General features: G+C 44.4%; 2 protein-coding genes and 1 pseudogene across 5 annotated transcripts; 2 read left to right on the plus strand and 1 right to left on the minus strand.

The window, feature by feature from the left end:
- The first annotated feature begins 1,777 nt into the window (after positions 1–1,777).
- Positions 1,778–18,712, plus strand: LOC311605702 (serpin B6-like). Of its 2 annotated transcripts, none has more exons than XM_084796432.1 (7): positions 1,778–1,859; positions 4,853–5,027; positions 6,313–6,465; positions 9,851–9,968; positions 13,628–13,770; positions 17,759–17,914; positions 18,196–18,712. In XM_084796432.1, the coding sequence occupies exons 2-7, from the start codon at positions 4,863–4,865 to the stop codon at positions 18,598–18,600; spliced, it is 1,140 nt and encodes a 379-aa protein (XP_084652558.1). In that variant the 5' UTR covers positions 1,778–1,859; positions 4,853–4,862; the 3' UTR covers positions 18,601–18,712. The 2 variants fall into 2 exon arrangements, with proteins under 2 accessions (XP_084652558.1, XP_084652559.1); XM_084796433.1 differs by having other exon boundaries at positions 1,825–1,926.
- A 12,237-nt stretch (positions 18,713–30,949) lies between these two features.
- LOC311605711 (replication factor C subunit 4-like) lies at positions 30,950–33,112 on the minus strand (annotated as a pseudogene). Its single transcript has 2 exons — positions 33,082–33,112; positions 30,950–32,226 (listed from the first exon to the last, which is right to left on the minus strand). The product of its transcript is annotated as a replication factor C subunit 4-like (transcript).
- Positions 33,113–35,026: 1,914 nt separating this feature from the next.
- On the plus strand, positions 35,027–56,925 carry LOC311605697 (serpin B6-like). 2 transcript variants are annotated; one of them, XM_084796420.1, is made up of 8 exons: positions 35,032–35,104; positions 37,302–37,350; positions 40,046–40,220; positions 41,500–41,652; positions 45,430–45,547; positions 49,283–49,425; positions 55,971–56,126; positions 56,408–56,925. In XM_084796420.1, exons 1-8 carry the CDS (start codon positions 35,047–35,049, stop codon positions 56,810–56,812), a joined length of 1,257 nt encoding a protein of 418 aa, XP_084652546.1. In that variant the 5' UTR covers positions 35,032–35,046; the 3' UTR covers positions 56,813–56,925. The 2 variants fall into 2 exon arrangements, with proteins under 2 accessions (XP_084652547.1, XP_084652546.1); XM_084796421.1 differs by lacking the exon at positions 37,302–37,350 and having other exon boundaries at positions 35,027–35,104.
- The last annotated feature ends 14,123 nt before the right edge of the window (positions 56,926–71,048 follow it).

Genomic DNA, 71,048 nt, shown 5'->3' on the forward strand with positions numbered 1-71,048 from the left:
AAGGAATACTACTCAGCTATTAAAAACAAGGAATTCCCGAAATTTGTGGATAAATGGATTAAACTAGAAATGATCATAATGAGTGAGTTAACCCAGAAGCAGAAAGACTCAAATCGTATAGACTCACTTAAATGTGCATATTAGCCCAAGGGGCATGTTCCACGAAAGCCTTCACTTACAAGGAAACTGGGACAGAGGGGAGGAAATTCTATTGGGACTCTAGATGAGAGAAGCATGGGAGAATATCAAAGTCGAAGGATCCAGAGGATCCTAGAAGCCTACAAGTAGAACATTATGATAGGCAGATTTGGGCCCAGGGGTCCCGCTCAAACTAAGGCACCAGCCAAGGACAATACAGGTGGTAAACTTTAAACCCCTACCCAGATCTAGCCAATGGAGGGGACATTCTCCACAGTAGAGTGGAGAGTGGGATATGACTTTCTCATGTACTCTGGTGCCTCCATTTGACCATGTCCCCTGGAGGGGGAGACCTGGTGGCACTCAGAGGAAGGACAGCAGGTTACCAAGAAGAGACTTGATACCCTATAAGCATATATGGGGGGGGGAGGTAATCCCATTCAGGAACAGTCATAGTCATAGGGGAGGGGAATAAGGGGAAAATGGGAAGGAGGGAAGAATGGGAAGATACAAGGGATGGGATAACCATTGAGATGTAACAAGAATAAATTAATTTTTAAAAAAGGAAAAAAAGAAAGAATAAAAAAATAAACACAGTAAATTTTGCAAAGGACATGCTGCAAAGATAAACTAGAATAAAAACAGGAGTGGAGGGGCTGGAGAGCTGCTTCTGGGTCTAAGAGCAGGAACTGCTCTTCTAGAGGCTCAACGTGCAGTTCTTAGCTCACAGCTTCTATAACTCCAGCTCCAGGGGACCCCACGATGTCTTCTTCCCTCCCAAGGCACTGTGTTCATGTACACAGACTCACACTAGATACAGCATATGCACACAGTTCACTAAAAACCTTAAAACAAGCAAAACTCACAAAACTGGAGAGGACCAAACGAAGCATGGGATGAGGAGGGAGCGCCAGATGCTCTGAGATTTCCTTTCTTTCACTACTTCACATGTAAAAGTTCACAGCTGGGATGGCCTCCTGGTTTTCTACTGACTTATACTAGGTAGAGGGGGTGCTGGTTAACTGTTTATAAATCAGGAGAGCCTCCACAGGAACCATCTCAAGTAAATGTCAGCAGGGCATTGTTGGGAGCCCTAGGTGAAGGTTAAGGGTGAAGGAAACAGCAAAGAATCTGGTGTTTCTCGAGTTGACCTGTCCTAAAAGATTTAAAACCTGACCAGAATTCTGCCCACCGGGTCCTCTTGCTTCCTAGAAGGAAGGCAAGATAGCAGACAGGGTTTTCAATCTCATTTATATAAAATATCAGCACCTCTGAGTCTGACTTTTCCAGTCTGGAGTAGTGGAGTCTTGGGACACAGGAACTGGCCACCTGTCTTTATTTTTTGTTGCCTGCTGAACAAGTGCTCTACCTCAAGCCCTGGTCGTTAAAAGTATTTTTTCCCCTCCCTCACTTTAAATGCCTGTTCTGCTCTGTTGCTTTTTGTCCAGTAATTGATGGCACACTCTGGTGTCCTTAAAGCTGTCATTCAGTCCCCAAAGGCACAGGAAACAAGCTGTAGAAAAGCACCCATAGAGTGCTGCCTGTGTTTGATAACATCTCTGCAGTCCAAGAGCCTCTGCCTGGTCCTGTCCTGGGCAGCTGGCCCAACCAGCAGACGACTCCACCCACCTCCCCGCCCCTCAGATATTCCAGCTTCAAGGCAATGTTTCTGCCTCTTAGTTGCCACTCTGCTTGCAACAGGCCAGAAATCCAAGTCTGGGGTAAGCTCTGCTGTAGCACAGGTGCTGGGGATGCCAGGAGCTAGGGATGCAGGCTCTGGAGAATCAGGCAAGTGGGTGTGGCTCAGGGTAAGAGCCCAGTGGGAATGGCTCTGGTTCCCTTTGCTGCTCAGTGGCCTCAGCAGGCTATGATGTAGCTGGGTGAGTAGCTTGTAGTCCTGGCTGGCTGGTGGCATAGCAGTCCTTCCAGATCCAACAATGTCTTTGGAGGAGACTGAGGGCAAGGGATGGGGCCAACAAGGAGCCTGCTTGGCTGCTGTGCTGGGGTCCAGGGCTACTGGTGACCTACACATGCCTCTCAGTCAGGAGTGATCCAAGAAGCAGGCTGCTGACACACTGTTTTGTACATGTGGACCTGTGAGGACAGAGTGTGGGACAGAGAGAGAGGCCAAGGGTTGGGTGCTCTGTCTTTGTTTTTCTGTCTGGTGTGTCTGAATCACCCACGGGCGAGGCCCAGGCCATGCTGGGAAGTTGTGGCAAATCCTCAGCACCCTAAAGGCCTGAGAATATAGATACTTGTGAGAAACAATACCAGATCTTTGAAAATACTTTCCCATTAAACTTGAGCCAGAAGAATTGCCATTAGATCTGGTGTCTGTCAGACTAGGAGGAAGGGCACAGGCAAAGCTCTGACAGGGTTTCTGTGCCAGATGAAACTGGCATGTAGCTTGTTTTTTCCTTCCTTCTTGTTTTGATGGACCCAGAGCCTTACTGTGCTGAGGAAGTTCCCTGTCATGTGTCCCAGCCCTGGTCTTCCTCCTTTCCTTCCCTTAGATCTGCATTGGGAATCAGAAGTATGGCCAGCTAACACTCACGTGGTGTCAGGAACACTGACTGTGAGGGTATCTGGGTGAGGTGTGGCACTTGTCTTTGGCCTGCTTGGGAGGCAGTTGCTTGTGGTAGGGCTCTTCTGCAGGCTGCCCATTTCCTTCCTCCCGTGGATTAGGACTTGGGTGTAGGAGCTGATGTATTAAGTAACCATGGTAAATGTATGTGATCAGGGACTGTAGTGCTGGGGCCCATGGAGTGACTGCTGTTATTAATATACATGTGTAGTGTCCCAGGGTTTCAAGGCTGCCCTGAGCCATCATATCCACTATCACTAGTGTCATCACACAGAGATGGTGTGAGCTTGTGTTTTCCTTCCTTTTTGTTTTGATGGCCTCAGAGCCTTATTCTGCTGAGCACTCTTTGGTTTGGGTCATTCTTGGCTCCGAATGCCAAATTTATTTGCCTCCTCATCCCTGCATGTCTCACCATACCATCCCCACACATAAATTTCATTTTTAGTCAACATAAAACAGCAGATAGAAATCAAAACTGGTAGAAAACATTGTGGGAGAACTGAGATGTGTTGTTGCACACCTGTAATCCCAGCACTCAGACGCTGAGGCAGGGGAATGAACATTTGAAGCCAGCATGAGCTGTCTGCCCACACACACACACACACACACACACACACACACACACACACACACACACACACACTTTTTCCCTCTTCTTGTTTCCTAAGCAGTGTGGTGTTCCATGTTAGAAAGGTGTTGGGCTGTGTGTTCCCTCAAAATAAAGGAATCAATAACAAAACAAGAATATATTTCATTATGCACGTGGTGGCTCATGCCTTTAATCTCAGCACTTGGGAGGCAGGCAGATCAGTATGAGTTTGGGGCCAGCCTGATATACAAAGTGAGTTGAGGACAGCCAAGGCTACCCAGAGAAACTTTGTCTAAGGCAAACAAAAGCAAAAAACAGGTGTTTTTAAATAGCCCAGGCCATATGATACAGGCAAAGAGTCTGAGCTGTACAGTATTCATACAGCAAGGGTCCAGGAGTCCTGTCACTAATATGGACATTAAACACTAGTTGGTATAAAACATCCATTCAATGAAAGAGAAGAGTAGTATGACTGAGGCAGATGTGAATGCCTCCAAGTGCCAGTGGGTCTCAGCAGAGTCCAGGGAATGAGAACTTGCAGTGATGGTCTAATGTAAACCATGGCCCATGTTAGCGCTCCCCCCATACCTGTGTATGCATGTGTGCACATATGCTTATGTTGTGTAGGCTTGCACGTGGAAGTCACAGCCCAACCTCCGGTGCGAGTCGATGCATGCCTTTCACTTTGCTGAGGTAGGGACTCATACTTTGCCACTTCCTTTGCTAGGCTTCTGACCTGTGGGAATATCTTCCTGATAGTCTTCTGTCTCCACCTCCCATCAATGTCTGCCATCTTGTCTGGCCTACATGGGTGCTGGAGCTTCAAACTCAAGTCCTTACACTTGCATGGCAGACACTCTATCCATTGAGCCATTTCCCTAGCCCGGCAGCTGTGTTTTTAAAGCAGCACCAATACTCAATCTGTCCGCCAAACATTCAGAGTTAGTACTTTACAATCGCCCTGAGAAGAAACCGAGAGGGGAACCATCCTGTGGCCTTGGTCTGAAGAGTTCAGCACAGTATCCTCTTGCTGCTGTAAAGCCAGGATATCTGAGACCAACAGCTTGGGGCAAAGTAAACAATATAAAGAGATTCTCTGTAGTCATGTAAGGATAGTTTTGTGCACCAAGAAGAAAACATGTCAGTTTATTGGAAATTTTTATCAAAAGGCTTGAATCTGGGAACAAATTGAAGTGAAGCAAACAAAATGACTTAAAGGCACAAAAGATCTCAGTTGTGTTTAAACTCCTTCTAGGGATGCTAATGTTGTGCCATGCATTTTCTTCTCATCCCTACATCTGGGTACCCTTCTCCTTTTTGTAGAGTTCCTTCTGTTCCCCATGTACTGGTTTCTAAACAGAGAAAGACCAGGCACTGGCCTGAGGTAGCCCCAACAGTCTGTATCACTTTCTGCATGTGACCTTTACTCTCCAGGCTCTTTGCCTTTGTGTTGACTGAGCCACAACATCACAGTGCAAGTGAAAGTCATATGTGGCCTCCATATCAGCCTGTGTTTATGTGATATTAATTCCTTGTTCCAGGCTCGCCATCATGGATGCTCTGCAGGAAGCAAATGGCACTTTTGCCTTAAACCTTTTGAAACTACTGGGTGAAGATGGCTCCAAAAATGTATTTTTCTCACCCATGAGCATCTCCTCAGCCCTGGCCATGGTCTTGATCGGGGCAAAGGGAAGCACTGCAAGCCAGATGATTCAGGTAACCAGCACCATTTCCTAGCAGCTAAGTATCATTGACTGTCAGTTGAGCTGGTCCTCCACATTCTCAATCTAAAAAAAATAGTGAGGAATAAATGGGAATGCAATGACACGGAGTTATTGTTGGACACATTATACCTGTTAGGAGCCTATCACTGACTCACTGGTGCTCACAGTGTGTATGTGAGGGTTAGTGCCAGTAAAAACACCACAAGGGTGGTACCAGTGTCCCTGTGATCCCTACTTTCTTCTCTGTAGCCATAATGAGTCCCAGCTTTCTCTCAAGTAAGGCACTAGGACTGGTCTTGTGCCAGGACCTAAAAGTTTCTTGCAAAATGGGGTCAGCCTTGGCTGTGAGCCCAGGACAGATTCATTAGGGCTCTTCCAGGTTGGAGTGCTTTAGCTACAGAGGTACATGAGCTGCAGAGACAGGATGTCCTGGCATAAGATGGGGAGGCCACCTTGGACTCAGCTTTGCATTCTGGGTAGTTCTTGGCCATACCTTTCCATTTTTATAAGATCTAATTGTTCTTGTTGTTTTCTCAACCTGCCTCCTCCCTGTGAGCATTAGGGCCTACAGGCTTGCCTTCAATTTTAAACTGTCTTTCTTTCACTTCCAAGCTATTGCAACTTCTGACAAGCAGTTCATTTTTTCCTATGGGAGCAGCTGAAGTCACTCAGGTAGCTGTTCAGCAGGCTTAGATGTCTAAGGAGCTGTGTCTAATGTCTGGCACCTAGTGTTCACTATTGGTGGGGTCTTGCTTCTGTTTCAAGCAGCTTTACGTGGTGGTAGTTCCTCCAGGATTTTCCATGTGGCCTCCTGCAGGATGGCTTGGACTTCCTTCCACCATGATGGCTAGGAAGAAGAGCACCAATGTGGCAGCTGCCAAGGCCTTTTAAAGCCCAGGCCCAGCACATGGCCACTCTCCTTAATCCTGTGCTGAGACAGTGCTGGAAGCAACCCAGATCCAAGAGCAGGGAGGAGACTAGGTGACCTGAAGTCAGAAACCAGCTGCACTTGAATGACAGCAGGTCTCCTTGGTCACCATGCTTGACCAGAGCACAGTTAGTGACCATGAAGAGCTGGGTTTGTAAAGAGCCTTTTCTGCTCAGACAGGGCACAGGGGAGGAACCTAGGGAGGGAACCTTCAAGATACTTTCTTCTTTAAGGAGGTGGCTCTTTGAGTGGCAGCAGGGATCTGAAAGTTTCTGAGGATGAGTTTAGTGTTGACTCATGTCCTACAGCTCAGCTGCCTAAGTTGTGTTTTTATCTGTTTTGATTTCAGGCACTTTCTTTGGATAAATGCAGTGGCAATGGAGGTGGGGATGTCCACCAGGACTTCCAGTCACTTCTCAAGGAAGTGAACAAGACTGGCACGCAGTACTTGCTCAGAACAGCCAACAGGCTCTTCGGGGAAAAGACTTGTGATGTCCTAGCTGTAAGTGTCATGTGTTCCTTAGGGACAGCAGGCTGAGGAGTAGCTCTATTCCCTTGTCCCCCGCCCCCACTGCAAGTTTTCATTTGCTTACATGGGTTGAATCCATATGTGAGTTTATTCCTTTCCTTCCCATTTTTAAAAAATTTGTTTTTTTATTACTTACACAGTGTTCTGCCTAAATGTGTACCTGCAGGCCAGAAGAGGTCAGCGCATGTCATTGTAGTTGGTTGTCAGCCACCCTGTGGTTGCTCAGATTGAATTCAGGACTTTTGGAAGAATAGACAGTGCTCTTAACCTCAGAGCCATCTGAGGTTTCTTGTGCAGCTTTGGCTTCCTGAAACTCACTCTGTAGACCAGGCTGGCCTCAAACTCAGAGATCACCTGCCTCTGCCTCCCAAGTGATGGGATTAAAGGTGTGTGCCACCACAGCCCAGCTAGGAGTCTAGTCTTATTGTACAGAATGTCTAAGCAAGAGCCATCCTTTAACTCTACCCCTTCCACATATAAGAGCTCTTTATATAGGGTGATGTCTGTTCCTGTATATATAGAAATTTAGTCAGTGACAACTTTTCCTGTGTGATACTATTACATATATTGTTTTTAATGTGTTTCTTTTAATTTTTTGAGCATCACAAGGTTGCCTCATTATTATTGATCCTATTGTTGGTGTGAGAGATGGCACCCAGGGACTCATACATTTAAGCGCCAATTTTACCATTGACCCACACTGTAGATACTGTTCAGTGTTATTAGCCATCATGAAAATCCTGAGTACAGATATATGGTGACCGAGTGACCACTTGTATGTGGGGCATTTAGCTTGTACCCAGTGTGGGCCATTACCAACAGAGTTATGGGATGTGGGTTCATGCCCACATGCATCCATTGCTGTCACATACATTTGTAGAATGAAGGTGGAGCCTTAAGAATGTAGTACGCTATTGCTGCATCACTCTCCCAAGTAGCCAGAGATATCAGTAGAGTCTTAATTCCTGTCCCTGTTGTGGGATCTGAGCAATCTGAACTTTTTAAATGTTGACCTTGAGACTGGAAGACATTTTTTTGAGAATGATCAAGGTGAACATTTCTAAAACAAACAAACAAACAAACCTGAAACCTTAAAACTCCTGAATCTAAATTCCACCTGATCCTGAGCGTTTTGGTTAAAGACACTTAGTATGTATATATTAGTTGTTCATTCATATATTCTGTGCTCATTTTTTGTGGTGGGTTTTATTCCTCTGTATTAATTTATAGCAGACTTCCTTGTAGCTATGTTTGAGATCAGTCTGATTTTTTTTAACCGTAATTTTCAAACCTATTTCAGATATACAATGCTTTAAAATGATAAAGTGAGCGTAGCAGAGTGTCAGATCATGTGCAGTAAGTTCTATGTGCCAGTACCTTTATTTATTTTTGCACAGTATATTACTTGCTTTGCAACTCCACCTACAGTCTATGTTATTATCAGTTTTAGGCTTTTTAATATGAAAAAAAAAACCCAAAACTTCCACCAAAGATAATTGGCTTACACAATTTCTTATTTTATTGTGTTATTTTTCATTAATTTATCATTTAAAGATTTCAAATATTAACCCTGGTGAGGTGCAGGACTTTAATTCCAGGAGCAGGCAGGTCTCTGAGTTCAAGGCCAGACTGGTCTACAGAGTGGCTTCGGGACAGCCAGGGGTACACAAAGAAGCCCTGTCTCACCCTTTCCCCCAAAGATTTCAAATACTAATCACAAAATGCAATTAAATTCTTCCTTAAGAGTGACTGGTTGTTGCTTAAAAATTAGCAGCTTAAACTCAATACCCAGTGTGTTTTTAAAGTGTAAACCACTCAGAGGTATGGCAAGGTATCAGTTTGTGAGCAGCCAGTTTGATCCAGGCATGCAGGAGTCAGGGATGATATGTAAACCATGCACCATGCCAAGAATCTATGGAAGAGCTGATAAACGACTCAACAGTTAGAAGCCTTGGGCTCTCCTCCTTCTTTCCAGCTTGGGTTCCTTTTCTATCACCCACAGGACAGCTCACAACCATCTGTAACTACACTTTTGAGGAATCTGAACACCTTTTCTGGCTTAGGGGAACACAGGCACACATGTTGAACACTGGTATACATGTAAGCATAATGCCCAGTCACAAATATATATATATATATAATAGTAACTTAAACAATAAAATTAAATAGCCTGTCAGATCTCACAGTGACCCTCTGAGGTATAGCCATAGCTGTCTCCTCATTTACAAGGGTCGAGGAGGTAGAGAGAGCAGCCTGGCTAAGGCCACCCAGCTGATGCTCAGACTATGGTGTTGAAACCCTGAAACATAATTCTGTTTCCCTCAGTGTTTGTTTGCTAAATAAAATACCTGGTATGAAAGCAAACCAAAACTTAAGAAAAAAGGTACATTTGCCACACACACATAAATACACACACTAAAAATGAAAACAGTTCTCTCAAAGAAGAATTAAATCTGTAGCCATGAGATGAGCTGTTTCCTAGAAACACTGAGGAACTTCCGTACATACTGTCAGCTTAATGGACGTTTTAGACTATTTATGTTGTATTGAGTTTTTCTGTTGTTGCCTGGCAGTAAGTGGGTGGGCATCAATGTCACTGTCGTTTCATAGAATTCATCAGCAAATGGCTTGAACTTTAGTGTGTCTTATGCTACTAGTGATCAGTCCCCTTTAAGGCCCTGTGCATGCCTGGCCAGTCCTTCACTATGTGCTGAGTCACCCACAACCACACCCCGGCATGGACTGTGTTTTTGTGACTTGCTCATCCCCTGCAACTGAGCTGCCTGACTGTGGACAAATAGCTATTCAAATTCCATGTCATGAGGTAAAATAAATTAAAATGAAGTATTCAGCCCCATAGCTTCATGGCTACTTCCCTGGTGCTCTGTGGTGTAGGTGACATATTTTGAGTGGTGCTAATTTATATTCTGTTAGTATGAACACTGTGGCTGAAGGTCCAGGCTGTGCACAGTGCAGAGGAGTCATAGCACGTGTGGGGTTAACCCTCACTCTGCCAGTGTTAGAGTGACAGCAGGGTGACACTGCATCTGACGGTGCTCCCAGTGTGGAGGTCTGTTAGAGTGACAGCAGGGTGACACTGCATCTGACGGTGCTCCCAGTTACCTCATGAGCCTCAGCTACAGCCTCGAGGATCCAGCTAGTTACATAAACTCATTCACAAACAAAGCTAAAGAAAGCTGGAAACAGAATGGCTGCATTTTACACTCTTCCCATGGATTTGTTCGCAGAGCACATCTGTATGCCATTACACTTTGAATCTCTGCTCCTGTGCGCTGAGGAAGGCGGCGCTTGGTGCTAATCACTTTCCTGGCTGTGTAATCATGTTGCTCTGTCCTAGTCCTTTAAAGATTCCTGCCGCAAGTTCTATGAAGCAGAGATGGAAGAGCTGGACTTTCAGGGCTCCACAGAGCAGTCCCGACAGCACATCAACACCTGGGTGGCCAAAAAGACTGAAGGTGAATGCAGGCTGCCTCGAGTTTGTTTGTTTTTAGTGCTGAGATTTGACTCCAGGGCCCTGAGCATGTTGAGCAGGCTCTCCTGTGCACTGAGCCACAGCCCAGTCCCTGTTAAGCACTTAGCCTATGGTTTTTAAAAAACTGGTGTATTTATTTGTTGTTTGTTTATTGTGTGTTTTTGTATGTCTGTGCACACCTGCACTCAGGACAACTGACAGGGGTTGGTTTCTCTTTCTACCACAGGAGTCTGGGATACTACTCAGTTCTTCAGGTTTGGTAGTGGGCACCTGTACCTGCCAGGCCAACTCTGATGCCAGTCTTTTTAATTTCATTTTTGATTTTTCAGATAGGGTCTCACTGTAACCCTGGCTCTCCTGGAACTCACTATGTAGACCAAACTGTCCTCAAACTCAGAGGTCCAGCTGCCTCTGCATCTCAAGTGCTAGGATTAGAGGCCTGTGCCCCATGCCATGCTCTTTAGTCTATTTTTAAAAACTTTTTTTTGAGACTGTGTCACTTTTTGTTTATTTAATTTCATGTGCATTCCTGTTTTGCTTGCATGTCTGTATGAGGATGTTGGAGCCATCTGGAGCTGGAGTTACAGACAGTTGTGAACTGACATGCAGGTGTTGGAAATTGAACTTGAGTCCTCTGGAAGAGCAGCCACTGCTCTTAACCACTGAGCCATCTCTCCGGCTCCTTTGTAATTTATTGTTAGGAATCATATTGTTAATGCCTTCACTAGAACTCAAGTGTAAACAATAATGACCTTTTGTTCTTTAAATCAGGACTTGTTGACTTGCCTGGGGAGTGAACCCAACGATGTGAGTGTGACAAAGTAAAGCACTCTAATGTTGATCTGCAGCTGCAGAAACCAGAACTCTTTCTTTTCTTTCTTGAGGCAGCATTTCTCTATATAGCCATGGCTGTCCTGGAACTCACTCTGTAGACTAGGCTGGCCTTGAACTCAGGGATCTAAAAGCTTGCACCACCACATCCAGCCCCTACATCAGAACTCTTAAACTCTTCCCATGACAACTTCTTTTTGCCTAAGAAAATGTCATATGACTTTGTACACTGTGTAAAACAGGTATACATTGAGAAAATAAATTTTTAGAAATGTGTTTTAATCTAAATTGTTGGTATATGTATAATTTTGTCATAATTAAATATGGAGACAGCTGTAATCCCACGCACCTGTAATCCAGTGACTCCGGGAGTCAGAGGCAGGAAGATGGTTGTGATTTCAAGGCTGTCCTGGTCTACAAAGTGAGTCCAGGACAGCCAAGGCTACACAGAGAAACCCTGTCTCGGAAAAAAAGAAAACGCAACCCCCACTACCACCACAATCAGCAAGAACAACAACAAAAAACCCAAAGCAAAGCAAAACAATAAAGACAGGAAGAAACTGGCATATTACTGAGGGGGAAGGGTATCTAACACAATCCAACCTAAAAAGAGAATAAATTTAAAGCTCTAAACACTATTTTATATGTATGTATTTATGACTGCATAAACTTATATGCACTCTGTGCCTTCAGGTGCTTACAGAGGCCAGAGAGTGCCTTATCCTCTGGTACTGAAGCCACAGGCAGTTGTGAGCCACCTGTTGTGGGAGCTATATGAAATTTTAATCTCTTAATTATCTCTTCATCTCCTCAGAGATGTAATAATTTGAGGTTTATGTGTTGAGAATTAACATACAAGAATGTCAAATGTCTATTTTTTCACAGTAAAGCCATACTTTCTCTAAGAGCAGAGTAGTTTGCATGTAGCTCACAATCGCTGCCTTCCTCACATGACAGTGAATAGGAGCTGACATGTTTCACACAGTCTGCATTTTATGGTCTAGCATGATGGCATGCACAGTCCACAGTGCTCATGTATGTGAGGGACAAGGCCACAGTGAGGCGCTGTGAAGCATGATGGGAGCTGCTGCCTGAAGCACCTTGGCTTCATCATGCCTTTGAGGTTGAATGTAGTTTTGCCTATTGCGGGTTCAGGAAGCCTTGACTGTTGGCACTTTCAAAATATTACCAGCTTTTGGTACTTTTTAATTTAATTTAATTTATTTTTTTACTTTTTAAAGACAGTGGCTCACTTTGTATCCCTGGCTGGCCTATAATCTGTTATGTAGACTGGGTTGGCTTCAAACTCACAGAGATGGGCCTCTGTCTGGCTCTGGGATTAAATGCTCTGTCACCACATCTGGCTTTCCGCAGCTTTTAACAGCATGTCTGTGATGCCTCCCAATATTTGATACACCTATCTGAGAACTGACCAGCCTCCTGTCTCTCCTTTCCTCAGTCCCTCCTTCCTCCCTCCTACTCTCCCTCCTTCCCTTTATTTTTCTCTTTATTTAAAAAAATTTTTTTTAACAGAGTGCAGAGTGCTTTCACTCTAGTCTGCAGCTCTTCCTTCACTGGGTGCAATTTTCTCATATCTACATTCTGTAGTTATGTAGCATGGCTGCAGGTGCTGGGCCCAGCCCCCACTGCTTGTGGCTGTACACTGCTTCATACGTGTAAGGTCCATTCTATGACTGCTTTTCTACTTTCAGTTTATTTTAAGCTTATACATAGATATTTATATTGACAAGGTTCTGTGTGATTTTTCAATGTGCATTCTCTAATGTTCATACACACACACACACACACACACACATACACACACACACATATCACTTCAAATATTTTTAAATTTAAATTCATAACGAGTCTATTTTAAAACAGCCTAAAGTTCCCTTCTTAAAGTTGTACATACCAATGGTCTCATGACCGCTCACGTATTACATATAAATTACAACTGCATATTTAACATCGAATCATACATTTTATGTGTTTATTTCGATAACTAAAATTTTCTTACAAGACCCTTTTCAGCTTAGTTTACTTCTCTCTAAAGCTTTTGAAGGCCTAGGCTCTGTCCTAGAGAGAAGTCTCAGCAGATAAGGATGAACACAAACTGCTCTGTAGAGGTCCTGAGTTGGTTCTCAACACCTGAGCCACTTCCTATAATCTCTACTCTAGGCCATGTAACACCTGGGGCCACTGAGGACATCAACACATAGGGACTTACATGCACGCACACAGAATAAACACAAGCAGAAATAAATCCTAAACAGCAACAGTCATCTTCTGTTGTTGATTTCAGGGTTGTAGCTTTAAGGACAAATGCCCCATTATATTAAGAGAAGTGAAGTCTCTCATTCATGCTGTTGACCAGAGCAGGGGGTGGTGCCAGTTACCTAGGAGCTCTTGGCACATATCAGCCAACTCTGTTAGCTAATTGGGTCTTGTATTTGTTACTGTTCTATTGCTGGGAAGACACACCATGACCCAAGCAACTCTTATAAAAGCATCACATTGGGGGCTTGATTACAGTTTTAGTATGGTTAGTTCATGATCATCATGGCCAAAGCAGAAAGGCATGGAGCTAGAGCAGTAGCTGAGAGCTTTGCATCCCGATCCACAGGTGGGTAGGCAAGAAAGAGAGAGTGGGGAATAGAGACACTGACTAGGCTTGCTTTGGGTATTGAAATCTGACTGAGTTCAACCTAGGATTAAACATAGAAATACATATGCCCATATGGAACAATCTCATCCAAGCCACCGCAAGTCTTTAATTAGTTGTTTTTTCTTTTCAATTGCTCCTTTCAGATAAAATCAAAGAGCTGCTGTCCCCAGGTACGGTGGATTCAAACACTCAACTGGTCCTTGTGAATGCCATCTACTTCAAGGGAAACTGGAAGGAGCAGTTTAACAAAAACTATACCCAGGAGAAGCCTTTCAAAGTCAGCAAGGTAAACACAGTGCAGTAACAAGGAGACTCCTGGGCAAGGTCCTCTGTTCACAGAGAGGCTCCTCCTGAGCCTGCGCCTCTCCTGCCCTTGGGCAGCTCAGCAGCCAGGACTCTCTCAGCCTTGGGAATGTTCTCTTCCCTTCCTCCTTTGCATGTCACCCATGGTGGCTGCAGGCTCCATGGCTTCAGGCCTGGCCCTGCTTCTTTCATGGCTTATTCTGCCAATGGCAGCTGCTAAGGCCAAACGTGATGGCAGAGCTCTGCAGTGGACTTGAAATGGTCTTTCATAGATCTTTGGAGGTAAAGTCTCAACTCCATATGTGGTGTAGAAGGTACCTTGTGGCCCTGAATGCAGCCCATTCCTCATGATTCCCTTCAGTAGTGTACACTCCTTTCTTTTCAGTTGTCTTCCTAGAGGTGCTGTCTTGTGTCTTCCCTGTCCTTCAAGAGGACCACACCCCCAGCTGGTTGCCACAAAACAGTTCTGTGGGAAAATCTTTCTCACCTGTTTGGAAAAACAGCTGAGAGCAGGCGGCTGTGTAAAGCAAGCCTATCTCATGGCCTGTAATCAGTTAGCAGTGAGCCAGTGTGTGAAATTCCGAGTTGGCTTGATGGGATAAGCATAGAATTTTGCTTCTAGACCAGCAGACGAAGGATGTGTATGGGATAGACTCCATGTTCAAACTCTTCAAGGTTGGAGCATTTCTTGCTGATGACCCAGGGTTTTTGTTTTTCTTTTTGTTCTTTTATTCTCTCTGTCTCTCTCTGACTCTCTTTGTCCCTCTTTATCTGTCTCTGTCTCTGTCTCTCTCTGTCTCTCTCTGTCTCTCTCTCTCTCTCTCTCTCTCTCTCTCTCTCTCTCTCTCTCACACACACACACACAAACAGAGTTGCACAACACTCTGTCTCTCTCTCTTCCTCCTCCTCCTTTCTCCTTTTCCCTTTCTTCTCCTTCTCCTTCTCCTTCTCCTTCTCCTTCTCCTTCTCCTTCTCCTTCTCCTTCTCCTTCTTCTTCTTCTTCTTCTTCTTCTTCTTCTTCTTCTTCTTCTTCCTCCTTTTCCTCCTCCTCCTCATCTTATTCCTCCTCCTCCTCTTCCTCTTCCATCTTCTCCTCCTCCTCTTTCTTCTTTTCTTTGGTTTTTCAACACAGAGTTTCTTCGGATAGCCTTGACTGTGATGAACTAGCTTTGTAAACCAGGCTAACATCAAACTCACAGCAATGCACCTGCCTCTTTCTTGGGAATTGCTGGAATTAATGTCGTGTGCTACTATGCCTCTCATTTCTGTTTCTTTATCTCTTTCTCACTTAGTCCATATACTCCTAGGCTGCCAGAACAAATTTATGGTATCAACACTCTGGATCATTAACCAGACATTGGATCTCCCAGGCAAACTTGAATTTGAACCTCCAGGTTCTCAGAATATGCATTTTATTTCAAGTTTTTTTTCTTAAATAAACTGTTCTGGATTTTACTTATTAGATTATTTCTATCTTTGAAGTCACTTGTTGGCAAAATGTATGTTAGGACTTCCTTCACTGCAAGGAACCGAATCCCTAAATGACTATAGTTGAACTCATACAAATTCATCACCCACTAGGAAGACAAGAATAGGTGGAAACTGGGGCGGCCTGCATGAGGTGATGTTCTTGGGACCTGGCTCTCCTTTCCTGCTCTGCTATCCTGAGCATGGGGCCTTTTTCCTCATGCTCACACCGGGGCTGTAGCTTCTGCATTCTGCAAGAAGACATATGACTGAGAGCAAGAAGCCTCCTCCTGAGACCTTTCTCATCTATTACATAAGTAGAAGTACTTACTGTGGCTAATGCCAAGTGCAGTGCCAAGAGCCATTGTCATCTCTGCAGTAGACACACATTTCTCTGTGGCTCTAGCAGATGCTGACTGTAATCCATATATGTGACCATATCTCCAGATGCACAGGATTTTCTGTTGGTTTGGCTTCGTATTTAAATTGTGAGCAGTATTCCTGCTCATTAGTTTGCTTCTAGTTTAATCTTCAGATGTCACTTGAGAGTCTACTGAGCACCAGGCATTAACTGGCTGAGTGTTTGTACTTTTATGAAGCTCTGTTTTCCAGGAAGAGAGAAATTTTAGACAAACATAGTTAAGAACACAGTGGTTGTTGGGAGGGAAACATACAGAGGAGGTGGCAAGATGCTGTGCTTGGGTGTGGTTGCAGTGCAGGCCACTGAGGAAACCTTCAATGTAAGATGGCATGTGAGCAGGCACCAGGACATAAGAGGCATGTTTCAGGTTCTGAGGACCAGTTTGTTGGGCAGTAAGGGACTTAATCCCGTAATCCCACAACACTACAAAAGCCTATGACTCTAGTGGATCAAAGAAGAGAGGATGAAACAGATAGAGCAGGGAGCAGGGTGGGCTCCTTTTTGTATTCTTGGGTGTTGGAAGGACATTAATTACCTTCTGTTCCTGCTAGAGTGGAACCACACAAAGGTGTCCAGCCACAGCACTGCAGTCTCACTGGCTGTGTGCTGAGACATCTGGCTGCTGTGCTGAGGTCACTGACAGGGAGAGCATCCCAGTATCCCAGGCTGTGCTGATGGCAGTGGAGGTTAAAAGTAAAGTCAGATTTTGGTTATATTTCAAAGGGACAGACAATACAACATGGTACTGGGACGAATGCAGGGCCTGTGAGAAAGACAGTTGTCAAGGGCATGAAATGGTTTTGGCAACTGGAAGGAAGTCACCACTGTCAAACAAGACAAGTAAGAGTTATAGGTAGAGCAGCTGTACCAAGGTATGTCAAAGTACAGGTGTCAGATAGACTACAATATACATTTTTCCAGAGTTCAGGGAGAAGGTCAGGCTACAACAGTGAGTGTGGGAGTTATGTTCAAAGTCATGAAAGTAAATGAGATCTCAATAGAAAAGAATTTATGGCCCATGATATCACAGGTGTTCGTAGATTGGTTCGGTCATCTTTCTGTCTCTAAACAGTGGAGATAACCAACTTAATAAGAAAAAGGGTTCATTGGACTCAGTGTTAGGGGTTTAAGTCTATGATGAGATGGACCCATTGGTTTGAGGTTTCTGGAATGAATGTTGGGAACAGGTATTAGAGCAAAATGGTTCACTCCAAGGCCAGGGAGTGAAAGAGAGGAAAACATCCAGGATCCCACAGTTCCTTTCAAGGGCATACCTCAATGACATAAACACTTTCCTCTTGGTCCCGCCTTTTAGAGAGTCTACCATTATGCCAGGCTTGGTGGCATATATCTTTAATCCTAACACTCAGAGGCAGAGAAAGGTTGCTCCCTGAGTTCAAGACCAGCCTGCTCTGTGTTGCAAGTTCTAGCTCAATTAGGGCTACATAGTGAGATGCTGTCTCCAACAAACAAGATTCTACTTCTCCCCAACCTTGCTCAGTGAGGCCTAAGCCTTGAAAAATGGATCTTGGGGACATGTAAGGTCTAATCAAGTGTTTGAGAGACTGAGTAAGTATTATAAAAGTTATTTCAAGAAAATGCTCCCGAGGCTTGAGAGATGGCTCAGCAGTTAAAAACACATGTTGTTCTTGAAGAGAACCAGAGTTAAAATCCAGCACCTACTGGTGTCTCATAACCATCTATAACTGCAGTTCTAGGGAATTTGCATCCTTCTTCTGAAATATGCATGCACTAAACACACATAGTCTTGTGGTACCTCTCCATACATGGAGGCCAAATACTCATAAAACACTATTAAAATGCAGGTAGGTATTCAGCTGGGTTTGGTGGTGCATACCTATAATCCCAGAACTCTGAGAGGTAGATGCAGGTGATCTCATTAAGTTCAAGCCAGGAAAGTGAGTCCAAGATAGCCAAGGTTATTAGGAGAAACCCTATCTCAAAAAGCAACCTCGTCCCCCCAAAAAGTATTTCTAGGTGCAGTAGCTGTCTCCCTTGGTTGAATTTGCCTAACGTGTCACTTATCTTTCCTTTCCAATTGATATTCATCCATTCTGTACAGAATGAGGAGAGACCTGTGCAAATGATGTTTAAGAAGTCTACCTTCAAGATGACCTATATTGCAGAGATAGCCACCAAGATCCTGATGCTTCCCTATGTCGGCAATGAGCTGCACATGATCATCATGCTTCCAGATGAGCACATTGAACTGAGCACGGTGAGGCGCGCGGGCCCTTGATGAGGATGTGAGGGAGAAAGAGTAGCATTTGGGTTTCTGCTGGGGCAGTTCTCCTAGGCTCCCATGATCATGTTTTTATCTTCTATTCATTTGTGGGCCTGGAGGGATGCTTGGCAAGCTCTCAGCATTGAGCTGCTCCCTAGCCCCTCCCAGCCACCATATCACCCCACAGCCACACTCCCTGCGCAGTGTAGAGCCTCCCCATCATCTGAGGAGCCCTGTGTGACAGCACTGTCCTAAAGTCTTGAACTCTCCCCTAGGTGGAAAAGGAAATAACTTACGAGAAATTCATAGAGTGGACGAGGCTGGACAAGATGGATGAAAAAAAGGTGGATGTTTTCCTCCCACAGTTTAAGCTGGAGGAGAACTATGTCATGACGAATGTGCTGTGCAAGCTGGGCATGATGGATGCCTTTAAGCCTGATAGGGCAGACTTTTCTGGTATGTGTTCCAAGAAAGGCATGTCTTTGTCCAAGGTCATACATAAAGCCTTTGTGGAGGTCAATGAGGAGGGCACAGAGGCTGCGGCTGCTACAGCTGTCCTCATGAAGCGGAGGTGCTTGAAGATCAACCCCAGATTCTGTGCAGACCACCCATTTCTTTTCTTCATTCAGCATGTTGAAACCAATGGGATTCTGTTCTGTGGCAGGTTCTCTTCTCCCTGAGGGCGGGATGCTCCTGTCAGTCTTTTACTCACTCTATGGTTTACCTGTGACTCAAGTGACCTTACCAGTGAGTGCAATGACAGTTATGAAATAAAGGGCTTTATAGCACCCACCTTCCAAACAGTGTGTCTCTCTGTCTCATGGGAGCACTTTTCCTAAGCTCTAGATTTGCACTTCTGTGGGTTTGTGGTGAAGCTGGCTGCAGAGCTCATCCCTGCTGCAGGACCCTGTGTCTGCCAGCACAGGCAGGTACGTGTGCTTCTGTCTGCTTCCTTAGTAGCATCAGGATCTCATCTCACTTTAAGTGAAAAAAAAAAGCTAGTGAACTGAAGTTCTGATGAGTGGGCAGCAGGAACATGCCTCAGATGGTCTCTGTGTAGAACTGTGTGCCAAAATTTGTATAAGCCAGACAGGTGGGGTGAGCAGGCACTCAGCCCAGTGAGAAGAGCTCGCTTTTCCTATATCTGCTTTTCTCTGTCCTGTGGTATGACACATAGACCCCTTTAGATGCACACTGTCCACTTTCTCCGAGGGCTTGTAATCATGAGGTCATTCCCAGGAATATACTTGACTATAGCTGCATGAATAGACACCAAGTGACTTTCTACTTAGTAACAAGCATTACAAGTAAAACCTTGAAAGTTTCTTCAGGCGTGTTTGTTGGTTGCTAGAAATACAACAAAAGCACTCAGCAGGAAGGGAAGCAATTGCAGGGGGCAAGGTCTGTGTGGAAGAGTCATATTGGAATTCTAAGGGCTAGCAAAGCAAGAAGGACTTTCCATGAGCTATGTGCAGTTTTGCAGTAGACATAATCTATGACATCAATACCCTAAGTGACAGAAACCATCTCACTACATGTGACAAAGGCCTTCATGATACAAGTTATGAAGAATCTAGGAATATGAGGATCACATCTCAACACAATAATGGCAATGCACAACAGGACTAAAGACAGCAGCACCCTAAGTGGAGAAAAACAAAGGACTTGTACTAGCATAAGGAACCAAACAAGGATGGCCACTCTCCCCATTGCTGTTCAATGTTGTGCTCTAAGTCTTGGCTAGATCATAAGACAAGTGGATTAGATAAAGGATATTCAAATAGGAAAAGAAAAAGCTTACGCCTCCTTATTTGAAAATGACATGATTCTATGTTTAAAGATCTTAAGGATGCCAAAAGTACAGATAATAAACACTTTCATCAAAGTAGCAGGATACAAAAAGCTAACACATAAAAGTTGCCTTCTATATGCAAATATGCCAAGAAGGAAATAAGGGACACAATGGCATTTACAATAGCCTTAAACCAAGGTTTTAACCCCCCCCCCCCACGAAGAAAAACCTTATTCAGCAAAGGATACATTAATTTAAGTGAAGAACAGCCTACAGAATAGAAAATAAATCTTTACCAGTTTCTGTCAGAGTCTTAGTGTCTAGAATATATGAAGAACTAAAACAATAACAACAACAAGAGCAATCCCATAAACATTAAGAAAACAACTCAACTAAAATCTGGGAGATAAGACTAAACAGTTCTCAAAAGAATATAAGGAAACTTGTGGAAAATGGAGGGGAAAGATTAAAGGACCTGGAGGTGACAGGAACTTCACAAGAAGAACAACAGAGTCAACTAACCAGGGCCCAGAGTTGCCTGCTGAGACTGAAGCACTAACCAAGGACCTTGTAGGACTGGACCTAGGCCCCTTACAAACATGGAGCTGATGGACAGTTCATAAATCAACTCTCTCTGGCATGGACTCTCTTGCCACCTTTTCCATTACTTCCCCCCTTGGCAGGACTGTATCACCAGGCTACAGGGGAAAGCCACATGCTCAGTCCAGTTCTGATAGTACCTGATTAACTGGAGTGGATGGGAAGGGACATCCCATTTTCTGAGGAATAACAGAGGTGGGGAGAGGAAAAAAGGAAGGGAGGGTGGGACTGTGAAGTGAGTAGGGATGTAAAGTGAATAAATAAATAAAGAATAAAAATAATAAATGCAAAAGACAGGAAATATTTTTAATTGTCTGTATATTTTAAAATGTTGCTATCAAGAAAGTGCAAATGCTTTGAGATTTCCCTCTACTGGTCAGAATGGCTAAGAACAACAACAACAAAAAAATCCAAAACCAAACTTCAAAAGAAATGCTGATACAGATGTGGAAAAGGAGAACACTTATTCACTGTGGATGGGTTTGCAAACTAGTACAAAAGTATGAAAATAAGTTTGCTGTTCCTCAAAGAGCTATGAATAAATCTACCATATGATCTAACTATACCACTCTGGGACATATACCCCAAAACTAAATCTTACTAGAGAGATACTTTGTCTTCTAAATTCACTGTTACTTTATTCACAATAGCCAGGAAATGGAAATAGCCTAGATGTCCATCGACCAATGAATGGATAGTAAAGAAAAATGGGTTGTATTTACACAATGGAATATTATTCATCTGTTAATAATAATGAAATTAAGAAATGATCAGGCAAAATGATGGAGAAGAAAAAATCATCATTTGGAATCAAAGATCCTAAATCCAGAAAAACAAACATTATATGTTTTCTCTTATATGTGAATGCTAAATTTGAAATTTTGTGCCTGGATCTTTCTTCTTGTTGTTTTGTATTGTTTTTGTTTGTTTTGGTCTTTGAGACAGGGTTTCTCTGTGTAGGTCTGGCTGTCCTGGAACTCACTCTGTAGAGCAGGCTGGCCTTGACTTCACAGAGATCTGCCTGCCTCTGCCTCCTAAGTGCTGGGATTAAAGGCGTGCACCCCCGCCACCTGGGGAATCTTTGGAAATCTTTTAAGTGCTCATGGATATCAGGAAAGTGGTTATGGACCGAGATGGTGTGAAGAGGAAATGGGAAATAAGAGCACAGGGAGGGTTGGGTGTCTTGGGGAATGGGAGGGCAGGACAGAGCAGGGAGTGCGGGGAGGAAGGCTAACACCACAGAGTTCCACCTCTAGCTGAGGGGCTTTTCAAGATAGAGTAAGAGCTGTTAGGCAGTGACTTCAAGATCTTCTTCCTTGGCAGGGTTAGGTAACTATTTCTCCCTACTTAATGCCTGCCTTCCTTGCTTCGTAGCTGCATCAGATTCTAAGATAATTGCCCTGAGCAGTGCTTCTCAACCTTCCTAGTGCTGCAATGCTTTAACACACTTGCTCACACTGTAGTGAACCCCAAGCACAAAAATATTTTCGTTGCTACTTCAGAACTGTAAGTTTGCTACAGTTTTAGAATTGTAATGTAAACATGTCTATTTATTTCCTGATGGTCTTCGGAGACCCCATGTGAGAGATCACTCAACACCCCCCTCCCCAATGGCAGGAAACCCCAGGTTGAGAAATGCTGGCCAAATGTACTGGGACATGAACTGGATAATAAGCCAAGGCTTTCAAGCAGAAGATACGGGTGTAGAGACTCAATGAATGGCACAGCTGTGGCTAGAATGTCAGAGATGTTCTCTACATACGGAGAGACAAAATGTTATAGGTTCAAAGCTAAATTATATTTGGAGTTTGGTCCTTTTAAACAGCCAATCTATTTATAACCTTCCTCTGTACATAACTTACTCGTGACCTAAAATGAAACTATTTATTTAGATAAACTTCAACGAGATCTGTAGCAACCCTTTTAAAAAGTTTACTCTGCCTTCCCCACAGTGTCCTCCAAAAGCAGAACTTGAAATCTTATTGGCATTTCCACCACTGATACCTGTTCCATCATCAACTCTTCTATTTATGTCCATCCCCGTTTCCTAATCACCTCATGATTTTCAAGCTCTCCATGGACTTTGTAACATACGCTAGAGTTACTCCTTTGAGAACTGCTTTGACTGCTATCTATAGGTAAGCACCGTTTTAGTCTGCATGTGATGCAGGTGTCCTAGAACGCTGCCCAGCCACAGTGCTTGCACTGGTGTGGGCAACAGCCTCTTGATGCACTAGTGTAGACACCAGAGTCTTCCCTAGAGATCAGTTGGCCCTAGAGACTGCTCACTGGAGATCATGAGTCCCTCCCCATCTATGACTGTCCAATTCTAGCTCAGAAGAAGCTGGACTCCAGTCCACACCCATCATCCCTTCAGTCTCCTCAACCCTTCCTTTCCCGTAAAATCATTTATTTATTTCTTTAACATAAACTCAAATAGTCTAGCAATGTAACATTATACTCCAGGACAGACTGCTACAATGCCTCCACCTCTCTAGCTAAAACCTCCCAGGTCTAGGAGGTCTCACTGAAAAAGTGAATGTTAGTGGCCACATATTTTGTTCCCCACCTCCCTTCCCTGTCTCTTGCTGGGGAATCAGAGTCTGTCAGCAGGCTCCTGCTCTGAACCCCCTCCCTCAGCTTTAAGAGAGCCTGTGTCCTCTGGCAGGCTCAGTAGTTCAGAGCACTGAAAGCTCTTTTGGAGGATCCAGGGGGATCCAGTGACTCCTTTGACCTCTACAGGCAGTAGGCAGTATGTGGTGCACAATCATATGTACATGTGGTGCACAGGCATACACTCATGTGGTGCACATGCACCCATAGGAGTGGATACACAGGCATAGACACAGGCAAAACATACATACACATATAATTAAGTTAAAAAAGAAGAGCTCATGACTCTGGTACGTGGGCCTAGTTCCTATCTTCTAAGCCTCTTTCCTGGGCCATTATGTCTCAATGTTTCTTGTTGTTTTTCAGTCGATTCTTTTGCCTCATAGAACTCCAAAACCATGATGCCCTTGATGTACTTACAGCAGCCCTGGCACCTGGAGTAGCATACATTGTTCATGTCAATCAACAGTACAAAATGCAGGTAAAAACCTAACATGCTTTAAGAGGGTGTGGTAACACTGCCTACAGAAAAAAAGGTCCTGACTCATTCAGAAAAGTTCTAGACTGTTCTGTTCTAATCTGATAGTCTTGCACAAAGGCTGGGCTCTATTTATTGAGCCTCACAGCAAATGTTGTAATGAAAAATATTGCGGAAATTTTGTCCTCATTGATTTTTTCCACAGGGGCCTCACAAGGGGATTTGGTTTTGCCCTGTGACTCTGAACAGCACAGAAAGCCACAATCAGAAATTATCAACAGAGCTCTATCTGTGGGTTGTTTTCAACTTTTTTTTAAAAAAAGGGAAGTTCTTGTTTTCAGTACCTTGATGCTTCCAGTAAATGACTGAGATCTGCCACCACATCAAAGACACATACATTATTTTGAGTTGAGAACAAATGAGTCACAGAGGAAAATTAGGAAACATTGTGCAATTGAGGTCATGCATTCATCTGAGCTTGCAGGAGTTAGTTAGTTACTTTGGAAATCCAAAGTATAGTAAGATTGGTTACAAAGTTTATCTTAGTAGTCAGTTAATTCTGAACAGGTTGAACCAACAGTGTAATCAGAATAAATATATATAGTTATAAATGATTACATAGTTTATTATTGACCTGGTTGCAGGTTGGGTGGAAGTTTGATTTATAAAGGCAAGTTTCAAACAGCACTGCTGAGAAACTACATTTCTTTGAGAGGATACAAAGGTTGGCAGCTCTGGGAGAGCACAAGGGGTTGGCTCTCTTGGTCATTGTCCAGTGGGATTTATTCATGCACATGAGTTTTCTTTGCCTCCTTAATCATTTAGTGGATTTGTGTCCTTTAGATTACAGGCCATGGAGCTCCAGATGGCACGATTTCATGAACATCATCTGTTACCATCAGCTTCAACCAGTCAGGCCCCCAGCATTCCTTCTTAGCTCAGAAGCAGTTCCACAACAAAGAAGATCTCCATCTGATGTCAGTGACTTGAACTTGATCTGTCAAGGGAAAATTGTAGAGACAAAAAAGGCCCAAAGTCCCCCACCCTTCAGCAGGAGAACCTGAGTGCCTCAAGCCTGTTTCAGCAACTTGTGATGCCTTATGCATCCTGATGAGTCCTGCGGTGCCTGTAAATGTATTACCTGCCTATCCTAATATGACTTCATACAAAAGGCCCATAACCTAAGACCAAGTAATGTGCCCCACTGTTGTAAAAGGATCCCCTACATCTCAGGAGGGAGATTCTGTCTGAGAATTTTCTTCCTGTTCTGTTGTTTCTCCTGTAATACACATTCTTTATTAAACCACACATCAGTTGTAATCTGGTAAATTTTTTTTATTAAAGATTTTTACATACACATTTATATTATTACACATATGTATAATAAACTACTTGCAGCAAGAAGAACCACAAAACAAACAGGAATTATATATGATATAGGCAAAGTGTTTTGACTCTTTGTATTTGGCAGCCTTGAAGAAAAACATCTTTCCTATCTTGGTGAGTCTCAAAATCTAAACGAAAATCAGTATCTAACATATGTGTTCATTTTCAACTTAAAGCATCTATCTAGATCTAAAAACATCTTAACCCCTAATCAAGCAATCTCAATTGTAATCTGTACCAGCATTTTATTTGCTCTCAGGCAATTTCTTCATTCCTACATAGGTCAGTAACCAGTGCCTGGGGAATGGTGCTGCCCTTGGTGGGCTGGGTCAGCCCTCAGCAGTTAACTTAATTAAGACAACCTGACAGACACATCCACAGTCTAACCCTAGGTTTTCGAACCACTTGGTCTTGACCTTCTGCCCACCTGCTTCAGATGAGGTGCTGCTGCCATACTTGGGAACTGCTGCCTGGAGCCTGGGCTCTCTGTGCTGTTATGTACTTTCCTGAGGAAACAGAAAATGAATGGATAATGCTACATCCTACTAGGGCTGTGGAAGATATAAAGAACTTATTGGGCTAAGAACTACCAGACTGCTTGTCTTGGGGTATGACAATTGTCTCTTGACTTAATTCTGAGCCTACATTTCTCCTCACCCTTCTCAAACTGCACCAGGGTCCAGGTGGTTTAACTAAAGATCCTCTTCTCTCACACAGCCATATAGACTCAGTCCCTTACCCCCCTTATCCCTGCTCCTGTCCTTACTGGCTTGTCTTCTTTGCTCTCAGCTCTCCTAAGTCTCTAAACCCCAAGATGTTCACATGGCCACAGCCCTGCAGTGCCCCAGGCTGGAGCCCAGGCTTGTGTAGCCACAGCCCCATTTCCTCCCAGTGATGGATGCTGTGACCCTGTCTGCTCTGGGCCAACTGGTGTGTGAGAGCTTCTGCCCAAGGCTCAGCTATGAGGTCTGGGTATAAAGGCTCTGGAGTTGCAGACGCTTCTCTGTCTGAGGCCTTCTGTGCCGTGCTGGGCTCTGTGCTCATTCCCTGGAAGGAAGGGACACCCCCAGAGTGGGCAGCTGCTGAGGGTCTGAACTCTTTCCAAAGTGGTGCACCTCTGGGCTAAGTGGGTAAAGTGCTTGCTAGTCTAGCCTACTTGACTGATTAAATAAATGGAATGAGCTAATTGTCAATGGAACTATAATAAAACTAAATAATACATAAATATATAAATATATAAATATATAAATTCAGGTTCATAGGAGGGGTAGGAGAAGGGAGGTCAGGCACTGAGGTCAAGGGAAAGGAAGGAGAGAGGGCAGTGGGAGAAGGGCAAGGGCAAGGACAAGAGAGGTCAAAAGGAGACAGTGACACCCAAAATGTCTGGTTTATATAGGGAGTCTCTGGGAGAGGGGAAGCCCCGCCCCTAGGTAGAGGGCAGGGCAAGCCAGCCACGCCCTGCAGCAGGACCTAACACTACTGACCTGAGTTTGTTCTTTAAAACCCATGTAAAGGTGGAGCCAAATTTGCTTCCACAAAATTAGCTTCCAACCTCCACAGGTGGGCTGCCACACAGCCTCACACATAAACACCCCCCTCTCTTTCCCTCCCTTCCTTTGTCTGTTTCGGCCTCCCTCCCTCCTTCTATCCCTCCCCCCCCCTCTCTCTCACACACACAATAATAATAATAAAAAGACAAATCATGTTTACTTTAAATTCATTAATCTATGTTTTTCATCTTGCTTGTTTTCACAGCCACTCACCTACTGGGTCAAATCAGTCATCTGGGTCATATTAGGCTCCTCCTTCGTTACCAATCTAGGGCACAGGCCCCATCTGTCTATCTGTTTTTGTGTTTTATTCATTTTACTTATTTATTTTGATAGAGGGTTTCACTATGTAGCTTTGGCTGGCCTGGAACACCATGTTTAGACCAGGCTGTCTAGTACCTTTAACATGGTGGCTACCGTGCAGTGGCAAATTTATCTATCTATCTATCTATTATTTATTTATTTATAATTTCAATTTTATTAATTTATTCAGATTACAACTCAATTGTTATCCTACCACTTGTATCCTCCCATTCCTCCCTCCCTCCTTCCCTCCCGCTTTCACTCTATTCCCCTCCCCTAGGTCTATGACCAAGGGAGACCTCCTCCCCCACTCTATGGTCATAGGCTGTCAAGTCTCATCTTGGGAGCCTGCTTATTATTTCTTTGAGTGCCACCAGACCTTGTCATCAAGTGGAAGTGGTCAAATATGGAGCACGAGAGTTCATGTGAGAGTCAGTCCCTGCTCTCCACGTAACTGTGGAGAATGTCCTGTCCATTGGCTAGATCTGCAAGATGCTATAATAACGCAGGGTAGCTGAGCATAGCAGAGACAGTGCAAATAGAGATATGCCTGGGGTAGGGGGTTGTGGAGTGTGGCTGGCAAGATAATGGGACCAGCTGTGAATGCAGCTGGATTGCAGACAGCAAGTAAGGCTGGAGGAATGAATGTGGCCAGCAGGGCCAGGGAGCCACAAGGGGCCCATCAGGATCTGCCATTTGGGCCTCCCTCTGAATCAAAGTAGACCATCTGAGACAATAAGCACATATTCCTGGGAACTTAAAGTCCAGTCAGAGGAAATGTGTGCACTTAAACCCAGAAAAGTCCATGGTCAATAGGAGTGCTTAGCCAAAAATAGGAGGGGTAGAGGTTGAGAGCCACAGGTTGCTTACCCAGAATACAGCAGGCAGTGTGGGGGTAGCCAGGGGGAGGTAGGGGGGCAGGTTACTTCAGCCAGAGGCAGTCCACTGGTCTACACCTCAGCTTAGAATCTTGAGAATCTGTCTGGAAGGCTTGCTCACAGCTGGCTTTAGGCAAGCACGGGAAATGAGAGAGCAGGCAGACTAATGGTCCTTTGAGTTTCATACCCAAGTTCAGCACCAATGTTATATTTATAAAAAAAGGTAGATACAAGGTCATAAGGTACAAGGCAGCAGATATTATGTTGTAGAGGAGTTTATTAAATGAGCATGAGGGGAGAAGGAAAAGGAGGGAAGGGGTATCCGAGAGAGAGAGAGAGAGAGAGAGAGAGAGAGAGAGAGAGAGAGAGAGAGAGAGAGAGAGAGAAGGGGGGGGAAGGAAGGGGTAGAGAGGGTCGAGAGAGTATAGAGAGAGGAAAAGTAGAGAGAGGGGTATCTATGGGGGCTTTCAGAGGCACACCCAAGCTGTATCTCTTCAGGATACACCTAACAGCATCTGACAACTACTCAAGCTTTTAAACTTTGCCAACAATTAGATTTTCTATGTACAACAATCCAATATCCTGCAAGAAAGAAGACCATTACATTTGGTCAGGGAGGTATCTTCCAGGTCTGTAAGAACACCTCGCTGTAATGCAAGCCCCAAATTGAGCTCCTGACCCCCAGATTTCTTCCAGTGCTAGGATGTCAGGGGATGCAAAGACTTGGTGTTCCTAGATACCACTCACAGGCTGGCTGGAAATCACCTCATAATCCTCAGGTCTTGATCGTCACAGGTTTATTATTTTATTGCCTTACTGATTTTATGTGCGTGTGTGTGCCTTAAGAGATATCTTGTATCTGATCTCTGGTCAAGACTCCTGTGCTCAAACAACTAGGTGTTTGACTTGATACTTGAGGAGCAGTTTCCATGGCATCCACATGTCTCTCTCTTCAGCCATGACCCAGGAACTCATGGCCACGTGGCTGTACACCTGCACCCAATCTAGCACTGGGCAGTCCCCTATTCACTTGCACTGAATCATATTACCCAATGATGTGGCTAGCTCCTTTTGCTGTGGAAAAAGAAAAGCAGAGAAGCATGTCAGGGAACCAGGCAGTCAGGAAGCTCATCACTGAGAATAATTTATTAAATGGGTGTTTCTTTTCTTTCTTTTTTCTTAATTTATTATAATTCATTCACATTACATCCCAATTGTTTTCCTCTCTTATCTTCCCATTCCCATCCTCCCTCCCTGTTCCTTCTATTTCTCTCTCCTAGACTTCTGATGGGGTGCCATCCTACCGCAACAGCAGCCTAGTAGGTCTCATTAGGATAGCCTTCATCCCCTTACTCTGTGTGCTCACTAGGCTACCTTGCCAAGGGACAGTGACCAAATTATGAACATCTGAGTGTATGTTAGAGGTTCAGCAGCAGTTCCCCCTCTACCCATGTGGAGAACTGGCTGTCCATTGGTTACATTTGAACTGGTGTCTTAGTTCTCTGCTAGCATTGTCCTTGGCTGGTGCATCAGTTTGTGCAGATCCCCCTGTGTCCAGATCCACAGACTTTGATGGTCTCCCTGTGGAGCTCCTGTTCCCTCTCAGACCTTTCATCCTCCCATTCTTTCCTATAACTCTCAGCACTGCACCCAGAGTCCAGCTGCGAGTCCCAGCATCTGTGCAGAACATCCACTGAGTGGAGTCTCTCAGAGGACATCTATGTTGGGCTAATGCCCTCTCATAAGTGAGAATATACCATTTGTGATTTTCTGGGTCTGGGTTACCTCAGTCAGGATGATCCTTTCTAGTTCCATCCATATGCCTGCAAATTTCAAGATTTCCTTGTTTTTAATAGCTGATTAATATACTATTGTGTAATTGTACCACAGTTTTTTTTTTAAATCCATTCTCCCCTTGGGGGAAATCTAGGTTGTTTCCAGATTCTGGCTATTATGAATCAAGCTGTTATGAGTATAGTTGAGCAAACCTCCATGTTGTATGGTGGAGCATCCTTTGGGTATATACCCAGCAGTGATATAGCTGAGTCTTGAGGTAGCACTATTCCCAGTTTCCTGAGAAAGCACCAGATTGATTTTCAAAGTCGTTGTACAATTTTACACTCCCACAAGAAATGGAAAAGTGTTCCCCTTTCTGTACATCGTTGTCAGAATTCAAAGTGGCTGAGCACAGTCTTGAGTCTGAAATCTGCTGAGGTGATTGAGAATTTTGGGAGAAGAGGCAGTAGTACTGCCGAAGGGAAGAGTGACTGTAAAGGTGTGGTGGCGTTCTTACTGCTACTGTCCTTACTCAGTAGTCATGACTCATGTTCAGAAACGGATGTGTTAGCACGGGTGAGGACAGAGCTTCCAGGGCTCTGAAGCCAAAAGTCTCCTGTCAGAATTCTCATGAAGTGTCATTGTTTATATGAAAAGTGGGACGGCTGGGACTGGCGACATGGCTCAGCATTTAGGAGCACTTACTACTCTTGAGAGGGCCTGAGTCCTGTTCCCAGTGTCCACTTCAGGTGGCTCACTACTGCCTGTAACTCTTCCTCCAGGGCATCTGATATGCTCTTCTGTCCTCCGCGGACACTTGCACACACATGACGTACACTCACACAATGACACACACACTACATATAAGTAAAAAAGTAACCACTGGCCTACACTCTCAAGGACCTCTTTCAAGCCCAGCTAGTGCCCTCCCACTAGCCTGTGGCAGCTGAGGGACTTCACCTTAGTGTGGGCTAAGTCTATAAGCTTCTGAGGCATCTAGGGTGGAGCAGATTCCCTCATTGATCCTGCAGTAGCAGTTTCTGCCCAACAAATGTTGCCTATTGGTGAGATGTCTGCTTAACTTATACATTAGCATAGACTTATGAGGCAAATGTTGTGTGCTTTCCCTAACTGCCAAGCACCTTACAGTCCACAGGCTGCTCTCCACACTGGGGTGGTAGTTCACACCTGTAATTCTAAATAGAAGGCTGACAGGAGGATTGTTATGAGACTGAGATCTGCCTGAGCTATATAGTGACTTCCAGACAGTGAGTGGGAGCCTGTTGAAAAGTGCAACAAAACCCCCAAACAAACAAAGGACAGTCAAACTTAGTTGGAGACTAATAAACAAAATCATTTGGTTATATGACCTCCAAAGTAATGGTTTTGCTAAAAAATGGATAATAAAAAGCAAGGGAAGCAGTAGGACTTACACAAATTTGACTAAGAAGGTTTTGCCGTCTTATGACCAGGTATTCTTTTTTTTAAATATTTTTTTATTAATTTGTTCATATTAAATCTTGATTGTTAGCCCTTCTCCTGTTTCCTCTCATTTTCCCTCCCTCCCACTTCCCCCCTTCTCCCCTCCCCTATGTCTGTAATTGAGGGAGACCTCCTCCCCCTATACATGCTCTAAGAATATCGAGTCTCTTCTTGGTAACTTGCTATCCTTCCTCTGAGTGCCGCCAGGCCTCCCCACACAGGGGACGTATGACCAGATATTCTTAAAAAATCTCCAGATTACCAAAATTATCCCAATTTAAGTTTTAAATAAAAGGATATAATTGGCACTCAGGTCATGAAAGCTGTCTTCCAGGCTTTTGGCACTGTTGTACCTGCAAACTTCCTTACCTTGCCTCTTCTGAGTATCTGTCTCCCAGATGCTAGATTACTGTATAGAGCTGGGAAATGCAAATGTCCTCTGAGTAACTGAATAAGACATGATAATTAAAATATATTACAAAGAAAGCAGCACCACTATTGTGCTTTTGAGAAACCCATTTTTCAGTTTTGGTCCTTCATCCACTAGGTCCTTTATCACACCTTGTAGATTGTCAAAAGAGCCCCTGTGACATTCCATTCCATCAATGGCTGTAGCTGCTGTTATCCCAGCAACGTCTGTGATCACATCTTCCATGACACCTTTCCACCTGTTAGTCAAGTCTCACTTTGCACAAGTGTAATGGCTTTCTGTAGATCTCCTGATAGTTATTTCCTCATTGCCAATTTTGACATTTTCCTTCTGGGCAGTATCCAGCCATTGCTTCTGTGGAGTCTTATCTGACAGTGGCTTGAAGCAGAACTTTGAACATCTAGAAGTTTGGGGTTCAATTATTCAACGGACATCGTTACAGATGAGGCAGAACCTGGTTGTTTTTGACTCTTTCTCCAAGGTACATCTTAAAGCTGCCTGAGCAGCCAAGGTCATAGAATCCACATCATCCAGAATTACAATCTTAAAGGGAGGACATGGCGTCCCATCTGAACGACTTCCTGACACAGTTAACTGAGCAAAGGTCTTCACTTTCTCTAGGACTACTTGCATTCCATGTTCATCAGATGTATTTAACTCAATAACTCTTAATGAGAAGAGTTCAGGCCCAAAGAGTTTTGTAGCTGCTGCCAAAATTGTGGCTGTTTTGCCTGTCCCAGGTGGCTGATGGAACAAGAGGTTAGGAAGACCTGCAGCTCCTTGTAAAGAGTTTTCAGCACTGTAACCACATCTTCCTGGAAAGCAACTTCCTTCACACACTTTGGGTGATAGTTTTCTACCCAAGGAACTGGTTTGACTTTCTTGGTTTCTCCACTGCCTCCCGCAGTAACAGGTATCCCCAGTGACTCGATCATTTGTGGCTTAGTACAGACATATGTGCCTTTTAGAAATGCCTGTATAGTTTCTTACTTCCTGCTGTCCCATGGATCTGTACCTGCTTTGTTTAAAGAATGTTTTGATTGTGACCAAGTTCATTTTGATGGCTCTGTCTCTCTCTCCCTTCTTCCCTCCCTCTGCATGTGCAGCCTGCATGTGAGCACATGTGTGCATGCATGCAAGTGTGTGTGCTCTGGTGTATGTCTGTGTGTGTGTGTGTGTTACAAATGGTTGAAACTTGGATCCTATGTGTGGTAGACAAGCGCTCACCACTGAGCTGCATCCTCTTCCTTGCCTTCTCCACTTCTCCATCCTCTCACTGTGGCCTGGCCCTCGTTCCTCCATCATCCCGGGCCCCACCCTAACATGAAGATGCTTCCAGTACAAATGACTGGAGACTCGTGCTCTGAAAACCCCTGTGGAAAAGTAAGAATCCCAGGAGACTGATGCATCACTGGTGCCTCCTTCTTTTTCTCATCCCCCACAACTAGCACCAGCACCACCCAGGGTCCACAGGGTTCTCTCAGGAAGATAAGTACAAAGAGTTCCTCATTGAATGAGGACAAGAAGAGGGGGAAAGGAGACAACACAGAAGCCCTGTGAAGGATAGCAACAGTAGCCTGTAACCTCTTCATCAGGCTCAATAGACTGGTTTGCAGGCTGTATAAAAGCGGCCAACACAGGGAGCTGGGAGGGGCAGGGAGATGAGTGGCAGAGCGTGAGCTTAGCACACAGAAGCTCTGGGCCTAGTCTCTGGGGTAGAGGGCAGCTTCCCAGCCCCACCCACTCCTGTCCCCCAGGGATTTCCTCAAGACAGGGAAGGAATGGCCTAACATAATTTCTAGTGGTGCCCAATGTGGGCACAGTAGACAACTGTACCCCAGGTCTTAGTCACATTATTACCAGCATTACTTACTCATGGGGGAAGTTCACCAACTGTGTCCTTGTATCACTTCCTGTAAAAACTGACTCCTTTTGACTGTCACAGTGTCTCTCTGTACACGCCCCTAGAATCCCATAAAATATGACAGATGTACTCAAGCAGCCTCATGTTGAGGAATCTTTCTGTGAGGATGCTGAGCCTCTGCATAATTAACCTACAGGGTCCGGAAACATCTCCTTAAGGAAATGTAATAAATCAGACAAACCTTCCTGTTGTAGTGGATGTGGGAGCCAGTTCCTCTGCTGGGATGTGACCACTGAGAATCCTGCATCAGAGTTGCTGTGGTGACCTACAGAATACCTTGGCCCACAGAGGTGGCAATGACATAAACAGACAGCCAGAACTATAGTAATGGTACCAAGTGAGGTTAGGAGCCTCACCTGAGATCTTGGCTGCCTTCAGATGTATGCAACTGTGTCCCTACTACCTGTGCCATATTTGAAAACCTAAAACCATAAGAATCAGTGCACATGCACACAAAAGAGTATTATGCTGCTGGGGAAAAGAATAAGGAAGATCTCTGTTTCATATTGGATGAAGCTCTACCCCTCCTGCATCCCAGAAACTTACAGAACGATTGTTTGATCAGAGAATGTTAGTCTTTTTAGGAAAGGGGAAATTATATATACATAGAGAATTTTTGTGTCTCTAAATTCATCCAATACAAACACAGTGAATTAGGCCAGGCATGGTGGTACACAACTTTCATACCAGCACTCAAGAAGCAGAGGCAGGTGGATAACTGTGAGTTTGAGGCCAGCCTGGTCTACAAAGTGAGTCCAGAACAGACAAGTCTAGACAGAGAAACCGTGTCTCAAAATAGCACACCAAACCAAACAAGAACAAAAAGCAAAACAAAACAAACAAATCTCCCCTTTGTAAATTTTACAAAGGACATGCTGGAAAGATAAACTGGAATAAAAAACAGGAGTGGAGGGGCTGGAGAGCTGTCTCTGGGTCTAAGAGCAGGAACTGCACGTCCAGAGGCTCAATGTGCAGTTCTTAGCTCACAGCTTCTATAACTCCAGCTCCCGGGGACCCCACGATGTCTTCTTCCCTCCCAAGGCACTGTGTTCATGTACACAGACTCACACTAGATACAGCATATGCACACAGTTCACTAAAAACCTTAAAACAAGCAAAACCCACAAAACTGGAGAGGACCAAACGAAGCATGGGATGAGGAGGGAGCTCCAGATGCTCTGAGCATTCCTTTCTTTCACTACTTCACATGTAAAAGTTCACAGCTGGGATGGCCTCCTGGTTTTCTACTGACTTATACTAGGTAGAGGGGTCAGGGGTGCTGGTTAACTGTTTATAAATCAGGAGAGCCTCCACAGGAACCATCGCAAGTAAATGTCAGCAGGGCATTGTTGGGAGCCCTAGGTGAAGGCTAAGGGTGAAGGAAACAGCAAAGAATCTGCTTTTTCTCAAGATGACCTGTCTTTAAAGAACCTGTTTTAAAACTGACCAACATTCCTCCCACCAGGTCATCTTGCATCCTAGAAGGAAGGCAAGATAGCAGACAGGGTTTTCAATCTCATTTATATAAGAGTCTGACTTTTCCAGTCTGGAGTAGTGGAGACTTGGGACACAGGAACTGGCCACCTATCTTTCTTTTTTTGTTGCCTGCTGAACAAGCTCTCTACCTCAAGCCCTGGTAGTTAAAAATTATTTTTTCCTCCTCCACTTTCAATGTCTGTTCTGCTCTGTTGCTTTTTGTCCAGTAATTGATGGCCCACTCTGGTGTCCTTAAAGCTGTCATTCAGTCCCCAAAGGCACAGGAAACAAGCTGTAGGAAAGCACCCATAGAGTGCTGCCTGAGTTTGATAACATCCCTGCAGTTGAAGAGCCTTTGCCTGGTCCTGCCCTGGGCAGCTGGCGCAACCAGCAGACTCCACCCACCTCCCCGCCCCTCAGATATTTGAGCCCCAAGCTATGCCTGTGCCTCCTAGCAGCCACTCTGCTTGCAACAGGACAGAGAAACAAGTCTGGGGTAAGCTCTGCTGCAGTCCAGGTGCTGGGGATGCCAGGAGCTGGGGATGTACAACTCTGGGGAAGCTGACAGGTGTGGCTCAGGGAAAGAGCCCAGTAGGAATGGCTCTGGTTCCCTCTGCTGCTCAGTGGTCTCAGCAGGCTATGATTTAGCTGGGTGAGTAGCTTGTAGTCCTGGCTGGCTGGTGGCATAGCAACCCTCCCAGATCCAACAGTGTCTTTGGAGGAGACTGAGGGCAAGGGATGGGGCCAACAATGAGCTTGCCTGGCTGCTGTGCTGGGGTCCAGGACTACTGGTGACCTACACATGCCTCTCCATCTGTAATCATCTGGAGAACCCGGAGAAGCAGGCTGGGACACACTGCTTTGTGCATGCGGACCCCGGAGAAAGGGGTGTGGGACAGAGAGAGGCCAAGGGTTGCGTGCTCTGTCTCTGCTTCCCTGTGTGGTGTGCCAGAGTCTTCCAGGGGCGAGGCCCAGGCTGTGCTGGGAAGTTGTGGCAAATCCTCAGCACCCTAAAGACCTGAGAATATAGATACTTGTGAGAAACAATACCAAATCTTTGAATATTTTTTCCCGTTAAACTTGAGCCAGAATAATTGTCATGAGATCTGGTGCCTGTTAGACTAAGAAGAAAGACACAGGCAAAGCTCTGACAGGGTTTCTGTGCCATATGAAACTGGCATGTAGCTTGTTTTTTTCCTTCCTTCTTGTTTTGATGGACCCAGAGCCTTACTCTGCTGAGGAAGTTCCCTGTCATGTGTCCCAGCCCTGGGCTTCCTCCTTTCCTTCCCTTAGATCTGCATTGGGAATCAGAAGTATGGCCAGCTAACACTCACTTCGTGTCAGGAACACTGACTGTGAGGGTATCTGGGGGAGGTGTGGCACTTGTCTTTGGCCTGCTTGGGAGGCAGTTGCTTGTGGTAGGGCTCTTCTGCAGGCTGCCCATTTCCTTCCTCCCGTGGATTAGGACTTGGGTGTGGGAGCTGATGTATTAAGTAACCATGGTAAATGTATGTGATCAGGGACTGTAGTGCTGGGGCCCATGGAGTGACTGCTGTTATCAGTATACATGGGGAGTGTCCCAGTGTTTCAAGGTTGCCCTGAGCAATCATAACCACTATCACTAGTGTCATCATCACACAGAGATGGTGTGAGCTTGTTTTTTTCTTCCTGTTTTGATGGCCTCAGAGCCTTATTCTGCTGAGCATTCTTTGGTTTGGCTCATTCTTGGCTCCAAACACCAAGTTTATTTGCCTCCCCTTCCCTGCATGTCTCCCCATACCATCCCCACACATGAATTTCACTTTTAGTCAACATAAAACAGCAGATTAAACCAAAATTTGATAGAAAACATTGTGGGAGAACTGAGATGTGTTGTTGCACACCTGTAATCCCAGCACTCAGAGGCTGAGGCAGGGGAATAAGAAGTTGAGGCCAGGCTGGGCTGTGTAAAGCACACACACACACACACACACACACACACACACACACACACACACTTTCCCCCTCTTCTTGTCTTCTAAATAGTATGTTGTTCCTTAAGAAAGGTGTTGGGGGGTCCAGGGGTCCCGCTCAAACTAAGGCACCAGCCAAGGATAATACAGGTGGTAAACTTTAAACCCCTACCCAGATCTAGCCAATGGGCAGAACATTCTCCACAGTTGAGTGGAGAGTGGGGTATGACTTTCTTTTTTTAAAATTAATTTATTCATATTACATCTCATTTGTTAGCCCATCCCATGTATCCTCCCATTCCTCCCTTCCTCCCACTTCCCCCCTATTCCCCTCCCCTCCCCTATGTCTGTGTCTGAGGGGGACCTCCTCCCCCTGTATATGCTCATAGGGTATCAAGTCTCTCCTTGGTGACCTATTATCTTTCCTCTGAGTGCCACCAGGCCTCTCCATCCAAGGGACATGTTCAAATATGGGGCACTAGAGTTTTGTGTGAAAGTTAGATCTCCTTCTCCACTCAACAGTGGAGAATGTCCTGTCCATCGGCTAGTCCGGGTAGGGGTTCGAGGTTTACTGCCTATTTTTTCCTTGGCTGTTGCCATAGTTTGCGGAGGACACCAGGGCCCAGACTCGCCTGTAGTTTTCCAGGACCCGCTGGATCCTTCTAATTCCTCTTTCTCCCAGGTTTCTCACACCTAAAGTCTCAATAGGATGTCCTCCCCTCTTACCCACTTTCCTTGTAGGTACAGTTTTTCGTGGGGACGTACACCTTGGACTAGTGTCTCAATATAAGTGAGTATATACCATTTAGCTCTTTTTGCTTCTGTGTGAACTCACTCATTATGACAATTTCTAGTTCAATCCATTTGTCCACAAATTTTGGAAATTCCTTGTTTTTAATAGCTGAGTAGTATTCCATAGTGTAGATGTACCACAGTTTCTTTATCCATTCTTCTATTGAGGGACACGTAGAACTAAACAGAGAATTCTCAACAGAGGAATATCAAATGGCTGAGAAACACTTAAAGAAATGCTTGACCTCCTTAGTCATCAGAGAAATGCAAATCAAAATGACACTGAGATTCCACCTTACACCCATCAGAATGGCTAAGATCAATAACTCAACTGACACCTCATGCTGGCGAGGGTGTGGAGAAAGAGGAACACTCCTGCATTGCTGGTGGGAATGCAAACTAGTACAACCACTTTGGAAAGCTATCTGGTGCTTTCTCAGAAAAATGGGAATAGGGCTTCCTCAAGACCCAGCTATTCCACTCCTTGGAATATACCCAGAGGATGCACTACCACACAACAGGGACATAAGCTCAACCATGTTCATAGCTGCCTTATTCATAATAGCCAGAACTTGGAAACAACCTACGTGTCCCTCAATAGAAGAATGGTATGACTTTCACACGTAATCTGGTGCCTCATATTTGACCATGTCTCCTGGAGGGGGAGACCTGGTGGCACTCAGAGGAAGGACAGCAGGTTACCAAGAAGACACTTGATACCCTATGAGCATATACAGGGGGAGGTAATCCCTCTCAGGAACAGTCATAGGGGAGGGGAATAAGGGGAAAATGGGAGGGAGGGAAGAATGGGAGGATACAAGGGATGGGATAACCATTGAGATGTAACAAGAATAAATTAATTTTAAAAAAGGAAAAAAAAAAGAAAAAAAAAAGAAAGGTGTTGGGCAGTGTGCTCCCTCAAAATAAAGGAAACAATAACAAAGCAAGAATATGTTTGGGAAGACACATGGTGGCTTTTGCCTTTAATCTCAGCACTTGGGAGGTATAGACAGGTGGATCAGTGAGAGTTTGGGGCCAGCCTGATATACAAAGTGAGTTAAGGACAGCCAAGGCTACACAGAGAAACTTTGTCTAAGGCAAACAAAAGCAAAAAACAGGTGTTTTTAAATAGCCCAGGCCATATGATACAGGCAAAGAGTCTGAGCTGTACAGTATTCTTACAGCAAGGGTCCAGGAGTCCTGTCACTAATATGGACATTAAACACTAGTTGGTATAAAACATCCATTCAATGAAAGAGTAGTATGACTGAGGCAGATGTGAATGCCTCCAAGTGCCAGTGGGTCTCAGCAGAGTCCGGGGAATGAGAACTTGCAGTGATGGTCTAACGTAAACCATGGCCCATGTTAGCGCTCCCCCCATACCTGTGTATGCATGTGTGCACACATGCTTATGTTGTGTAGGCTTGCACGTGGAAGTCACAGACCAACCTCAGTTGTGGGTCCATGCCTTTTACCTTGCTGAGATAGGGACTCAAACTTTGCCACTGCCTTTGCTAGGCTTCTGACCTATGGGAATATCTTCCAGATAGTTTTCTTTCTCCACCTACCATCACATGTGTGCCACCTTGTCTGGCCTACATGGGTGCTGGGGCTTCAAATTCAAGTCCTTATACTTGCATGGCAGACGCTGTATCCATTGAGCCATTTTCCTAATCCAGCAACTGTATTTTAAATCAGCACCAATACTCAATCTGTCTTTCAAACATTCAGAGTTCGTACTTCACAATTGCCCCAAGAGAAACCAAGAGTGGCGAGTGGGGTCTGACTTTCACATGAACTCTGGTGCCCCATATTTGACCATGTCCCCTGCATGGGGAGACCTGGTGGCACTCAGAGGAAGGACAGCAGGCTACCAAGAAGAGACTTGATACCTTATGAGCATATACAGGAGGAGGAGGTCCCCCTCAGTCACAGTCATAGGGGAGGGGCATAAGGGGAAAATGGGAGGGAGGAATGGGAGGATACAAGGGATGTAATAACAATTGAGATGTAATATGAATAAATTAATAAAATATATTAAGAAAAAGATTCTCCCCAGTCATCTGAGGATAGTTTTGTGCACCAAGAGGAAAACATGTCAGTTTATTGGAATTTTTAAAAAAGGCTTGAATCTGTGAATAAATTGAAATAGGGCAAACAAGATGACTTAAAGGCACAAAAGAACTCACTGTGTTTACACTCCTGCTAGGGATGCTAAAGCTGTTCTCTTCTCATCCCTACATCTGGGTACCTTTCCCTTTCTTGTAGCGCGATACTTCCCCTTCCCATGTTCTGTGAGTTCCCAGCCTGCTCAGGAGAGTCAGAACTGTTGGACTGTCTGACTGGGGCAAAGGAACTTGCCAGCTGCTAGTGGATGATGTGAGAGCTAACAGGTCTGCTCCTGCAGTTGCTCGCTTCCAGCTTGTACTGCTGCATTTGTGGTCTCCTGGCTGGTGGGTTCTTAGCTGCCTCTTGGCCTCTGAGCCAATTCCTTCTGGTTCCCCATGTACTGGTTTCTGCACTTGGGGGCCTGAGTTAGCCCCCAACGGCCTGTATCACTTTCTGCATGTGACCTTTACTCTCCAGGTTCTTTCCCTTTCTGTTAACTGAGCCACAACATCACAATGCAAGTGAAAGTCAGATGTGGCCTCCATATCAGCCTGTGTTTATGTGATATTAATTCCTCATTACAGGCTCGCCATCATGGATGCTCTGCAGGAAGCAAATGGCACTTTTGCCTTAAACCTTTTGAAACTACTGGGTGAAGATGGCTCCAAAAATGTATTTTTCTCACCCATGAGCATCTCCTCAGCCCTGGCCATGGTCTTGATGGGAGCAAAGGGAAGCACTGCAAGCCAGATGATTCAGGTAACCAGCACCCTTTCCCAGCAGCTAAGCATCATTGACCATCAGTTGAGCTGGTCCTCCACATTTTCAAACTAAAAAAAATTATAGTGAGGAATAAATGGGAATGCAATGGCAAGGGGTATGGTTGGATGCGTTATACCTGTTAGGAGCCTATCACTGACTCACTGGTGCTCACAGTGTGAGGGTTAGTGCCAGTAAAAACACCTAAGGGTGGTACCAGTGTCTCTGGGATCCCTACTTTCTTCTCTCTAGCCATAATGAATCCCAGCTTTCTCTCAAGTAAGGCACTAGACTGGTCTTGGGCCAGACCTAAAAGCTTCTTGCAAAATGCAGTCAGCCTTGGCTGTGAGCCCAGGACAGATCCATTAGGGCTCTTCCAGGTTGGAATGCTTTAGCTACAGAGGTACATGAACTGCAGAAACAGGATGTCCTGGCATAAGATGGGGAGGCCACCTTGGGCTCAGCTTTGCATTCTGGGAAGCACTTGGCCATACCTTTCCATTTTCACAAGACCTAATTGTGCTTGTTGCTTTGTTAGCCTGCCTCCTGCCTGAGGAAAGTTAGGGCCTACTTGATGACCTTCAGTTTTAATGGTCTTTCTTCTGCTTCCAAGCTACTACAACTTCTGATAGGCGGTTAATCTGTTTCCTGTGGCAGCAGCTGAAGTCACTCAGGTAGCTGTTCAGCAGGCTTAGATGTCTAAGGAGCTGTGTCTAATGTCTGGCACCTAGGTGTTCACTATTGATGCGGTCTTGCTTCTGTTTCAAGCAGCTTTACGTGGTGGCAGTTCCTCCAGGATTTTCCATGTGGCCTCCTGCAGGATGGTTTGGGCTTCCTTCCACCATGATGGCTAGGAAGAAAAGCACCAATGTGGCAGCTGCCAAGGCCTTTTAAAGCCCAGGCCCAGCACATGGCCACTCTCCTTAATCCTGTGCTGAGACAGTGCTGGAAGCAGCCCAGACCCAAGAGCAGGGAGGAGACTGGGTGACTGAAGTCAGAAGCAAGCTGCACTTGAATGACAGCAGATCTCCTTGGTCGCCATGCTTGACCAGAGCACAGTTAGTGACCATGAAGAGCTGGGTCTGTGAAGAGCCTTTTCTGCTCAGACAGTGCACAGGGGAGGGCCCTAGAGAGGGAGGATTCAAGGCATCTTCTTCTTTAAGGAGGTGGCTCTTTGAGTGGCAGCAGGGATCTGAAAGATTCTGAGGATGAGTTTAGTGTTGACTCATGTCCTACAGCTGAGCTGCCTAAGTTGTGTTTTTATCTGTTTTCATTTCAGGCACTTTCTTTGGATAAATGCAGTGGCAATGGAGGTGGGGATGTCCACCAAGGCTTCCAGTCACTTCTCAAGGAAGTGAACAGGACTGGCACACAGTACTTGCTCAGGACTGCCAACAGGCTCTTCGGGGAAAAGACTTGTGATGTCCTGGCTGTAAGTGTCACGTGGTTCTCAGGGACAGTAGGCTGAGGAGTAGCCCTATTCCCTTTCCCTCCACTGCAGTTTGTAAATTTTTTTACATGCATTGAACCCACATGTGAGTATATTCTTTTTCCCCCATTAAGAAATATTTTTATTATTTACACAGTATTCTGCCCGAATGTGTGCCTGCCCACCACAACATGGCACCAGGTGTCATTGTAGTTGTTCATGAGCCGGTTTCTGGGCATTGAAGTGAGGACCTTTGGAAGAACAGACAGTGCTCTCAGCCTCTGAGCCATCCCTCCAGCCCCCATTCCCCTAGCTGTTTGAGACAGAGTTTCTCTCCATAGCTTTGGCTGCCCTGGAACTCACTCTGTAGACCAGGCTGGCCTCAAACTCAGAGATCCATCTGCCTCTGCCTCCCAAGTCATGGGATTAAAGGTGTGTGCCACCACAGGCCAGTTATGAGTCAATTCTTATTGTACAGAATGTCTAAGCAAGAGCCAACCCCTAATTCTGCCCCTTCCACACATAGGAGCTTTTTATATAGGGTGATGTGTGCTCCTGCATATATGGAAATTTAGTCAGTGACAATTTTTCCTGTGTGCTACTATTACATATATTGTTTTAATGTCTTTCTTTACTTTTTAAAATATTGTGGGATTGCCACATTATTATTGATCCATTGTTGGTGTGAGAGATGGCACCCAGGCTTTCATACATTTAAGCCCCAATTTTACCACTGACTCACACCGTAGACACTGTTTAGTTTTATTAGCCATCATATGAAAATTCTGAGTATGGATGTATGGTGACAGATTGAACCACTTGTATGTGGTGTGGTGCCTGTGCCACCACGGTACCAAGTCAAGGGTGAGGAACTGCAGAGTTAACACACATACACACACACACACACACACACACACACACACACACACACACACCAAAACAGCCGGTCCTTCATCTTAAGAGAGCAGCTATTGCAGTGGCGGCAGCCTTTATTCAGTGTCCAAAGAGCCTTTTTATAGGCAGTAAAGCAGAAATGTCACTCACAGGTAAAATCTCTCAAGAGGTGATTGTGCACACGAGGGAAAGTCCCAAGGAAGGGAGGGGTGCAAATTCTCAGAGCAGTAAACATGACTAGCTAATCAACATAAGCACAGACATGGAAGCTGCTAAAAAACAGGACATGTAACAGCAAGACAGGCAGGCAGCCCAGTCGTGCCTGGTTCCCACAATGTGTGGCATTTAGCTTGTACCCAGTGTGGGCCAATACCAACAGAGAGTTATTGGATGTGGATTCATGCCCACATGCATAAATTGCTGTCAGGTATATTTGTAGAAAGAAGGTGGAGCCTCAAGACTGTTATATGCTGTTGTTGCACTGCTCTCCCAAGTGGCCAGAGATATCATCAGAGTGTTCATTTCTGGCCCTGTTGTCAGCTATGCACTATCTGGACTTTTTAAATGCTGACTTTGAGGTTGGAAAGATTTTTTTGAGAATGATCAAGTTGAACATTTCTAAATCAAATAAATAAATAAAATGAGACCTTAGAACTCCTGAATCTAAATTACACCTGATCCTGAGGATTTTGGGTAAAGGACACTCAACATATATATTCGTTGTTGATTCATGTATTCTGTGTGCATTTTTTGTGGTGTTTTATATTCCATTGTATTAATTTATAACAGATTTCCTTTTTGTAATGCTTTAAATTAGTCTGATTTTTTAAACCAGAATTTTCTAACATATTTCAGATATACCCTGCTTTAAAATGATGTGATATAAAAGTGTCAGATCAGAAAGCAGTAAGTTCTATGCACCAGTACCTTTTTTAAAATTTTTGTTTATTATTTTACTTGTTTTGTGACTCTAGCTTCTTTCTATGTTATTATCAGTTTTACACTTTACTAACATAAAAACAAAACAAAACAAAACTTCCATCAAACAAAGATGATTGGTTTATTCAATTTCCCCTTTTTTTAAAAAAAGTTATTTCTCATTAATTTATCATTTAAGGATTTCAAATCATAAGTCTGGCTTTGTGGTGCACCCCTTTAATCCCAGGGGCAAGCAGATCTCTGAGTTCAAGGCTAGCCTGGCCTACAGAGTGGGTTTGGGACAGCCAGGGATACACAAAGAGGCCCTGTCTCCCCCTCTACCCCAAAGATTTCAAATACTAATCACTATACGCAATTAGATTCTTCTTTAAGAGTGATTGGTTGTTGCTTTAAAAATTAGCAGCTTAAACTGATAATACCCAGTGTGTTTTTAAAATGTAAACCACTCATAGGCATAGCAAGGTATCGGTATGTGAGCAGCCAGTTTGATCCAGGCATCCAGGAGTCAGGGACGATATGTAAATGATGCACCATGCCAAGAATCTATGGAAGAGCTGATAAATGACTCAACAGTTAGGAGCCCTGGGCTCTTGTCCTTCTTTGCAGCTTGGGTTCCATTTCTAGCACCCACAGGACAGCTCACAACCATCTGTAACTACAGTTCCGAGGAATCTGAACCCCTTTTCTGGCTTTTAAGAACACAGGACACACATGGAACACTGGCACACATGTAGGCATAATGCCCAGTCACTAAAATATACATAATAATAACTTAAACAATGAAGTTAAATAGCCTGTCAGATCTCTCAGTGACCCTCTGAGGTATATTCGTAGCTGTCTCCTCATTTACAGAGGTCAAGGAGGTAGAGAGCTGCCCTGCTAAGGCCACCCAGCTGATGCTCAGACTATGGTGTAGAAACCCTGAAACATAATTCTGTTTCCCTCAGTGTTTGTTTGCTAAATAAAATGCCTGGTATGAAAGCAAACCAAAACTTAAGAAAAAAGGTACATTTGCCACACACACACACACATAAATACACACATTAAAAATGAAAACAGTGCTCTCAAAGAAGAATTAGATCTGTAGCCATGAGATGAGCTGTTTCCTAGAAACACTGAGGAACTTCCGTACATACTGTCAGCTTAATGGACATTTTAGCCCGTTTATGTGTATTGAGTTTTTCTGTTGTTGCCTGGCAGTAAGTGGGTGGGCATCAATGTCACCGTCGTTTCATAGAATTCATCAGCAAATGGCTTGAACTTTAGTGTGACTTATGCTACTAGTGATCAGTCCCCTTTAAGGCCCTGTGCATGCCTGGCCAGTCCTTCACTATGTGCTGAGTCACCCACAACCACACCCCGGCATGGACTGTGTTTTTGTGACTTGCTCATCCCCTGCAACTGAGCTGCCTGACCGTGGACAAATAGCTATTCAAATTCCATATCATGAGGTAAAATAAATTTAAAAAATTAAAATGGAATACTCAGTCCCACAGCTTCCACGGCCACTCCCCTGCTGTTCTGTGGCTATAGGTGACATATTTTGAGTGGTGCTCATTTGTATTGTTAGCATGAACACTGTGGCTGAAGGTCCAGGCTGTGCACAGTGCAGAGGAGTCATAGCACATGTGGGGTTAACCCTCACTCTGCCAGTGTGGAGGTCTGTTAGAGTGACAGCAGGGTGACACTGCATCTGAGGGTGCTCATGTGGCCTCATGAACCTCAGCTACAGCCTTGAGGATCCAGCTGGTTACATAAACTCATTCACAAACAAAGCTAAAGAAAGCTGGAAACAGGAGGGCTGCATTTTACACTCTACCCATGGATTCGTTCACAGAGCACATCTGTATGCCATTACACTTTGAATCTCTGCTCCTGTGCACTGAGGAAGGCGGCTCTTGGTGCTAATCACTTTCCTGGCTGTGTAATCATGTTACTCTGTCCTAGTCCTTTAAAGATTCCTGCCGCAAGTTCTATGAAGCAGAGATGGAAGAGCTGGACTTTCAGGGCGCCACAGAGCAGTCCCGACAGCACATCAACACCTGGGTGGCCAAAAAGACTGAAGGTGAATGCAGGCTGCCTCAAGTTTGTTTGTTTTCAGTGCTGAGATTTGACTCCAGGGCCCTGAGCATGTTGAGCAGGCTCTCCTGCGCACTGAGCCACAGCCCAGTCCCTGTTAAGCACTTAGCCTATGTTTTTGAAAAACTGGTGCATTTATTTGTTGTTTGTTTATTGTGTGTTTATGTATGTCTGTGCACACGTGCAGTCAGAACAACTGACAGGAGTTGGTTTTCTCTTTCTACCACAGGAGTCTAGGGATTCTCCTCAGTTCTTCAGGTTTGGTAGTGGGCACCTGTACCTGCCAGGCCAACTCTGATTCCAGTCTCTTTATTTTCATTTTTGATTTTTGAGACAGGGTCTTACTGTAACCCTGGCTCTCCTGGAACTCACTATGTAGACCAAGCTGTCCTCAAACTCAGAGGTCCAGCTGCCTCTGCATCTCAAGTGCTAGGATTAAAGGCCCATACTTTTTTCAAAGTAATTTTTGAAACATTGTCTATTTTTATTTATTTATTTTTATGTACATTGCTGTTTTGCTTGCATTTCTGAGTGAAGGTGTTGGAGAATTCTGCAGCTAGAGTGACAGACAGTCGTGAGCTGCCATGTGGTGTTGGAAGTTGAACTTGAGTCTGGAGTCTGGAACAGCAGCCACTGCTCTTAACCACTGACCCATCTCTACAGCCCCTTTGTAGTCTATTGCTAGTAATCATATTATTAATATCTTCACAACAACTCAAGTATAAACAATAATGATCTTTTTTTCTTTAAATCAGAACTTGTTGACATGCCTGGCCACTGAACCCAAGGACTCTAGTGTGACAGACAAAGTAAAGTACTCTAATGTTGATCTGCACCTTGAGCTCTAAATCAGAAACCAGAACTCTTTCTTTTCTCTCTTGAGGCAGCATTTCTCTATATAGCCATGGCTATCCTGGAGCTCACTCTGTAGATCAGGCTGGCCTTGAACTCAGGGGTCAGTTAGAGGCTTGCACCACCACATCCAGCCCCTAAATCAGAACTCTTAAACCCTTCCCATCACAATTCCTTTTTGCCTGAGAAAATGACCTTGTACACTGTGTAAAACAGGGATACATTTAGACAACAAATCTTTAGAAATGTGTTTTAATATAAATTGTTGGTATATGTATAATTTTGTCATAATTAAAGATTGGGACATCCGTAAACCCACACACCTGGAATCCCAGCACTCTTGGAGGCAGATGTAGGCAGATAGCTCTGAGTTCAATGATGGGCTTGCCTACAAAGTCAGTTCAGGGCATCAAGGGTACACAGAGAGACCCTGTCTCAAACAAAACAAAACAAAACAAAAACCACACCACCACCAACAGCAATAGCAGCAGCAGCAGCAGCAGCAACAACAACAAAACCCAAAATAAAACAATTAAGACAGGCTCAAACTTGCATATTAATGAGGGACAAGGGTATCTTACACAATACAATCCAAAGAGAGAATAAGTTTCAAGCTCTAAACATTTTTCCTATGTATGTATAGATGCCTTTATAAACTTATGTGCACCCTGTGCCTTTAGGTGCTTACAGAGGCCAGAGAGTACCTTATCCGCTGGTTCTGAAGTTACAGGCCTTTGTGAGCCACCTGTTGTGGGTAGTTTATGAACTTTTAAACATTTAATCATCTCTTCATTTCCTCAAAAATGTAATAATTTGATGCTTACGTGCTGAGAATGAACAAGTGAGGATATTGAACATCTATTTTTTTTCACAGTAAAGCCAAACTTTCTGTAAGAGCAGAGTAGTTTGCATGTAGCTCACAATCGCTGCCTTCCTCACATGACAGTGAATAGGAGCTGACATGTTTCACACAGTCTGCGTTTTATGGCCTAGCATGATGGCATGCACAGTCCACAGTGCTCATGTATGTGAGGGACAAGGCCACAGTGAGGCGCTGTGAAGCATGATGGGAGCTGCTGCCTGAAGCACCTTGGCTTCATCATGCCTTTGAGGTTGAATGTAGTTTTGCCTATTGCGGGTTCAGGAAGCCTTGACTGTTGGCACTTTCTTCACTCACCCCACAGTCAGGCAGTAAGATGACCACCTGCAAAGCTGTCTCTAAAATATTACCAGCTTCTGGTACTTTATTTTATTTTATTTTATTCCTTTTAATGACAGTGACTCATTTTGTATCCCTGGCTGGCCTATAATCTGTCATGTAGACTGGGTTGGCTTCAAATTCACAGAGATGGGCCTCTGTCTGGCTCTGGGATTAAATGCTCTGTCACCACTTCTGGCTTTCCCCAGCTTTTAACAGCATGTCTGTGATGCCTCCCAATATTTGATACACCTATCTGAGAACTGACCAGCCTCCTGTCTCTCCCTTCCTCAGTCCCTCTTTCCTCCCTCCTACTCTCCCTCCTTCCCTTTATTTTTCTCTTTATTTTTAAAAGTTTTTTTTTAACAGAGTGCAGAGTGCTATCACTCTAGTCTGCAGCTCTTCCTTCACTGGGTGCAATTTTCTCATATCTACATTCTGTAGTTATGTAGCATGGCTGCAGGTGCTGGGCCCAGCCCCCACTGCCTGTGGCTGTACACTGCTTCATCCGTGTAAGGTCCAGCCTATGACTGCTTTTCTACTTTCAGTTTATTTTAAGCTTATCCATAGATATTTATATTGACAGGATTATGTGTAGTTTTTAATGTGCATTCTCTAATGCTCATTCTTTCATATATATATATTTATGTATACATACATATATCTTAATATATAATAACTTCAAATATATTTGAATTTAAAATCATATGAGTCTATTTTAAAAAAGCCGAAATTCCTTTCTTAAAGCTGTACACACCATTTGTCTCTTTACGGCTCAATTATTGCATTTAAACTACAACTGCATGCTTAGCATCCATTTATACATTTCATGTCTTTATTTAGATAATTAAAGTTTTCTTACCAGAACATTATGAGCTCATTTTTCTTCTCTCTAAAGCTTTTAAACCACTAAGGTCTGTGCTGGAGAGAAGTCTCAGCAGTTAAGGATGAACACAAACTGCTCTGTAGAGGACGTGGATTGGCTTCAGTTCTAGGGGACCTAACACTTGGGGCCTCTGCGGACATCACCACACATGTGGACTTTCATGTGCACATGCACAGCATAAACAATTAGAAATAAATCTTAACAACAAAAAATGTTCCTTCCGTTGTTGATTTCATAGTTGTTGCTTTAAGGACAAGTGTCCCATTATGTTGAGAGAAGTGAAGTCTCTTATACATCCTCCTGACCAGAGCAGGAGGTTGCACCATTTACCTATAAGCTCTTGGCACATTTCAGCTAACTCTGTGAGCTGATTGGATCTTGTCTTTGTTACTGTTCTATTGCTCAGAAGAGACACCATGACCCAAGAAATTCTTATAAAAGCATCTAGTTGGGGGCTTGATGATACTTTTAGTAGGAGTAGTTCATGATCATCATGGCAAAAGCAGAAAGGCATGGTGCTGCATCAGTAGCTGAGAGCTTTGAATCCTGATCCACAGGCAGGCAGGAGAGAGAGAGAGAGAGAGAGAGAGAGAGAGAGAGAGAGAGAGAGAGAGAGAGAGAGAGAGAGAGAGAGGCCTATTAGGCTTGCTTTGCATTTTTGAAATTTGAATGACACCCCCACAATTCAACTGAGGACTGAACAGAAATAAATGATCCCATGGGGGCATTCTCATCCAAACCCCTACAATTCTTTAATTACTTGTTTTTTCCATTCCTCCTTTCAGATAAAATCAAAGAGCTGCTGTCCCCAGGAACAGTGGATTCAGACACTCTGCTGGTCCTTGTGAATGCCATCTACTTCAAGGGAATCTGGAAGGAGCAGTTTAACAAAGAGGACACCAGGGAGAAGCCTTTCAAAGTCAGCAAGGTAAACACAGTGCAGCAACAAGGAGACTCCTGGACAAGGTCCTCTGTCCACAGAGAGGCTCCTCCTAAGCCTGCGCCTCTCCTGCCCTTGGGCAGCTCAGCAGCCAGGACTCTCTCAGCCTTGGGAATGTTCTCTTCCCTTCCTCCTTTGCATGTCACCCATGGTGGCTGCAGGCTCCATGGCTTCAGGCCTGGCCCTGCTTCTTTCATGGCTTATTCTGCCACTGGCAGCTGCTAAGGCCAAACATGATGGCAGAGCTCTGCAGTGGACTTGAAATGGTCTTTCATAGATCTTTGGAGGTAAAGTCTCAACTCCAGATGTGGCGTAGAAGGCTCCTAGTGGCCCTGAATGCAGCCCATTCCTCATGATTCCCTTCAGTAGTGCACACTCCTTTCTTTTCAGTTGTCTTCCTAGAAGTGCTGCCTTGTGTCTTCCCTGTCCTTCAAGAGGACCACACCCCCAGCTGGTTGCCACAAAACAGTTCTGTGGGAAAATCTTTCTCACCTGTCTGGAAAAACAGCTGAGAGCAGGCGGCTGTGTAATGAGAGCCTGACTTATGGTCAGTGCTCAGTAAACACTGAAGGAGTGAGTGAAATTCAGTGTTGGCTTGATGGGATAAGCATAGAATTTTGTTTATAGACCAGGAAACAAAGTTGGAGCTGCTGCTTGCTGATGACTCATACTGCTTTATAAAACCATATATAGTTCTCTCTCTCTCTCTCTCTCTCTCTCTCTCTCTCTCTCTCTCTCTCTCTCTCTCTCTCTCTCTCACACACACACACACACATTCACACACCCACAATTTGTCTCTTTCTTATTTCTTCTGCTCCTTCTCCTTCTCCTTCTCCTTCTCCTTCTCCTTCTCCTTCTCCTTCTCCTTCTCCTTCTCCTTCTTCTTCTTCTTCTTCTTCTTCTTCTTCTTCTTCTTCTTCTTCTTCTTTTGTTTTTCAACACAGAATTTCTCTGTGTAGCCTTGGCTGTCTTGGACTTGTTTTGTAGACCAGACAGGCTTCAAACTCACAGCAATCTGCCTACCTCTTTTCCCAAAATACTGGGATTAAAGGCATGCACCACTATGCCTATCTTCTCTGCTTCCCTGTCTGTTTCTCTTGGTGCATATACTCCTAGGCTAACAAAGTAAAGTAATTACATCACACTCTGGATCATTAACCAGACCTTGAATCTCCCATGCAAATTTGAATTTGAACCTCCAGTTTCTCAGGAAATGCATTTATTTCAACTTTGTTCTCAAATAAACTGTTCTGGTTTTTTTCTTTATTAGAGTAATTCTGTCCTTGAAGTCACTTATTGACTTGTTGTATGTTAGGACTTCCTTCACTGCATGGAACAAACACCCTAGATGACTTGTGTAAGTTCATCACCCACTAAGAGGGCAAGAATGGGTGGAGCCTAGGGCTGCCTGCATGGGGTGATGTTCTTGGGACCCGGCCCTCCTTTCCTGCTCTGCCACCCTTAGCATGGGCCTTTTCCCTCATGCTCACACCAGTGCTCTGACTCCTGCAGTCTGCAGGGAAGGACATAGGATGGAAAAAAGCCTCCTTCTGAGACCTTTCCCATATATTACATCAGTGGAAGTTGTAGGCTCAAATTTCTTAGCAATTATATTTTACTCCTAACTTATTAACCAAGAGCACCTCACTTATAACCTGACTAACCTGAACAATAGGAAAAGGAAATTAATGAATACAATAATGAAACTGTAAGAATATCAGCTCTGAGGAACCCTGCTCTTGAGCGGTTCTCTCTAGAAGTGTCTCAAAGTGGAGTGATATACAGCCAAAGCTATCCCAAGTCACCAACGGCCCTTTCGTTTTTCTGCTCCCCTGTTCCTGTAGTTTTTTTTTTTTGTTGTTGTTGTTTTTGACAGCCTCTCTGGCTTCCTGATTCTCTCTACCTACTTCCACATGCTGGTGCTCTGACAACCTGGCCCAGGGGTGGCAATTGTGGGGAAAAAAACTTACTCTTAGTTTCCAGGTTTCTCTCCTTTATCAACTGCACCCTTTGTTTTACAATTGCTTTAACGTTTACCTTCAAATTTTTTAGTTGTACTGCCAACTCTGCCATTTTTTCCAGAAGAATAGAATTTACTGACCCTTCTGGTTTTTGCATCTTATCTGTCTTTCTTCCAATCTTTTAAAAATGTTATGCAGTAAAAAGGTGAAAAAAAAACCATAAAAACAAAAGATTCCATCTGTGTACAAGTCAGGAAAGGACTTTGTAACAGCAGCTGCAATTTTGCCGACACCCTGAAAGAGCATTACTATCTCTTGAAAACCATTATCTTCCTCCACAACATTAGAAGTTACCCATGATCATACCCAGAGCTCATTGGGCGCTACTTGTTTTGGTGTCCTCTTTACAATACTTGGAAGGATCCAATTTGTTTTCTTTATAAGTTGTATATGTTTGTTTTTCCAGTATTTGTTATTAAGGTCCCCCCCCCCAAAAGTTACTCCGAGCCTTTTGCCAATCTTCATTAATTACCCATAGTCAAATGATTATAGCACTAGTAAGAAGCACCACAATTTCTGCCCGGTCTGTCTCTGATAGTTGACAAATCTTATTCTTCGCTTTGTAATCAACTCAGAATTTTTTTTTCTATGTACATCTTCACCTTCTTACTTTGTTTATTTGCTAGAAAAACCCATTCCATAATTCTATCTTCCCTTTGCATAAGGAGCCCAGTAGGAGATTGTTTTTAAGGCAAAATAACCAGAATGCAACCAAGTTTCGCATCAATTCTATCCACATATGCCTTTTGTCGTATTTGCACTACCAAAATTAACTCCTTTTCTGCTTCAGCTATTAGACCCCTTAGACTGTTTAAATCTGGATCCCCTTATAACATTTGAAATAAGTTACTTAACTCATAGGTAGATAGTCCAATTGTAGGCCTTAACCAGTTAATGTCTCCCATTAATTTTTGAAAATCATTTAGTGTTTGCAACTGATCTCTACAGATCTGTACATTTTTTTGGTCTAATTTTTGTCCAGTTATCTTATAGCCTAAATAGGTAATTGAATCTCCTCTTGGTATTTTTTTCTACAGCAATCTGTAACCCCCAGCATGGCAGAATCTTTTGTACTTCTTTAAACATTTTTAAAAAAAGACTCCGAATCAGAATCAGTCAACAGAATATCATCCATGTAATGATAAATAATAGATTGAGGAAACTGCCTGTGAATTATTTCTCATGGTCTTTGAACAAAAATTTGGCATAAAGTGGGGTGGCTCAACATTCCCTGTGGGAGTACCTTCATTGGGGTATCTCCTCATTGGACCACTACTGTTCAATGTAGGTACTGAGAAAGCAAACCTTTCCCTATCCTTCTCATGCAAAGATATTGTTTTAAAAAAAAACAACAACCTTTTAAATCAATTACTATTATAGGCCAAGACTTAGGTAACATGGAAGGTAAAGGAATTCCAGGAAGGTAAATGACCCATTGGTTGGATTACCTTATTTATTGTTCTCAAATCTGTTATTATCTTCCAGCTGCCTGACTTCATTTTTACTACAAACACAGCAGGATTCCAAGGGCTAGCAAATTCTTCTATTGCTGAGCCTCCAGTTACTCCTGTATTAAATGATGAAACACCTGCAATTTTTCTTTTGTTAAGGGCCACTGCTCTTGCCACAGGAAGTACTTACTGTGGCTAATGCTAAGTGCAGAGCCAAGAGCCGTTGTCGTCTTTTTAGTAGACACACATTGCTCTGTGGCTGTAGCAGATGCTCACTGTAATCCACCTATGGGGCTACACTTCCAAAGTCACAACATTTTCTGTTGGTATGGCTTTGTATTTCAATTATGAATAGTATTCCTGCTCATTAGTTTGCCTCTAGTCTAGTCTTCAGATGTCACTTGAGACTGTACTGAGCACGAGGCATTAGCTGGCTGAGTGTTTGTCTTCTCATGAAGCTCTGTTTTCCTGGAGGAGAGAAATGTGAGACAAGGATAATAAGAACACAGTGCTTGTTGGGAGGGCTCTAGTGACACATGGAGGACATGAAAAGATGCTGTGCTTGCAGGAGAGCCACCGAGGAAACCTTCAGCATAAGATGGCATGTGGACAGACACCAGGACATAAGAGGTGTATTCCTGGTTCTGGGGACTTGTTTGTTGGGCAATAAGGGACTTAATCCTGTAATCCCACAACACTAAAAAATCTCTATGACTATAGTGGATCAAAGAAGAGAAGTGAGGTAGATAGAGCAGGGAGCAGGATGGGCTCCTTTTTCTATTCCAGGATGTTGGAAGGACTTTAATTACCTTCTGTTCCTGCTAGAGTGGTATTACACAAAGGTGTTCACCTAAAGTAATATGGTCATAAGGTTTAAAAAAAGATTTATTATTTATTTATTATCATGTATACGGTGCTCTGCCTGCATGTACACCTGCATGCCAGAAGAGGGTATTAGATCACATTATAGATGGTTGTGAGCCACCATGTGGTTGCTGGGAATTGAACTCAGTGCCTCTGGAGGAGCAGTCAGTACCCTTAACCTCTGAGCCATCTCTCCAGTCATAAGGTTATTTTTTTTATAAGACTGTGTTTGTTTTTCAGTTTCTTTCTTAATCTGGCTATCACACAAATAATTGAGACATTTATATATTTGTTTAATAATAAGATTCACAATAATAACTGAGCAGTTATTATCTTTTTCTTAACCATCTAAGGTAATCTGGTTTTCTCCCAGGGTACATCCCAGGAATACTTGCACTTTGTGGTCTTTCTCCTCCAGCTACTTCTCCTGATGTCTCTTGGATCTCTCCTGTGGCTGATTCCCTACTTTGTCTTCTATCTCCTCCTTCCCTGGCTGGCAGGAAATCAAGCCTTAGTCTCTTTCTTGCTCAGATAATTGGCTGTAAGTTGCTTATTGGCAGGTCAGGGGCCAATTGGGGAGCAGGGTTTACACAACATTGAGACAGGATTGTAACAAAATATGGGCAGTGCAAAAATCAACATTTAAATCACATGATAACCTTATGCCTATACTGAAGTCTGACTTGCTTTGTGCTGAGACATCTGGCTTTTGGGCTCAGGACAGTGACAGGGAGAGCATCGCAGTGTCCCAGGGCTGTGCTGATGACAGTGAAGGTTAAAAGTAAGGTCAGATTTTGGTTATATATCAAAGGGACAGACAATGCAACATGGTACTGAGTCAAATATAGGGTATGTGAGAAAGACAGGGGTCAAGACATGAAATACTTTTGGCAATGGGAAGGAGGACATCAGTGTCAATCAAGACTAGTAAGAGTTGTAGGTGAGGTGTACCAAGGAATATCTGATTGCAAGAATCAGATAGACTAAAATACATTATTGCAGAATTCAGGGAGAAGGTCAGCCCACAGCAGTTAATGTGCGAGTTATGTTCAAAGTCATGAACGTAAATGAAATTGCAGTAGAAAAGAATTCCTGGCCCATGTCATCACAGGAGTTTGGAGAATGGTTCAGTCATCTTTCTTTCTCTAAAAACATGGAGATAACCAACCTTTTAAGAGAAAGGGTTCATTTGACTCAGTGTTAGGGGTTTAAGTCTATGATGAGATGACCCCATTGTTTTGAGGGTTCTGGAATGACCGCTGGGAGCAGGTAGTAGAGCAAAATGGTTCATTCTAAGGCCAGTAAGAAAAAGAAAGGAAAACATCCAGGATCCCACAGTTCCTCTCAAGGGCATACCTCAATGACATAAACACTTTCTACTTGGCCCCATCTCTTACAGTTCTCACCCCTATGCCAGGCTTGGTGACAATTACCTAATTCCAACACTTGGAGGCAGAGAAAGGTAGCTCCCTGAGTTCAAGGCCAGGCTTGTCGCTGTTGCAAGTTCTAGGCTACATAGCGAGATGCTGTCTCAAAGAAACAAGATTCTACCTCCTCACAAGCTTGCTCACTGAGGACCAAGCCTTGAAAAATGGGACGTTGGGGGCATGTAAGCTCTAATCAAGTGATTGAGGGACTGAGGAAGTATTCTAGAGGTTAAAAAAGAAAAGAAAAGAAAAAAAGAAGTTAATTCAAGAAAATGTTTCCTAGGCTGGAGAGATAGCTCAGCAGTTAAAAACACACGTTGTTCTTGAAGAGGACCAGAGTGAAAATCCAGTACCCACTGGTCTCTCATAACCATCTATAACCACAGTTCTAGGGGATTTGACTCCCTCTTCTGAAATATGCAGGCTGTAAACACACATAGTCATGTGGTAACTATCCATACATGGAAGCCAAACACTCATAAAATACCATTTAAAAAGCAGGTGATCATCGGGTTTGGTGCTACACACCTATAACCCCTGCATTCTGGGAGGTAGAGGCAGGTGATCTCTGTGAGTAGACAGCCAGACTGGTCTACACAGTGAGTCCAGGACAGCCAAGGCTATAAGGAGAAACCCTATCACTAAAACAAACAAACAAACAAACAAACAAACAAACAAAAACTATTCCTAGGTGCAGTGGCTGTCTCCCTTAGATGAATTTGCCCAATGTGTCACTTATCTTTCCTTTCCAATTTATCCATTCTGTACAGAAAGAGGAGAGACCTGTGCAAATGATGTTTAAGAAGTCTACCTTCAAGATGACCTATATTGCAGAGATAGCCACCAAGATCCTGATGCTTCCCTATGTCGGCAATGAGCTGCACATGATCATCATGCTTCCAGATGAGCACGTTGAACTGAGCACGGTGAGGCGCGTGGGCCCTTGATGAGGATGTGAGGGAGAAAGAGTAACATTTGGGTTTCTGCTGGGGCAGCTCTCCTAGCCTCCCGGTATCATGTTTTCATTTTCTATTCATTTATGTGGCCTAGAGCATGCTTGCTAAACACTCAGCATTGAGCTGCTCCCTAGCCCCTCCCAGCCACCATATCACCCCACAGCCACACTCCCTGCGCAGTGTAGAGCCTCCCCATCATCCCAGGAGCCCTGTGGGACAGCACTGTCCTAAAGTCTTGAACTCCCCTCTAGGTGGAAAAGAAAATAACTTATGAGAAATTCATAGAGTGGACGAGGCTGGACAAGATGGACGAAAAAAAGGTGGAGGTTTTCCTTCCGAGGTTTAAGCTGGAGGAGAACTATGACATGAAGGATGTGCTGTGCAAGCTGGGCATGACGGATGCCTTTGAGCCTGACAGGGCAGACTTTTCTGGAATGTCTTCCAAGAAAGGCATGTCTTTGTCCAAGGTCGTACATAAGGCCTTTGTGGAGGTCAATGAGGAGGGCACAGAGGCTGCGGCTGCTACAGCTGCCATCGTGTTATTTAAGTCCTTGACCATCTACCCCCGATTCTGCGCTGATCACCCTTTCCTTTTCTTCATTCAGCATGTTGAGACTAATGGGATTCTGTTCTGTGGCAGGTTCTCCTCTCCCTGAGGGAGGGCCGATCCTGTCAGTCTTTTACCCACTCCATGGTTTACCTGTGACCCAAGTGACTTTTTCCATGAGTGCAATGACAGTTATGAAATAAAAAGCTTTATAGCATCCACCATTGTATGTCTCTTTGTCTCATGGGAGGGCTTTTCCTACGCTCTTGATTTGCACTTCTGTGGGCTTGCAGTGATGCTAGCTGTAGAGTTCATCCCTGCTGCAGGACCCTGTGGCTGCCAACACCGGCAGGCATGTGTGCTTCTGTCTGCTTCCTTGGTAGCATCAGGATCTCATCTCACTTTAAGTACAAAAAGCCATTGAGCTGAAGCTCTGAGGCGTGGGCAGCAGGTCCATGCCTCAGATGGTCTCTGTGTAGACTGTGTGTGAAAATTTGTGTAAGCCAGACAGGTGTGGTGAGCAGGCACTCAGCCCAGTAAGAAGATATCCCTTTTCCTAAAGCTCCTTTTCCCTGTCCTGTGGTAGGACACGTAGACCCCTTTAGGTGCACACTGTCCACTTTCTCCCAGGGCTTGCAAGCATGAGGTCATTCACAGGAATATACTTGACGACAGCTGCATGAATAGACATCATGTGACTTTCTACTTAGTGATAAGTATTACAAATAAATACTTTTTTTTTTGGTGTTTCAAGACAGGATTTATCTCTGTACCCTTGGCTGTCCTGAACTCCCTTTGTAGACAAGGCTGGCCTTGAACTTACAGTGATTCACCTGCCTCTGCCTCCAGATTGCTGGGATTAAAGGATGTGTGCCACCATGCCTGGCTTAATGAAAACTTGAGAAGTTTCTTCAGCCATGTTTGTCACTTGCTGGAAATAAAATAGAAGCATTTAGCAGGAACAGAGGAAATTGAAGGGACTCTGTGTGGAAGAGTCATGTTGGAATTCTAAGGGCTAGCAAAGCAAGAAGGACTTTCCATGACCTATGTGCAGTTTTTCAGGAGCCTGGTTCCCTTCTGACTTCCCTGATGCTAGCTGTGGTGACAATATTATTGGGTAACATTAAGACACATGGAATTTAGGAGTAGGTGTGAGGAAAGGGAGACTCTAAGTGACATATTTCGAGTGGTGCTCATCTGTATTGTTAGCATGAAAAACTGTTTCTGTATTTCTAGGCTGTGCACAGTGCAGAGGAATCCTAGCACTTGTGGAGTTAACCCTCACTCTGTCAGTGTGGTGATCTGTTAGTGTAATGGCAGGGTGACACTGCATCTGAGGGTGCTCCCAGTTACCTCATGAGCCTCAGCTACTACCTTGAGTATCCAGCTGTTCACATAAACTCATTCATAAACTACGGCTGAAGAAAGCCGGAAACAGCAGGGCTGCATTTTACACTCTTCCCATGGATTTGTTCGCAGAGCACATCTGTACACCATTACACTTTGATTCTCTGCTCCTGTGCGCTGAGGAAGGCGGCGCTTGGTGCTAATCACTTTCCTGGCTGTGTAACCATGTTGCTCTGTCCTAGTCTTTTAAAGAGTCCTGTCTCAAGCTCTATGAAGCAGAGATGGAAGAGCTGGACTTTCAGGGCGCCACAGAGCAGTAACGACAGCACATCAACACCTGGTGTTCATGCCAGCTGTGGCTCTGAAGGGGTCCAGGGTAAAGTCTCTGGGGCTGGATGCAGATGCTCTTCCAGTTTGCTGTATCTCTTGGGTGGCCAGAGCTTATGGCTCAGACAACTGATCAGGATTGAAGGAGAAAGGAGGGAATGGAGCCCAGGGTTTCTTTTCTAGGGACCGGCTGTAGGAAAATTTAAACTGACCATAATTTTCCTATGGCTAAGGCTGTAAAGGTGGCTTTAGCCAGAAACTGCATGGGGGTCATAAAAGGAGGCTCTTCGATTTGTAGATAGGCCTCCTTGTGAAGATCTCCAGTAAGCTAATGTAAACTCAGGCTTATTAGTTGTAGAAGGCTGATGGCCCTGAGTCTAACTTATTTGCAAATCTACAGAGAAATAAGAAGTAAGAGACAGAAAAGAAATCACTCACACACACATACATTCAAGAGAAAAGGTGGTTGAAATTAGACATCTCAACTTCAACTGAGGTCAAGTTTCCAATTTTCAACACCGTTTATTGTTGGTGACCATACTTATACTTCTGAGAAAGGGTATTACCTCATAGTAAAAAAAAAAGGCAATTAATCACAAAAACAGATGAATTCTTAAAATACAACAGGTTACATGTTTGAAAACTAAATATTTGTTATCTAGGTATCCATTACATAAGTTCACAGTGAGTTCAGAGTGACAAAAGTTGACAAGGCCTGTAGGTTACTAGAGTCTAAAACTTACAAGAATATACAACTTATCAATTAGGACTGACCTAACTATACACTATCCAGCTATCTCTTACTTCATTATGAGTTCAGGACAATAATTGTATCTGTCTTTCATTCTGAGAAACAGTAAATTCAGGCATCTCTAGGTAGCCCCATTCCATCTTGGGTTCATGGAAATTTAAACCAACTTGTCTGTATTTATGGTGAAATACCAGGATTCGTGGTACCATCTGGAGTGAAGGCTTATCTAAGGTCATAAATCTACTTCCAGGCTATCCCTAGTGAGGCATCTGGAGGTCCACAAAGGTATTTATTGCAGCCATAAACTAACTTTAACTTTTAAAACTATGTGAATCCAATTAGGAATTCCATAATGAGGAGTAAATTCATGTGAATAACAAACAGTACATCTTCAACAAAACCCTATAGGAAGTTTGCTCAATCAGAGCTGGGCAATACCGAGAAAGTTAACAGTTCACACTAACGCCAGGTGTTTTTACTTTTTGGTTGTTTGAGACAGGTTTTCTCTGTGTAATCTTGGCTGTCCTGGACACACTTTGTAGACCAGGCTGGCCTTGAATGTAGTTCTGGTTGTCCTGGACTCACTTTGAAGAGCAAGCTGGCCTTAGATTCACAGTGATCTACCTGCCTTTGCCTCCCTGGGTCCTGTGATTAAAGGCATGCACAACCATACCCAGCTCTAATGCCAGATTTTAGAAAGATGCAACAAAGCACAATGGACAGGGTAGTGAGAAGTTGGAAGCAATTCTGGGGTACATCATGATACAGACCTCGCCAATACTGGATCGCCTCTAGAGATCTCTCATGCCTAAAGAACTTCCCCAAATCAATGGCTCCTGACAGCAAGTCAGAGGCTGGAAGCAGTTCTGGGGGTACACCACAGTATAGACCTTGCAAATACCAAATCACTTCTTAGGCAGCCCATATGCCTAGTGAGCTCCCTTAACAGGGTGGCTCTTGGCAACCTGGGTAGCCAAAAAGACTGAAGGTGAAAGTTGACTCTAGTTTGTTTGTTTAGTGCTGATATTTGAATCTAGGGCCCTGAGCATGTTGAACAGGATCTCCTGTGCACTGAGCCACAGCCCAGTCCCTGTTAAGCATTTAGCCTATGTTTTTAAAAAATTGCTGCATTTATTTGTTGTTTGTTTATTGCGTGTTTGTGTATGTCTGTGCACACCTGCAGTCAGGACAACTGACAGGAGTTGGTTTCTCTTTCTACCACAGGAGTCTAGGGGTTCTACTCAGTTCTTCAGGTTTGGTAGTGGGCACCTGTACCTGCCAGGCCAACTCTGATTCCAGTCTTTTTATTTTCATTTTTTATTTTTGAGACAGGGTCTCACTGTAACCCTGGCTCTCCTGGAAGTGAAGAGATGCTGAAGAGAGAGCTGTCCTCACCTAATAAATGTGCCTTTATGGAGATGAGAACCTGCCACAGAACAGCAGGCTGTTGGTTTTGTTGTGCCTGATGAAGAAAAGAAAGGGGTGGTCAGCACAGAATGTTGGGACACACTCTAGAAGGCAAAGTGGAATAGCGGTAATTAAACTGCTTGCTGCTGCCTCTGTGCCCTCCTCGTTGACCTCCACCATACTCCTGTGAAGCAATTTGGACACACACAGGCCTCTCTCCAAGGACATTGCTGATAAGTCAGCCTTGCCCCCTTGGAACACATCCACCATTCCCAGCTGTTGAAACACAGACTCCATGTCATAATTTTCTTGCAACATAAATTTTGGAAGGGAAACTTGTGGCTAGCGTTACCGTCTCGTCAGCAAGAACGACGCTGCACACACAAACAGGATCCTTCTGCAGTAAAGCTTTACTGCCTCTTGAGAGGAAGGGCATAAGCTTACAACACGAAAAACGGAGACAGAGAGAGCAAACAGCAGAAACCCCTCCCTTATGTAGGAAACTGTCCTCCGCTTAGGATGTGTCAGTCCCTGATTGGCTGTTGCTCATCGGGCGAGATGATGCCACGGGAGAGGCAGAGCACAATGAGTGGAAAATCCCTTCGCACATGCGCAGATTAGTCGTTTGTCAGCATGGGACACAGGGTGTCAGCGCCATCTTGTAATGGCGAATGTGGGCGCGGCTTCCCACATCTCCCCCTTTTCTTTTTATTAAGAAGCAATAAGACACCCAATAGGGAGAGTGGAGACAGAGGTCAAATCCCCAAACAAAATATCAGGCCTGCATACACAACTCTCCCCTAAGCTCTTCACCCGGAGAGGTCATAGCCTGGCCCTGTGCCGTTTTTTCTGGGGGAAGGACACTGGGACACGCAACCTTCATGCAAGATGACATGCCTCCCTAGAATTAGCTCATATATGCCGCAGAGCCATTCTACTGCAATGCTTCGCTATGCAACTCTCCAGGGCTGCTGAAGCTTACTCACTCTACCTCGTGCAATGAGATGAGACTCTGAGGGTGCAAGAGCTGAGCAGCCAGCGACTTATTGCTTAAGCATGGTTAACCATATCAGGGGAGGTCCCAGACTCTAAAGCAGCAAGTGCTTGGGTGATAACCACCTTGTCTCTTTTTGTTTGAGCCCTGAGTTTACAGACCAACCATAGGGTCAACACTAATCCACAGCAGATTATAGCTCCAAACAATCCAACCCCAACCCATTCTTTAAAGAAGGAGAAGGCTGAGGATATCCACGACGAGAATCCCTCAGTAAGTGACAGATCCAGCCGTGTGGAATTGACTTGAATGATAGCAGTCCGCAATTCTCTTAAGGTCTGTTCAAACTCCGCTGTCCAATTCTGTAAAATAAACTGAGAGAGACTCTTTGACAGATTAGCTGCTTTAGTGAAATTTTCATATTGAACCGAGGTAACACATAATCCAGGGAATTTTTGTTCACAGCCCAGTTGGGCCAGTTAAAACCACTTGTCGGTGCCAGACCGTCCAGCGGAAATAAGAAGCCAACAACCAGACTTCTTCTCGAGATCTTTACTCAGGATTAAGCTCAGTGGGAATGGCCCCGAAGAAGGGAAGGGCCAAGCTTAAGTACAACTCAAGGGCCAATCAGCTCATGCCAGGTGTCACCTCCTCATAGGTCTGCGTCAGAGCAGGACTGCTCGTCATCAGATCACCAGTTACCCTTGCACAGCCTTTTGCCACATAAGGACTTGTTTCTTAGAGAGCGCTCGCCGTCGGGATGGCAGAAGGCGGAAGCCTGCGCCTTGTTAAGGCATGGCACATCGCAGCTCTCCACAGTCCCCCCTGTTTTATTTTGTAAGAACAGGACGAAACGGGTGAGAGTAGAGGTCTGATCTCCAGAGGGCACTGATGTATGACCACCCATAACCCAGGATATTCACCTTGATCATGTGTGAAACCCGCCCTGAAGTTTGGCCACTGATGTACAACAGAACTCAGCTAGGGGCTCGGCCCCAGCCTAGCTCTGGACCCGACCGACACCTTTTTCTGGAGGTGGGATTTTGGGTGTCAGCCCACATGCAATCAGACGTGCTCTCCAGGAAGCCATTAACTGCAAACAATGTACCTCCTGTGCAGTGCTTTGCCTTGCACCCCGAACGTGACGAGGATCAGGACTTAAAGGCCGCCAGCCAAGCCTGAGGGGACTGTCCAGCCTCAACAGCATAGAAGGCTTGTGCAATTAGGGCACGGTCTCTGTTTCGGGATATGACCAAGCGTTGAAGAAACACAAGGCAGAGGAAGCTGATAATCAGAAGGGCCATAGCTAAAGCCCCGATACCTGCCCACTCCTTAAGATGATGCATAGCTTGTTGAATCCAAGAGGCAAGGCCATCAGCTGCAGATACATCCACCAGTGTAACAATGGCGGTGCACAGATCTCTTCAAACTTTGCGGACCAGTTCCCCTGGAGATAAGCTGAAAGACTCTTAGACAAATTAGCAGCACATGTAAAATTGTTATATGGCACAGATGTATAACCCTGACATTTCCATTTGCATCCGAGCTGAACCACCTGTTAGAAGTTTTAAAAAGATCAGATGTATTCCAGCTGAGAGTAGCATTACCAAATGCTCCTCCATTAATCATGGCCATTGGTGTTGGCATCCTCAAACACTGGGAAGGTGGCACGAGCCTGCTTCCAAACCTCTGGGCACAGAGAATGATAGTTCCCCTGTGGTGCTGATAAAGGTGAAGTGTCCGCATAAGGCGGCGGTGCCAGTTCCGAGGCACGCCAAGATGGCGGATTATCTCGTTCGGGCGTGGCCTCTTTCACCTTTTTCCTCCTCCTACCCTCCTCGTGCTGTTTTTGTGCGAGCGACTCCATTTTTAGCATGAGTCTCTCAAGTCTTTAGTTTTCAGCAGCCCTTTCTGAGCCGCCCTGATCAGACATGACGAAGAGTTTCCCACTTTTAAAGGGTCTCTGACCGTCGCCCGCTTTACCGCGGACTGAAAAACTTGTCTCAACAACCTGAGAACCCTCCCCCACTCTACCGCAGACTGAAAAACTTGTCTCAGCCTGTTCAATATCTCCAAAAATGCGCCCTGCAGCTTTTGTCATTCTGGCCACAAAATCGGAGACCGACTCCTCAGGGCCTTGAATAATCTTTGTGAGGCGCCTATTAGCTTCCCCTTTTTTAGGGAGTGCTTTCCAGGCTTTAATTGCAGTTTGTAAAATCTGAGCATAAGCTCCCCAATGGTAATTTACCTGATTTGCAGTAAATTGACCTTGACCTGTTAGCAAATCAAAGGTCCAATCCCTCTGTTCAGGGGTAAGTGCAAGGACATTGGCCCGAGCCTGTGTTTGAGCGGCCTCAAACCACAGGGCTCTCCATTTCATATATTGGCCCATATCTGGAAGTGCGGCCTTGGCCACCATCTGCCAATCAGAAGGGGTTAGGGTACCAGTGCCAATTTTTTCTAACATTACCAGGGTGAAATTTGCATTAACCCCATATTTGCGAACAGATTCAGCCAAGTCCTTTATTAGATTGAACTCTACTGGCGCATGGACTCGACCCCCGTTCTCTGTTTCAAACACAGGAAAAAAATTATGTAATTTTTTACGAATCTTTTCCGGCCAGAAGGAAAATCCAGACTGCAGTTCGTAGGGTGGAGGAGCAGTGGGCACCACCCTGCGAGATAAATTGAGGGAGGGTTGTTTATTACCCTCTCGTTCGTCTAGGTGGTATCTCTCTTCCTCATACCTGACTGCCTCTTCCTCTAATTCGGCTTCTTCCTCCGAATCAGGAGTCTCATTGTCAGAGGTATTAAAGCTTGTAGAGCTATCAATATTTAATGCCTTGAGATCCTTTAAAGGATAAAACCTTTGCGATATTTTTCTCGGCGGTAAACTAGGTCCTGAGGGGGGTTGCACTCCTTTTACAGGAGGGTCCTGAGCTTTTTTCTTTTTACGGGCATTCTTCTTCCCGCCCGCTTTTTCCTTTTTACGGGCATTCTTCTTCCCGCCCGCACCCAGCCTCTCACTACGTTCGGTTTCTGACATGCTATCCTGAACTTCTAGGGTGACCTGTCCTTCATCTACTGCCCTCTTGACAATTACGGCAGTAAACATTACAGCTAGAATCAGCCCAAGAATTTCAGAAATATGCATACCTCTCCGAACTTACCAACCCTGCAGTTCTGAATCCTCCCTGTAGTCAGGGGCTCTCTGAAGGTGCTGACGATGGTGTAGTCTTCCCGGGTTTCGGCACCATATGTGGCTAGCGTTACCGTCTCGTCAGCAAGAACGACGCTGCACACACAAACAGGATCCTTCTGCAGTAAAGCTTTACTGCCTCTTGAGAGGAAGGGCATAAGCTTACAACACGAAAAACGGAGACAGAGAGAGCAAACAGCAGAAACCCCTCCCTTATGTAGGAAACTGTCCTCCGCTTAGGATGTGTCAGTCCCTGATTGGCTGTTGCTCATCGGGCGAGATGATGCCACGGGAGAGGCAGAGCACAATGAGTGGAAAATCCCTTCGCACATGCGCAGATTAGTCGTTTGTCAGCATGGGACACAGGGTGTCAGCGCCATCTTGTAATGGCGAATGTGGGCGCGGCTTCCCACAGAAACTCTAACGTTGGTGCTTTCCATGAAGTCTGGTTTGGTCCAAGCTGTTAGCTTCTCAAAAGTGAGATTGTTTTCCACCTGACAAAGCAAAATTAGAGACCTTCAGACTCACAGTTGAAGTCTTACCCAGAGCCACATGGGCACTTCCTGCTCACAGTAGATTCCATCATCATACACAGGGCACTGCCTACTCATCTGTCCAGTGTGAAGGCCCCACTGTCTTTCTAGCTTGTACATGGCTTCCCTGATGGGCATGGATGCCAGCATCAGCATAGGAAGGCCTGGCTGTCTTCTGCTAAATCACTTCTGAGACATCTTTTGTACACACAGGTTTTCATGTCCATGTGATTATGGTTTAGGCCAATTTGCTTTTGTTTTCCTGAACTAGACTTAGTTTTGAAAATAGTAAATCATTGCTGCTGAAATAAAAAGTAAAAATTTTGGAAAGAAGACTTGGTGGGGTGGGGGTGTTTCACACCAGTAATCCCTCCACTCTCGGAGGCAGAGGGAGGTGGGTCTTTGTGAGTTCGAGTACAGCCTGATCTACAAAGTGAGTTCAGGACACCCAAGGTGATACAGAGAAACCATGTCTCAAAAATAAATAAATAAGATGGACAAAGCCGGGCGTGGTGGCGCACGCCTATAATCCCAGTACTCGGGAGGCAGAGGCAGGTGGATCGCTGTGAGTTCGAGGCCAGCCTGGTCTACAAAGTGGGTCCAGGACAGCCAAGGCTACACAGAGAAACCCTGTCTCAAAAAACCAAAAAATTAAAGATGGACAGGAATAAAGAAAGAAAGAAAGAAAGGAAGGAAGGAAGGAAGAAAGACAGACAGGGGGGGAAAAAAAGGCCTGGTGTGGTGGCACATGCCTTTAATGCCAGTAAATGGGAGGCCAAGGTAGGAAATCACTGTGAGTTCAAAGCCACCTGGTCTATAAAGTGAGTCCAGGACAGCTAAGGCTACACAGAGAAACCCTGTCTCAGGAAAAAATAAAAAGAATGAAAGAAAGAGAAAGAAATGATTTGTCGTGAGTCACACCAGAAGGGAGGTCTATTCAGGGTTGGATTCTTTGGGTTTTGTGGGCTGTTGTGGCTTGAATATAAAATTACAACAAAAGTCTCACATTCTGAACCCTTGTTTGGGAGGCAGCTGACATTTTAGGAATGAGCTGAGTCTAGCTGAATGAAGGACAGAGTTACTGGAGGTGTACCTTGCAAGTTCATCTTCCAGTCTTTGTTCCTTATCTTTTTTTTTTTTTTTTGCTTCCTGTTAACTAATGCACACACACCTACCACCATACTAACAATGACGGCTGTAGGTGACTTGAAATGAAACTCCTGCAACAGTGGGACACCATAAATCCTCCCTCCTCTAGGTTATTCCTGTCAGATATTTTGTCAATGATGAAAAACTAACACCCCAGAGAAGCAATGCCATGGTTAGGGAGCCGGACTAAGGTAGCCAGGGGAGCTGTTCTGCTTACAAGGACCCCTGATGCCATGCACACTCCATTGTGCACCATTCAGAGGATGGCTGACACACTGTGGGGATTCCTGCTGCAGGGAAGAACAAGATGGGCCATAGTGATCTCCCCGACTCTGTGCTCCCCAGGTGTCCTTCTCCTCTTCCTCTTTGTTAGGTTAAAGTGCAACACTTTTCTGTCTATTTTATGTTTTCAGATATTAAAATAAGATATTAACAAGGATGCTGACTTGGAGTTATGTTTATGGAGGGGACTATGTTCTCAGCACTGTGCTAAGTTTGTCGCCTGAGTTGTGTTCATCTCCCCCTATCAGGTCACCACTGCCCATTCTAGGGATGAAGCTATGTCATGTGGCAAGGTCACACAGCCCACAATGTGAGCATCGGACACGGCCTTGATCCCAAAGCCTTGTGCCTGCACGTAGCTTGAGGCTGGATCTGTGAGTACCACTCTCTCAAATGGAAGTTACAAAGGTGAAAACACTGAGTTCTGTTCTAATGAGAAAGGACACAGGGACACTTGCTTCTTCTTGGAGACTTTAGAGTGGTGACTGCTATGGACTCTTGTGCCTCACCTGGCTGAGGTCCACACCATTATCTGGGAGCAGGACCAAGCTAAATTGACTCAAATTTAATGATACACTAACAAGATACAGGTTTCCTGGGGTGTAGACACATTTCCAAGTTTGAATATCCCCTTCTACATGTCATTTACTCAGCTCATCCGCATACTTTCTCTCAGTTCTAGTGTAAAGGACTCCCCTCCCCCCATTTTTTGGTCCATATTCCTGAAGGCAGACATTATTCCCATTTCTACTTGTTCTTGCCCCTTATACAAGCACTGGTGCTGCACATACCACACCGTATTTCATCTGTTTGCACATCTGTACTGAGGCCAGAGACTGAATCTTCTCCCGCTCTGTCTCCAAATGGCTCCTGGCCTGTTCAGTAAATAGAATAATTCTGTGGAACAAATGAAGCAACAATACCGTATCTGGTGAGTCACAGGCACCATTTCCCCAATTCTAGACAGTTCCTGTAATGAAGTCATTAAGGCCGATGATCAAACATCAAACTATTTGAAGAATAAGATTGTACTTGTTCTAAAGGACTTTGCCTATGAAGTTACACAGTTAACTCACAGGCTGGGAAGTACCCCTGTCCTTGAACAGGTCTTATGCTGTCTTTAGATACACTGATGGCCCTGGAAAACAGGAGGGGCAGTGTGTGTGTTTGGAAGGAATGTTCAAGGAAAACTGCAGTGATAACTAGACAACAGAGTCCTGTTCTACAAATCACTTTCTCCTTGAGCTCAGCAAAGAGATGCCTTCCTCACAAGAGGCTGGGGTTCTCTGGCTCAGGGTGGGGTGATGCTGTGCCTTGAGTGACCCCAGCAGTATTCATGCTGATGCCAATCCATCATGCGAGGTCTTAGGAGGTGGAGTCTTTATGGAATGATTAGGTCATGAGGGCTTTGCTGTAAGTGGGATAACTCATCCATGTACTAAAGCATTAACTGGGCAATGGGATATTTTTTCTTCATTTTTGTTTGAGACAGGGTTTCTCTGTTTAGCCCTGGCTACCCTGCAACTATGTAGACCAGACTGCTTTTGAACTCATATAGATTTGCTTGCCTCTGCCCCCTAAGTGCCGAGATTAAAGGGGTGTGCCAGCACTGCATGGGAGGCCCTGGGCTGTCTTGAATGGGTCCGGTATAAAGCCCATTTGTCCTTGCCTTTTGTATGCATGCCTTTCACGGTGTCAAGCCATGGACCCTATCAGGACTCCACAACATCTCTACAAACAAGAACACCCTCATTAATATACAGTGGCACATTTGCAGACCCCATAGCTTCTATACTGACAAGCTGAGTAAGTCTCTGTTGTTTATAAGAACACATTGTCTGTAGTTCTGTGTCATTGTAACAACAACAGCCAGTACTAAGACAAGCAGGGACTGAGAAGGGGGGCTTCCTATCTTCATTTACAAAGAACAAAACCATTGTAACCACTTCCCCAAAGAGGACTAGTAAATGGCACATGTATATCTCATCCACTTTCATTCTAGAAAACCAGCCTGAGAAGTGCTGCAGGACAGTGGATGTGAGAAAATGCTTGAAGAACCAATTTTAAGCACCCATTAAGTGTCTCACAGCCATTAAAACGAAGAAAGGGTAGTTTTACGTGCATGGTACATGGGAGTTTATAAGCTCAAAACCTTAGTCAGTTCACCTGTTGATTTTTTTGGGCAAGTATCTCCTCTTAGTTGTCTGCATTCATCTTTCCCATTGATCAGCCAAAAGCAGAAGAAACTGTGAGGTGAAGAACATTTTCCCTTGCACAAGTGTCAAGGGAAGGGCAGCCCAACAAGTCCATGGTACCAAGAAGCTCTCAGGATGATGGGGTCTTAGGTCTTTTACTTACCGTTCATCTCACAGAAAAACAAATTCATCTAAAACTGTGTTAGCTATATTGTGATAAAGACTCCCAGAGGCCCATCTGGGCACCTTATGACTGGCGACAAATGTCAATGTCACCTGCCAACTGTCTACCTCTTTTATTATTATTCTTATTAGTACGTGTTTCTTAATATATTTGAGGCAATGTCTCCCTGCGCATCCTACGCTGACTCTGGGCTTGGTTTAGCCTATGAACTGGAGAGCTTCCCACCTCAGCCTCCCACACACTGGGATTACAGTGTGTGCCAGAACGCCTGACAGCCACCTCCCTTTAACCCATTTATCCACACCTGTTATCACCTGTGATATTTGTTACATTTGACTTGATGTAGTATTGAGGGGCCATAGTAGTTCTTGCTATTAAAACTCACTGTGACTCTCTTTTTTGTAATACTTTTAAATTTTAAATTCATTTTGTGTAGGGGTGTTTGCCTGTATGTGTTTATGTGCACACTGTGTGTGCCAGTTGCCCACAGAGAAAAAAAACCACAAGACATCAGACTCCCTAAAACTGAAGTAGAGGTGGTTGGGAGACTCCACGTGGGTGCTGGAAGCTGAACTCAGGCCCTGAGTAGGTGCAGCCAGTGTTCTTAGCCACTGAGTTATTTGTCCAGTCCTGAGAGTGACTCTTAAAAGAAGAAGAGCCTGCATGCTGGCCTGTAACCCCAGCACTTGGGAGGCAGAAGCAAGACCATCGCTGTGAGTTCTAGGCCAGCCTGGTCTACAAAACAAGTCCAGGACAGCCAAGGCTACACAAGGAAACTCTATCTCGAGAAAAAAATAAACAAACAAAAAGAGAAGAAAGAATAAGCTTTATTTTCAAAATAAAATTTTGGAGCCTGGTGTGATGCATAAGCATTTAATTGCAGCAGTTTAGAGGCCTAGAGGTAGGAGGAACTCTGTGAATTTAAGACAAGCAGGGATTCATAGTAAGAAAGAGAAAAGCAAGGGAAAGAAGGAAAGAAATGAGAAAGTGGTTGCACATCCAGAAAATTATTAAAGAGATATTATGAAGTTAATAAAGCTGGATTAAAAGACAAGAAAAATTCTTTCATGATCCCAAATTTCTTGTAATATTTAGTATCTCTTCAACATTGTTTTATTTTATTCTCATTTCATGTGTGGGCTTATGTTGATACAAAACATACAATTCTCACCACAAAGGGAATAAAAGACTTCATTCTTAAACCAAACATTGGTGCCCATGGCCCAGCAATTCAGCTTATGCCAAGTCCCATATGTCAGTGTGGGTTTGTGACATTTCTATAGTATCAGGACAAAAGAAAAGCTCCTAAATCCACAGGCTTTTTACATACAGTGCTTGATGGGTCACAGAAAAGTGGGAGATTTCTGCTCTAGGCTTCAGATGCAGTCTGATGTCATTATTAGCCTTTAGTAGAAGCCAAGAGCCCATACACTCCAAGGACATTAGATCACACATACCTGGGGTCTAACATAACTCAAGATACAGTGGGTCTTAATCTGAAACATTCCAACTCCCCATAATCATTGAAGTTACAGTCAGTTAATTAGTTAATTAATTAATCAGCCTTGTAGAATGTTTAATTCAAAGTGGTTCTTTTGTGTGTGTCCTAGTTTCAGTTAATGCATACTTACATGTTTATTTTATTGTAAAAATAACTTACAAAAAATAATCCTAGTGTGACCTGCGTGTATTTGGTGAGTGATGCTTTTATATAAGTGTGTTGGTTCATTAGCTGGTTACTGTGAGAAGAAATAAAATCTTTCCCTGAAAAAAAATCCTGATCTCTTACCTGAAGCTTCTTCTAAGAAGGCTCTTCTAAGAGAGAGAGAGAGAGAGAGAGAGAGAGAGAGAGAGAGAGAGAGAGCGCTCACAGGTCCAATTGCTATAAAAGAAGTCTCTACCTCCTCCTCTACATCCTTAGCAGGCTGATCCATCATGGTATGTGAAGAGGGGACCTCCAAGCCAAGTCAGTAGCAC

This window comes from Acomys minous (assembly GCF_964271855.1).
Source record: "Acomys minous genome assembly, chromosome: 9".
Lineage (NCBI taxonomy): Eukaryota > Metazoa > Chordata > Mammalia > Rodentia > Muridae > Acomys > Acomys minous.

Excerpts from the sequence above, each read along its gene's own strand:
- LOC311605702 (XM_084796432.1), top strand. The coding sequence starts at position 4,863 with ATGGATGCTCTGCAGGAAGCAAATGGCACTTTTGCCTTAAACCTTTTG. Across the intron at positions 5,028-6,312 it reads CTGCAAGCCAGATGATTCAG|GCACTTTCTTTGGATAAATG; the intron begins GTAACCAGCACC and ends TTTTGATTTCAG. Across the intron at positions 6,466-9,850 it reads AGACTTGTGATGTCCTAGCT|TCCTTTAAAGATTCCTGCCG; the intron begins GTAAGTGTCATG and ends GCTCTGTCCTAG.
- LOC311605697 (XM_084796420.1), top strand. The coding sequence starts at position 35,047 with ATGCCTGTGCCTCCTAGCAGCCACTCTGCTTGCAACAGGACAGAGAAA. Across the intron at positions 35,105-37,301 it reads GACAGAGAAACAAGTCTGGG|GTACAGTTTTTCGTGGGGAC; the intron begins GTAAGCTCTGCT and ends CTTTCCTTGTAG. Across the intron at positions 41,653-45,429 it reads AGACTTGTGATGTCCTGGCT|TCCTTTAAAGATTCCTGCCG; the intron begins GTAAGTGTCACG and ends ACTCTGTCCTAG.